This window comes from Rutidosis leptorrhynchoides, chromosome 5, assembly GCF_046630445.1.
Source record: "Rutidosis leptorrhynchoides isolate AG116_Rl617_1_P2 chromosome 5, CSIRO_AGI_Rlap_v1, whole genome shotgun sequence".
Classification (NCBI taxonomy): Eukaryota; Viridiplantae; Streptophyta; class Magnoliopsida; order Asterales; family Asteraceae; genus Rutidosis; species Rutidosis leptorrhynchoides.
The window spans coordinates 459595811-459667899 of record NC_092337.1 but is presented as its reverse complement, the minus strand read 5'-3'; positions in this window follow the sequence as shown (position 1 = coordinate 459667899).

Below are 72089 nucleotides of genomic sequence, written 5' to 3'. Positions count from 1 at the left end.
AATAACAACGCAATTTCTTTTCAAATTAGCCAATTTTGTCACAGCTCCAGCAAATCAACTTCGACTTTCACTCGTATTAGTCTTATTACAACCTTGATATATAAGTTCGTTTTTCCTCATCGTTACCGGAGAACCGTTTATATTTCACCACATTAACAGTAAAATTACCAGCAACTTCAATGAATTTGGACTTTCAGAAAAAAAAAATCATTATATTCATTGAAACCCCATCTTGTATTCATCTATACCCTGTAACAATAATTGCCATACCAATTACCTGGAATCAACAATCAGTATTTCGAATCTCGTAGCATTTCTACATCAATAGTTATATGTATACATATAACAATTATCTCCTAGAATTACGATCTTCAATTCTGAAATTTTGAAAATGCACCCAGTTTACGAATCGATACTCTAAATGTTGAAAAAGCTGAATGAAGCAGCAGAAACTGTAGGCAACCGTAAATGACCTTAGTCGTCAGAAGCTTGATGATAAAGAATAATATGTTGGAAAAGCTCAGAAACGTTGGAACTGAAAAACGGATAAAGTTAATCATGAAGGAGACCAAGGACAAATACAAGAACCATACCTTATATTCAAAGAATCCAGATAATTCTGGATCCGTTGAAATCTTTAAAGAATATCTTGCTCTAAAGTCATGTTAAAATCTTGCGGAAAAATCTTTCTCCATCAACCATCGAACTTAGAAATTCCAAAATATCATCATCAATATCTTCGATATTTCTGAGGATATTTTCATAAATATTCTCGTCCGAAATTATATACCTCTTCGTGCTTCCTGTGTGTCATTATATTGGAAACATTCAATAGAAAATTTAGTACCGAAAAGCAGATTATGTGAAACTATGAAGAAAGCCGTGGACAAATCACAAAGAATAAGTTTGACTTCAAAGAATCCAAATGATTCAATGTCTGCTAAAGTCTTTAGTGAATATCTTACTCCTTACTCTAAACCCTTCCGGACAATAGTCTCCATCATCCTCTGATCTTAGAAGTTCCAAGATATCATCGTATCTTTCATTATAAATATCCTCCATATTTCTGAAGATATTTTTTATAACTGTTCTTACCTAAAATCATTAATCTCTTCGTGCTATCAGTGTTACAGCATATAGAAACTGTTAGTTTCTATATTCTGTAAACTTTCGAGCTTAAAATATGAATGTTATTGAAGTAATGTTGGGAACTGATGCATGCGTTAGTATAATATAATGACACTTGATCAACGTGATTATATTACAGTAAGTCATGCTGAGTTTCTAAAATGGAACATGATGATTCACAGATTATAACATCATCATGTGTCATGATACATAACTCTTTCATTATGCTTAACTTCTGAACATATCAAGAAAGTATATTCTTGATAGTTCTATTCTTAGTGATTCTGGTAATTTAACAAATCAAATCGTGCTATTACGTTCTTTCTTGCTTAGAACATTAAGATTCATTCAGAACTCCATACCTACAAATTCTGGACCAATACTTGCGAAAAGAAAACAAAGGCATGAAGCTCCGAAATAAAAAAAAGGGTATAAATCGCAGCAAATAAGAGAGAGCATTAGCTGTGGATGACAATGATTATAGGAGACAGAAGCAGGGACACTGAAATATAAGAGAAAATATAAAGCCCAATAACAACACGGAGATTACAAACCGTAGATATTAATACGAATAGCAACATAAATACATGGTATAATTAAGAATAGTATCACCTCAAGGTAATTGTAGAAGTAAACAGATTCTTCTGATGGAAGATTGAAAAGAAGGATGACAGAAATAATAATTATAAAAATATCAAGGATTAGAACGGGATTAAGCATTTCACAATCTTTTGGATGTATTGACTAAGAAAGAAAGTATAGGAATGGTGAGAATAATGAAACGGAAGAGTTTGATTTATAATGGAAATATCAGACAGAGTAATCGAGGCAGATCACGGTATTTAATTATAGAGATTTTAATTTCCTTATTCACCGAAGAATCAAATCTTTTCGATTTCGAAGATTTTCTTTAAATCCCTGAATTCCGGAATTCAACTCTGACTCTGTCAAAAGTTAAGATGAATCTTTACTTTCCTATTTCACTAATTGGTGATAGCTTCATTCGTGCTCTTCGAATAATCGAATTATCTGTATTAATCAATAATGATAAAACTCTGTTTATCAGCTCATATTCGTCAGGAAAACATATTTATTGTTAGCCATGATGACCTCACTCAAATTTCGGGACGAAATTTCTTTAACGGGTAGGTACTGTGATGACCCGGGAATTTCCGACCAAATTTAAACTTAATCTTTATATATTTCCGACACGATAAGCAATGTATGTATTGATGAGTCTCGAAAACTTTGGAATCATATTCATGTAATCAAATACCCTTTAACTGTGCTCAACGATTCATGAACAGTTATGTATATATAAATGTGTATATAATATATAACTATATTAATTGAAAACGTTAACAAAGTATTAGATGTATAATACTTTACATGAACGTAATTGTTTCAAAATATATTTAATATACTTATTGATGGAATTATAAGACAATAGCAAAGGATTGAATTATCAGAGGTTTTGTGTTATTACGATAAGTCTCTATTGAGAGGCCCATTATGATTTGTGAAATCTTTCTTTTTTAACAATATTTGGAACGAATGGTAAAGTGATTTGCATGTGAGAACAATGTACCAATTATCGATAGTTAGACAAAAGTTAGGGGAGGTTCCCGCTTAACTTTCAACGTGTGCTTTACAATAATTTTTCGTGTATATTGATAAGATAATCATTAGAATTAAATAGGTAAAATAATATACAAAGTAATAAAGTTATTGTTAAAATAAATAAATATATATATATATATATATATATATATATATATATATACATAAGTTTCTATGTTTGAAGGTTAAATATTAAGTGTATATATATATATTACATAATTGATAATATGTAATATAAATATTTAATATAATAAGCTTAATTATAAGTTATAGTTTCTATAATAATAATATTGTTGTTATCTTTCAATATTAACATCTAAATTAGTAATATTAATATAAAAATAGATATATATAAATAAATTGTTATGTTATTACTAGCATTACTCTAATTCAGTATTATTATTAGTACCATAAATAATTGTATTATTATCATTATATAATTACTATTATTATTATTATTATTATTATTATTATTATTATTATTATTATTATTATTATTGTTAGTATAATCTCGATAAAATTATTATTAATAGTATTATTAATATTTCTATTATTATTAGTATTAGTATTTTTGTTAAAACTAATAAAATTCTTAAAGACATTAATAGATTTATATTATTAAGTAAAATACAAAAATTTAATATGATATATACATAAACATGTAAATGTATATACAGATATATGTATATATATATAAATACAGTTATATATTTATAATTTATAATAAATATTTATAATTTATAATAAATACAAAATCATACGCGTATATAATTATATCAATTATCAGATTCTTGTAAATCCTGTCTTTTATCTCTTTTTCCTTCCCTAACCCGTGACTCGTTTCCACCATCAACGACCCTACAATCAATCTGAGCAATTATTATTTCAGTGTAAATCATTCAATTACATGATACTGATATCATCTACACTAAATGAAATCAGCAGAACACTTAATTACAGCAAACACAACTTTCATTTTTTTTTAAAGAAAAAAAAACCCATTTAGCCTTTGAATTGATTCAAACGAATTGACAAGAAGTTGAAATGCAGAAGGGTCCTAATTTATGTCGTGATTGTTTCCTCCAATTCTCAAGTCTCTCTTCGCCATATCGAATTTGAATTTGAAGAGTCAAAAATTGAATTCAAAAGTCAACACTTTTGTTCTTGAAGAAATTCGAGCTTGTTGTTATGTTTCAACTTCAATTAACGATTCTAATAGTTTATAGGATGGATTTACAGTATATTTCGTGTTTTAATCTAAGTCTAATACATTTTTAAAATTGAGATCATAATTTTTTTTATGCCAAACAGCGACGCAGCTGTACAGGCATTTATTTAATTTTTTTTTCTTTCAATTAATTCAAGGATCCATATAGATTGATTATGTTCGTTGATAATTACTAAAAACAAATCGATTATCATTTGATACAATTTGTGGTTTCTTGGTCGATTTAATACAAGAAAGAGGAAGAAGATAAAGACATATATATATATATATATATATATATATATATATATATATATATATATATATATATATATATTTTTATGTTGGTTATTAAAACAAGAAAGCTGGGTCAGAGGAATGGTTATGAGGTGTTTCGGGTTTACAAGGGGTCTTGGGTTCGATCCCTGCTGCTGGCAGGCAATGTTTTTTTTTTTAGGCCTTTTTAAGGTAGTTTTTCAATAACCAAATTTTTATTATTATTATTATTATTATTATTATTATTATTATTATTATTATTATTATTATTATTATTATTATTATTATTATTATTGTTATTATTATTATTATTATTATTGTTATTAGTATTATTATTATTATTATTAAGTATTATAAGAATTATTATTATTATGATTGTTATTGTTATTATTATTAATATAGTTATTAGTATTATTATAGTTATAATTATTGATACTAACATTAGAATGTATTTAATATTATTATTATTGCTATAAGTATTATTAATATGCTAGTTATTGTTAAATTGTATCATTTATGAAACATAGATATTGTTACTAATATATGTATTAATATTATTATGATTAGGGTTGTTATTATTATTATGGAATATAATACAAATTATCATTTTTCTCATTAATAATAGTACTAGTATCACTTTTGTAACTGTTAGTATTATTATTATTCTTATTAAACAAAGATATCATTATTAACAATATCTTTATTAATATTATCATTTTTAACAAAGTTATTATTATTATTATTAGTAAATCATTAATATCATAATTACCATAAACAGTAAAATTAATATTGTTACAAGTACTATTATTAATATCATTGTTATTATCACTAATAGGGTTAATATTAAGATATGTATAATATTAATGTTATTATCGTTATTTATCTTTACTAATATTAACTTAGTATAATAGAGCTACTGTTTTGATAAACAAATTAAATACATATATATATATATATATATAACAAATATAACGTAACAAAATTTAATATTTATATATATATATATATATATGTTCAATTACAACTATGAATATTAATAAATATACAAATGATATAGGTTCGTGAATCCGAGGCCAACCCTGCATTGTTCAATGTCGTCATATGTATTTTTACTACAAAATACAGTATTGTGAGTTTCATTATTCTTTTTTAATGCTTTTGCAATATATATTTTTAGGACTGAGAATGCATGCTCTATTTTTATAAATGTTTTACGAAATGGACACAAGTGATTGAAACTACATTATATGGTTGAATGATCGAAATCGAATATGCCCCTTTTTATTTAGTCTGGTAATCTAAGAATTAGGGAACAGACACCCTAATTGACGTGAACTCTAAAGATAGATCTATCGGGCCCAACAAGCCCCATCCAAAGTACCGGATGCTTTAGTACTTCGAAATTTATATCATGTCCGAAGGAGGATCCCGGAATGATGGGGATATTCTTATATATATATTGTGAATGTCGGTTACCAGGTGTTGTGACGACCCGGAAATTTCTGACCAAATTTAAACTTTAATCTTTATATTATTCCGACACGATAAGCAAAGTTTGTTAAGTTAAATCTCAAGAATTTTAAACTGTGTTCATACATTCATTATAACCTCGACCAAATTCCGACGATTCACGAACCGTTATATATAAATAGATATGTATATGTATATATGTATTATAACTTGAGAATATTAATAAAGTATTAAACGTATAATACCTTACATGAATGTATTTGTTTCAATATGATTTTCGATGAAATTAAAAAAATATATTAAATGATTGAATTATCAGAAACATTGAATTATGATTACAAGTCTCTGTTGAGAGGTCCACTATGATTTGAGAAAATCTATTCCTCTTAACGATATTCAAAATAATTTGTAAAGCTATTTATAAATAAAAACAAAAAGTGTCATTTACGAAAGTTAGACAAAAGATAGTGGGGAATTGGTTTCCATAATATTCTATTAATTTAGTTTCAAAAGTACAAAGACGTTTTCAGTTTAAAAAGAACTTTATTATTAAAACGTATATAACTTTTATAAATATCTAGAACCACTTTTGACAACTCATTACTTAACCAGTATGATAAAGATAACGATATATTTACTTTATTTTATTAAATATATATAACGATTTAAATTAATATTATATATACGCGTATTATACGTATATAGTTTTATACTTTTACTATACTTTAACTTTACCTTTACTTTACTTTTACTTTAATAATTCATACTTTAATAATTCATACTTTAATAATTCACTTTAATAATTCATACTTTAATAATTCACTTTAATAATTCATACTTTAATAATTCACTTTAATAATTCATACTTTAATAATTCATACTTTAATAATTCACTTTAATAATTCATACTTTAATAATTCACTTTAATAATTCATACTTTAATAATTCACTTTAATAATTCATACTTTAATAATTCACTTTAATAATTCAAAAATCTATTATAAATAGAATTCAATATGTTTCATTATTTCATAGAAACTTGAAAATATATTTCTCTAAACTCTCTCAATCGAATTACATATATATATTTACTTAGTATTATTTCAAGATATTATTAGTATACATAAAATACTACGACGGAGTTATATTCAGACGATTTCAAAATAAGTTTTCAAACGGGATAGAGCTAAGGAAATTATGGGTTATAGCTATGGAGGTTATGGGTATTGTTCGAGGGTATTGCTCGTGAGGTCAACCTAACGTTTATCATTTTCGTTGCGTCTACGTACTTTCCTGCAATATTGAATCACAATATTGATACGTTCGTGAATCCGAGACAAACCCTGCACTTGTTCAGTTCCGTCATATACATAATTGCTACGAAATACAGTATTGTGAGTTTCATTTGCTCCCTTTTTAATTGCTTTTGCAATATATATTTTTGGGCTGAGAATACATGCGCTGTTTTATAAATGTTTTACGAAATAGGCACAAGTACTAAAACAAATTCTATGTGGGTTTAAACCAGAAATATACCCTTAGCTTGTTAACATTAAACTACTTTTCTATATACGGTAGGCGCGAATCCTAAAGATAGATCTATTGGGCCTGACAAACCCCATCCTGACTATGGGATGCTTTAGTACTTCGAGGTTATATTAAACACACCTGATCTGGTGTACTTCAGAGGGTAAAACATGAACGTTAAGGCTTGTTACCGGGTGCCTACAACTTATAGAATGCTTTTATACACTTGCGAGTGTACATATATTTATAAACAGAAATCTTGTGGTCTATTACTATTACGAAAATGATTGATTATGATAAACTAATGAACTCACCAACCTTTTGGTTGACACTTTAAAGCATGTTTATTCTCAGGTATTAAAGAAATCTTCCGCTGTGCATTAGCTCATTTTAAGGATATTACTTGGAGTCATTCATGACATACTTTGAAAGACGTTGCATTCGAGTCGTTGAGTTCATCAAGATCAATATTAAGTCAATTATAGTTGGATGTAATATGAAATGGTATGCATGCCGTCAATTTTAGATGTAAAGAAAGTTTGTCTTTTAAAAACGAATGCAATGTTTGTAAAACGTATCATATAGAGGTCAAATATCTCGCGATGTAATCAACTATTGTGAATCGTTTATAATGTATATGAACGGATCCTTTCAGTTGGTATCAGAGCGGTGGTCTTAGCGAACCAGGTCTTGCATTAGTGTGTCTAACTGATAGTTGTTAAGATGCATTAGTGAGTCTGGACTTCGACCGTGTCTGCATGTCAAAAGTTTTGCTTATCATTTTTAGTCGGAAATCATCTACTTACCATCCTTAGGAAATTACCTGCTTATCATTCTTAAGTCTAGACGCGTTTTCCTACATTTATTGCATAATAGTGTATAGACGAATTCTTATCTTAGCATATCTGTTACTGTGAACTTTGATTGACATCTTTCAAAGATTCCTCCGTAATTTATGGGATTTTGGTATTATATATACATATGTAAATTATGTATTGAAGAATACCAAATCTAAATTCTACAATCTATTTCATACCAAAAATTCTTTCCCTGATCATACAAGATGGATCCCTCAACCAGTTCGAGTTCCTCGGATTCCGACAGCTATGCCGATATGGATTTTCACACGAGCTCTGAAAGCAGCATGACCGAAATGGATCAACCAATTAGCCATCATCTATTTTGGATGAATTGGGGATGAGTTCGTAATCTATTTAACCATTGGAGACAAGAAGAAGGTGATCCCTTTCATCCACCACATTGCCCTCTTGGCAATGAACCTGAAGCATTTACCGGCGAACCTGTCCGAAACACCATTTTCTCTCTCGTTTCCAAAGTATCTCATCCTGATTATATACTACACCAAATTCTAGATCTTATCTATCCGCTCGTCCGAACCAACAATCACCCCGGTGTAATTGAAGAAGTCAACGAGCTTCGCGCTCGGGTAGTGGCTTTGGAGAATATGGTGCAAAGGTTACAAACACCAGCAGCAGCACCAACAACATAACCAGTACCACCATCAACAACATCAACAGTACCATTACCACCACCAACAACAACCGCATCGCAAACCTCAACTTCACAATTTGTCCCATGAGCATCGACGTCATACGCCCTGTAGATACTAAGGAATACCACTACGATGAAGTATTGATTCATAACTTCATTGGGAAAACATTCTACGACGATTATGTAATTTCTAAAGTCTAGAAATTATCTATCCTAGCCTTAACCATAAATTAAGTGAGTTTAATTTAATATTAACTCATTAAATCAATATTACATCTGAAGAAATATATACATATATTTCCATAAAGACTGTAATAAAATTCTTTTGTACAAAATATTAATTGTGACAATTTTTTTTAACGGGTAGGTAATACCCGAGAGATATATAAATTCACAATTAATATGTTACATTCTTCGAATCTGATTCAGCAAATTATCCATTATACTCCCTACTTTCAAAATAATATACATTCTTTTATAGAAATCAAAACAACCATACTCATTCAAAAATCTAATTACATATTCTGATTTTGAAATCGTCGAATTCAATTCAAGTTATAACCGGTATCATCACTCTTAGATTCTTACATCTTTCAAAGCTATACTTTAACTTCAAAACTGTGTTAGAACATTGTATGTATATTAACGATTATAATCTGTGTTCAAGCCCTTCGAAATACCTGAAGACACTTCAAATAATGAACAATCGAGATGATGATCCAACCACATGTTATCCACAGTTACGTACCTGAAAAACTCTTGAAACCAAAGTCATAATTTAACATGTATCCATGTCAGACCTTTTGGCATTTACTAGCTAAAATAACTTTTCAATCCCTTCTAAAAATAGACGGTTTTGTCACAGCTCCAGCAAACCAGCTTCAATTGTTCATTCGAATAAGCCTTATTATAATGATTACCCCTTCATCATTATTACCGGGGAACCTTTTATATCTCGCCACATTAGCAGTAAACTTATTAACAACTTCATTGATCTTTGACTTTCCGAAAAATCTTTATATTTATCAAAACCCCATCATTTACTCATCTGCATCTTGTAACGAGAATTGCCATACGAATCATCGGAAATTAGCAATCAGTATTTTGAAATCTCGCAGCATGTCTACGCCAACAATTATATGTGTCTATCTTCTGGACTTATATACTTTGAATGTGAAGTTTCTGAAAAACACCCTAAACTGCGAACTAGTTCTCGAAATACTGATGAAGCAGCAAAAACTATAAACGACCTTAACAGTAAAAAGTTTGATGATAAAGAGTAGTGTGTTGGTAAAGCTCAGAAAAAGAGAATATTTGGTACTGAAAAATACGGATTGAGCAAACCATGAAGAAGGTTGTGGATAAATCACAAGGACGAAATCTACTTTCAAAGAATCCAAATGATTCCGTGTCTACTGAAGTCATTATCGAATACCTTGCTCCTGACTCTAAACTCTTACGGACAATATTCTTCATCATCCTCTGATATTAGAAATTTTAAGATATCATCGTATCTTTCATTATAAATATCCTCCATATTTCTGAAGATATTTCCATAATTATTCTTATCTGAAATCATTTACCTCTTCGTGCTGTCTGTATTACATCGTAAAAGAAACTATTTTAGTTTCTAAATTCTGAAACTTTCGAATTTAAAATAGGAATATTTTTGAAGTAGTGTTGTGAACTGAAGCGTGAACTAGTATAATATAACGACACTTGATCAACGTGATTATATTACATTAAGTCATGCTGAGTTTCTAAATGGAACGTAATGATTCACAGATCATAACGTCATCATGTGCTATGTTACACGACTCTTGTATTCTCTTTAACCTCTAAAATATCAAGAAAATATTTCTTGATGATTCGGCCTTTTTAGAGGTATTCTAGTAATTTGACAAGTCAAGATCGTGTCATTACAATTTACTTCTTAGAACATTAACAATGTTCATTCCGAAATTCAAATATGCGAATTCTGGACCATTACAAGCGGTGCTTAATCGCAAGAAGAAGAAACGAAAGGACAAAACTCCGAAATAGAAATTGGGGTATAAATCGCAGCAAATAAAAGAGAGCATTAATTGGGGATGACAATGATTATAGAAGAAGCAAGGACTTTGAAATATAAGGGAAGATATAAAACCCAACAACAACCCTGAAATCACAAACCGTATATATCAATGCATATAGCAATATAAAGACACGGGAGAACTAAAAACACTATAAAACCAAGAGTATAGTAGAAGTAAATAGATTCTTCTGGAGGTAGATGAAAAAGAAGAGCGACAGATATGAAAGTGAGGAGTATATCAAGAATCAGCACTGGATGAAGTATATTGACAAATACTTTAAAATATGAGTTGAGAAGGTGTGAGTTGTAAGAAAACAAATGAGGTGGATTTATAGTGAAATATCCGACAGAGAAATCAAAATGGATTATCGCATTAATTCGAAGAGGATCATAATTTCCTTAATCGCCGAATAATCAAATCCAATATAGATTACAAAGATTTTCTTTTCGGAGATCGATCGTGATGACGTCAAAAGATACGACGAATCACTATTATCTTATTTCATTTATTTATGATAACTTCACTCACACGTTTCGATTAATCGAATTATTTTATCCATTCTTCTTGAACATGATAAAACTCTATAATTGTTATAATAACATTCTCATTGTTAGTCATGACGACCTCTATCAAATTTCGGGGACGAAATTTCTTTAACGGGTAGGTACTGTGACGACCCGGAAATTTTCGACCAAATTTAAACTTTAATCTTTATATTATTCCGACACGATAAGCAAAGTTTGTTAAGTTAAATCTCAAGAATTTTAAACTGTGTTTATACATTCATTATAACCTCGACCAAATTCCGACGATTCACGAACCGTTATATATAAATAGATATGTATATGTATATATGTATTATAACTTGAGAATATTAATAAAGTATTAAACGTATAATACCTTACATGAACGTATTTGTTTCAATATGATTTTTGATGAAATTAAAAAAATATATTAAATGATTGAATTATCAGAAACATTGAATTATGATTACAAGTCTCTGTTGAGAGGTCCACTATGATTTGAGAAAATCTATTCCTCTTAACGATATTCAGAATAATTTGTAAAGCTATTTATAAATAAAAACAAAAAGTGTCATTTACGAAAGTTAGACAAAAGATAGTGGGGAATTGGTTTCCATAATATTCTATTAATTTAGTTTCAAAAGTACAAAGACGTTTTCAGTTTAAAAAGGACTTTATTATTAAAACGTATATAACTTTTATAAATATCTAGAACCACTTTTGACAACTCATTACTTAACCAGTATGATAAAGATAACGATATTTATACTTTATTTTATTAAATATATATAACGATTTAAATTAATATTATATATACGCGTATTATACGTATATAGTTTTATACTTTTACTATACTTTAACTTTACCTTTACTTTACTTTTACTTTAATAATTCACTTTAATAATTCACTTTAATAATTCATACTTTAAAAATTCACTTTAATAATTCATAATTTAATAATTCACTTTAATAATTCATACTTTAATAATTCACTTTAATAATTCATACTTTAATAATTCATACTTTAATAATTTACTTTAATAATTCATACTTTAATAATTCACTTTAATAATTCATACTTTAATAATTCACTTTAATAATTCAAAAATCTATTATAAATAGAATTCAATATGTTTCATTATTTCATAGAAACTTGAAAATATATTTCTCTAAACTCTCTCAATCGAATTACATATATATATTTACTTAGTATTATTTCAAGATATTATTAGTATACATAAAATACTACGACGGAGTTATATTCAGACGATTTCAAAATAAGTTTTCAAACGGGATAGAGCTAAGGAAATTATGGGTTATAGTTATGGAGGTTATGGGTATTGTTCGAGGGTATTGCTCGTGAGGTCAACCTAACGTTTATCATTTTCGTTGCGTCTACGTACTTTCCTGCAATATTGAATCACAATATTGATACGTTCGTGAATCCGAGACAAACCCTGCACTTGTTCAGTTCCGTCATATACATAATTGCTACGAAATACAGTATTGTGAGTTTCATTTGCTCCCTTTTTAATTGCTTTTGCAATATATATTTATGGGCTGAGAATACATGCGCTGTTTTATAAATGTTTTACGAAATAGGCACAAGTACTAAAACAAATTCTATGTGGGTTTAAACCAGAAATATACCCTTAGCTTGGTAACATTAAACTACTTGTCTATGTACGGTAGGCGCGAATCCTAAAGATATATCTATTGGGCCTGACAAACCCCATCCTGACTATGGGATGCTTTAGTACTTCGAGGTTATATTAAACACACCTGATCTGGTGTACTTCAGAGGGTAAAACATGAACGTTAAGGCTTGTTACCGGGTGCCTACAACTTATAGAATGCTTTTATACACTTGCGAGTGTACATATATTTATAAACAGAAATCTTGTGGTCTATTACTATTACGAAAATGATTGATTATGATAAACTAATGAACTCCCCAACCTTTTGGTTGACACTTTAAAGCATGTTTATTCTCAGGTATTAAAGAAATCTTCCGCTGTGCATTAGCTCATTTTAAGGATATTACTTGGAGTCATTCATGACATACTTTGAAAGACGTTGCATTCGAGTCGTTGAGTTCATCAAGATCAATATTAAGTCAATTATAGTTGGATGTAATATGAAATGGTATGCATGCCGTCAATTTTAGATGTAAAGAAAGTTTGTCTTTTAAAAACGAATGCAATGTTTGTAAAACGTATCATATAGAGGTCAAATATCTCGCGATGTAATCAACTATTGTGAATCGTTTATAATGTATATGAACGGATCCTTTCAGGTGTTCAATCCATATGAATGATATTTTTGTCTCTATGCATGGGACGTATGTTTATGAGAAATGGAAATATGAAATCTTGTGGTCTATTAAAATTATGAAATGATTATTTATGTTAAACTAATGAACTCACCAACCTTTTGGTTGACACTTTAAAGCATGTTTATTCTCAGGTACGAAAGAAATCTTCCGCTGTGCATTTGCTCATTTTCGAAATATTACTTGGAGTCATTCATGGCATATTTCAAAAACCGTTGCATTCGAGTCGTCGAGTTCATCAAGATTATTATTAAGTCAATTATAGTTAGATATATTATGAAATGGTATGCATGTCGTCAACTTTCGTTGTAAAGAAAGATTGTCTTTTAAAATCGAATGCAATGTTTGTAAAATGTATCATATAGAGGTCAAGTACCTCGCGATGTAACCAACTGTTGTGAATCGTTTATAATCGATATGGACTTCGTCCGGATGGATTAGGACGGGTCTCTACAGGTGTGAGGCAAGGAGACCCAATCGCTCCTTTGTTATACATCATAGCAGCCGAAGGTCTAAACATCCTCACTCAAAAGGCGGTAGAAAGTGGGATTTTTAGGGGGATTGGTGTAGGTCGTGAAAATGTAACGGTTTCTCATCTCCAATATGCTGATGACATGATTTTTTTCGGAGAGTGGAGTAGAAGCAATTTGGCAAATGTAATGAAATTGCTAAGTTGTTTTGAAGGATTGTCGGGATTAAAAGTTAACCTTGGGAAAAGTAAACTTTTTGGTATCGGAGTGTCTAAGGAGGAACTTGATTCCATGGCTAATCGTTTTAATTGTTCTTCTGACTCTTTTCCTATGACATACCTTGGTATACCGTTGGGTATAAATATGAACAGGGCTAGTGCATGGTCCCCGGTTGTAGATAAATTTAAAAAGAAACTTTCGGTTTGGAAAGCAAAGACTATCTCGTTTGGCGGTCGACTAACCCTCGTGAAATCGGTGCTCAGCAGTCTGCCATTGTATTTCTTTTCCCTGTTCAGAGCTCCAGTCAGTGTGATTAAGCTACTTGAATCCATAAGGTGCAATTTCTTTTGGGGTGGGTCGGGGTCCGGGAGAAAACTATCATGGGTAAAATGGGATAGGGTACTTTTACCCTATGGGTCAGGGGGGTTAAATATTGGATCACTTGCTTCTAAAAATCTCGCGCTTTTGAGTAAATGGTGGTGGCGATTCAAAACATGCCACAACTCTTTTTGGGTCAAAATTATTTCTAGCATTTACGGGTCGGGTGGGGGTTTGGGGGACACTAATGGTTTGCGTTCTTCTTGTGGCGGTTCTACATGGACCAGCATCATAAAAGCAGGTTTTTACATCGATGAATTGGGAATAGCTTTCACTTCTTTCATCAGAGACATTGGGAGCGGAAACACAATCAAATTTTGGTCTGACAGATGGCTCGGTAGTACTCCATTAAAGGATTTATTCGGTACGTTGTTTGCACTCGAAACAAATAAAGAGGTAACATTAATTTATAAGTGTGAGTTAGTTTATACGGAGTAAAAATGTGACCAGTTATATGTTGAATCGGTAATAATGATTAATTACTTGACATTTTTAAAATTTTAGGTAATATTTTTTGAATGACTAAGAAAAGGAGAAATTCATTGAAAAAAATGGTTTGTTAAAAAATAAATATAACTATTCAATATTAAAAGTTACAATTTATAATTATAATATATATAATAATATAATCACTTTATAAAAGAAAAGTTTGAATCTTGACCGTTTATAATTTTGTAAAAAATTTAATTCATTTGTTTGATTAAAAATGCGCATTATATAATTACCCAAAATTTTAAAAAATCTCTCTAACTTAATTTTTAACCAATAAAATTCTATGAAGATGACACGTATGCATAAAATTATGGCCATATAATCTGACAAAATATTATCAGCTCAAAAGTTTATATCTAATGATAATAATACATAAACAATACGTTTATAATCTACATCGATATCTTTTGTATATAGTCTGTATTGAAACAAAATATCTTTTGTATATAGTCTGTATTGAAATAAAATTCTATGAAGATGACACGTATGCGTAAAATTATGGCCATATAATCTGACAAAATATTATCAGCTCAAAAGTTTATATCTAATGATAATAATACATAAACAATACGTTTATAATCTACATCGATATCTTTTGTATATAGTCTGTATTGAAACAAAATAACTGATGTTAACTTTAACCGTCGAATAGTAATATATATTAATCATTTTTGAGTTACAACTTACTTTTTTTTTTGGACAGCTTGGTTAGTTGGTTAACTCTCTCCCCCCTCCCAGGAAGAAACCCAGGATCGAACCTCACTCCCATCGTCATGATTACGCGCACGCAGAACAGTAGTACCCGGGAGCTTTAAACCGCTAACGGTGCCCGTGGGAACCGTAGAGGTCTTGGAAACAATCAAGGGAACCCCCCCCCCCCCCCCCCCCCCCCCGGATTCGAACCCGCGCCACTGATGTGGACAACGCACTCTGCACCAAGGGGTGGCCATCCAGGCTATGCCCGAACTTACTTACGAATACTACTCTGTAATTGTTGTAATTATTAAGTTAAATCTTCGATGAGTTGATGTTAACTTTAACCGTCGAATAGTAATATATATTAATCATTTTTGAGTTACAACTTACTTACGAGTACTACTCTGTAATTGTTGTAATTATTAAGTTAAATCTTCGATGAGTTGCTTTAAAACGGCCCTTTAGTTTAGTTGTAGTTTAGTTGCCAGCTAGGATAATTGTCCTTTACTTTACTTCCATTCTAAACACCTTTTTTGGTGAGGTGGTGAAGTAGTACGAGAAGTTTTATTCTATTAATTGTATTTATTTTTAGGTACACATAAACAATTACACATAACCATGGAAGTGAAGGTGGGATGGTAAGATTCTCGTCATTTAATGCGGAGGTCAAGGAAACGATTTCTGTCATTCACAAAGTTATTCTTCGTCATGGCCACGGAGATTCACCTGTAATGACTCTGGACTGCTCACAAAGCGGGTAGCAGAGACCAGGGGCGAAAGTGTTAGGGGGGGGGCGGCCGCCCCCGGTGGATTTTTTTTTCAGTGTAAAAATTTTGGGTTTTTCGACTTTGCCCCCGGTGGATTTTATTTTTTGCCCTCAAACCTACATATTTTGCCCCAAAACCTTCAAATTTTGTCCCAAATTCTCCAACTTTTGCCCCAAAATTTTCAAATTTTGCCCCCAAAATATCCAACTTTTGTCCCAAAATCTTCAAATTTTGTCCAAAAAAATTGCTACGATTAAAAAAAATTTCTTGCCCCCAGTGAAAGAAATCCTAGTTTCGCCACTGGCAGAGACGGAGACAATGGGGGACAGAGGGGTGCTCAGCCTATCTCAAGGTTCAAATAAAGCCATCTCAAGTGTATTTTATGTTCAAATAATTATAAGTCTCCCTCAATGATAAGTCTCAAATGTATTATTATGTTCAAATAATTGTAAATTAATTGGCTCAATTGTTCAAGACTCATATAATTTACAAGTAGTCCATTGTCACTTTAAAAATTAGTTTAAAAATTATAAATATAATATCTGTTTATTGAGTAAGCCACCCTCATCTTCTAATTCTGGCTTCGCCTCTGGCGGGTAGTCGCTCTGGGATTAGTTAATTCAAAAAAAAAAGGTTGAATAACCAGATTAAAAAAAAACAATTACACATTTTACCGTATAAAATATGCCAGTAATTAACATTCTTCAATTTATATTTTACCAAAGTAAAAGCAAGTATGACGTTTGTTATTTGTTTCTTATAAACAAATCGTTAGTATTTACAATCAGTTAGGCACCCTGCGGTATTTACAATTAGTTAAAGGCCAAAACTAGAAAGCACACCGCGGTATACAGGAACTATCACACAGAACATGAACTATACAAATGAAGCTACTCACGACACCTAAACAGGTGAACATGGAAGGGAGCTGACTTGAAACGACAAGTCCGGAAGAGATGGGACATAGTGCTGAAAACACTCAGCGACAAAGTAACTCGAACCCAACTCATTTAGCCCCCAACCACAAGCCCATATATGCACTCAGCATGGAAAATGGTGAAAACTAAATTGTCAAGCTGTAAATATGTCAGTCATTCAAAATGCAAATCACATTAATTATATTTTACTAAAGTTCACAATCACTTGTTTTACAATGTAGAGAGTTTGCCGATTGAAATAATGACAACAATACGGTGGCACAACACACATTTAACAAACACCACCATAATTTTGGCTTTTTCATTGCATAATACTTTGGGAAATTCGCCCAAATACAATTTTTTAAAAACTTTTCTTCCAAAATACACTTTCGGAAAAAAAAAATTGTCTATTTACACCATTAAGTCGACCACCCATTGGGTCGACTACCCCTATACCCGGTCAACCATTATAGTTTTCAAGGTAGTCGACCACATGCTTCATTGATGTTGGTCGACTACTTCAATGATGTGGTCGATTGCAAGGTCGACCGACTTGTTAGCCATAAGTGGGTCGACTAACCCTATTCGACCATCCTTGCGTTGTAGGCGACCGATTAGTGGGTCGACTAAGCATAACTTATACTACTATTGGATAAGATATATCAGATAAGATTTTTCATGAGTCCCAATGTAGTCTGCCATCCAATTTAGTGAAATAAACTTTAATTTGAACAACAAATATTATATATTATCTCATACTACATTTATTGATTACGCAACAAATAACACAAGTTACAGACACAACACATACACGACAGTTAAACGGCTAGAAAACATACGAACACACATACCTATCATCCATGGCAGTTAAACACATTTAAAACACAAAGAAGAAGCTAATCATCACTCAAATTGTAAGTGGAGCCAAATTGTGTTGAGCATGAGTCTTCACGTTTTCCTTTACCCTTGCCCTTTACCAACCCCTTCGGCTTTGCCTTTGTTTTTGAGTTACACTTGGACTTTTGTTTACCTTCAGAAAGATCATAATGTGCGGTGCAAGTTGATCTAGTATGTCCATATTCCAAGCAACGACTGCATTTTCTTTTAGATTTAAAATTGTCTTTGTCCTCTCCTTGGGACGGTATACGAGCAGTACTCTTCGGTCTACCCGATTGTCGCTTTGTAACCAATGGCGGTAGGACGGTTTGTAGGTGTCCTGGATCTATCCATTCAGAAATATGATCTAGCGGGTTAATATCTTCCATGTATGCCGACTTGTACGTTTCAGTGTGGAAATACTTCTGAACGTGTGTAGTAACGTTACGTAGGACAAAATACCTTGCTACTGCCATTACATGTCCACAGGGTATACCGAAAAACTGCCATTGTTTACATGTGCAAGTTTTATCTTGTAGATTGACTTTACCGCCTTTTTTCATATCCAATACCTCAAACTTAACTTGTGATATCGGTTTGACAGTCCAACTAATAGACTTACGATTTCTTTTACCAAGCTTACGCTCTGCATATGGTGTGACAGGGGTTGTTAAACCATCGGCAGTGTTTCGGTGTTCCCAAAACCATTGTTGAACTGAAGCTCTAAAGAATTCAAGAAGCATTGTAATCGGGAGTTTCCTCGCATGAACTGACAGTGCGTTCATTGACTCTGCACTATTAGAAGTTAGGTAAGCATACCGAACACAATCTGCATGATGTATAGACCATCTGTTGAACCCAACAGTAGTGAGTGTACGTGCACTGTCTGGGATACGTCGTGCTAGTATACCATAGTGGTGATCAAAATCAGATTTTCTATACGCTTTGCACATTTTCCAGTAGTGCCACTCATAACTTTTAACCCTTTTAGACACACTTTTGAGGTTTCCCAACAAATGTCTAGCACATAGTGCATGAAATACTTCTGGAAATACGTTTGATATGAAAGCAGCTATTGCAGGTGCCCTGTCAGATATAATGGTAAGATTAACAATACAACACCCCAAAGACTGTAGAGAGTCTCTTAGATTACCAAAAAACCATGTCCAATGATCGGTGGTTTCTCCTGCTCCAATACTGTTGGCTAATGGAAGGATTTCATTGTTAGCATCCATAGCGACAGCAATCAAGTTAGTCCCCAAGTAACGACTTTTTAAATGAGCCCCATCGACTATGATTACTGGTCGTGCATAGTTAACAAACGAACGTGTCTGCATATTAAAGTATTGAAACATTATTTTTAAATACGGGTTGAATTAATAAGTAAATAAAGAAAGAATTAAACATACCACTGCACCAATGGACATGTAACTCATAACAAATCTGCCTTTGTTGTCCGTTCGAATGTTGGTTACACTACCTGGGTTAGACAATCTAAGATTATATAGATAATTAGGTAGTATTTGAAAGGAATCTTCAAGACTACCCCTCAACATCTCAATTGTGTAACATTTGGCTTTCCATGCTTGGTGGTATGATAGACATATTTTAAATCGCGCTGACATATCAGTCCTTATATCATTCGGTCGATAGACACGACCTTCTTGTTTCATCACCTCTTTCAGTATATTACCTAGGACCTTCTTGGTGGCATGCTTATTGTTCGGAAGAATATGGGTATTTGAGCATGTGTGTAGATCATTCAACTTCCGTACTTGAAAGTTGTTGCTATCTTGTATACACCTAGCAGTAATTTGCCATGAACAATTTGGTGATATGCATGTAGCTGTATACCTTGACTTGTCTGAGTACTTTGGTTTTATCTGGAACCCTTCAGTAACACACTTTGTACGTAATTGCATAAGAAAATCTTCCTTGTTTTCGAAAGTCTGATTCAATTTAACTAGATCTGAGGTTTCATATATTGTCATTGATCTAGGTTTCATTTCGGGTTGGGTGTTCGACAGTAACGGTGGCATGTTCCAAAATATATCATCTGGTTGGGGATTATACTTAATTGGCTGGTCATAAGTTTGTGTTTGGTCGACGTATTCATCTTCGTATTCATCATCACTATCAGGAACATCATCCTCATCAACTACGTAGTTAGAAAAAGGGTGTTTTGTTGGTTTGATTGGATTCACATTTTCCATATCATCATGCTCAGATCCGTTTTGATCAGATGTAGGTAGGTCAACCATGTAATGATCTTCGTTACCTTCAAACGGTGGTTGTTTATCATTCAACAAATTGGTGTATTGTATTTGTTGGTTGATTTCATCTGTGGTTTGAGTTTGTAAGTTGATCTGATTTACAGATTGATTTTGTAGGTTCGAATTATTTGTGTATGGATGTGGTCGGTTGTACTGATCAGTGTATGGGTGGTGTAGATTGAACTGATTGTTACTTTGGTGTTCTAGGTCGTACTGATTGATGGTTGACTGTTGTAGGTTGAACTGATTGATGGATGACTGTTGTCGGTTGAACTCATTATTGTATGGATGATGTAGGTTGAACTGTTGATTGGATTGCTGAGGTAGATTGAACTGGTTATTGGATGGATGATTAAGGTTGTACTGATTATTGTAAGGATTTTGTAGGTTGAACTGATAATTGGTCGGATGTTGTAGGTTTAACCGATTATTGTATTGTTGTTGTAGGTTGAACTGATCATTAGGATTAGTAAGGTTTCGACCTAAAACATGCATTGAATTCGTAATATCTTCTAGATATATGTGAACGGGTTGATTTGAGATGGCGAAATTCATAAAATCATTAAAATCATCTTCATCATCAGTGATATCCAAGACACAGTTATCGACAACGTATTTCATAGATATAACTAAATCTTGTGAAACATCGATTTTTTTTAACACATATTTTAACAAAAGCGTACGATTTAAGGGTTTGTTTGGCGCGATTGTAAGTTTCAAAGGTACTCTGGGACAATTAAGTAGCATATAAACTATATGATTATTGACATGTTCAAAATAACCTCCTGAACAAATATATATCTTTAACTTACTCATCACTAAATATGTAAAGACATATAAAAGTAGGGATTACTCACCAATAAGTGATGACCTCAAACTGCGCAAAGAGTTAACTTCAACTACTAAGTTATTGTGAATATGAATCTGGTGTGTTTGAATATCGATCAAGTATGGTGTTTATTAAATATGGGAATTACTTATGGGATCCCATTACTTATAGAGTACAAATGGATAACAGGAATAAAATGATCTACGTTATCCAATTAAATTCATGAAAGGTGGATTTCCTATCCGTAGCTAATAAGTATAAGAAATGTTATCTAAATGTGGGACCTAGGTTGCCTTTTTAATCATGAAAGTCCACTGTGGTCGACTACTTCATATATGGTGGTCGACTATGTCATTTTTATTAAGTGGTCGACCCACAGCAGGGTCGACCACAGTGTATTTAAGCAGGGGTCGACCACGTTTTCCACTGTGGTCGACTACTTCATATACGGTGGTCGACTATGTCATTTTTATTAAGTGGTCGACCAACATCAGGGTCGACCACATTGTATGTAAGCAGTGGTCGACCACATTTTACACCAGTGGTCGACCAGTCATTTGGTGACTGTCAAAAGATTACAGTGGAGCATGTTCAACCTGCTGACCTAATATGCCAACACAAACACTAGAGCTACCTTTTACAGTGGAGCCTGTTCAAAATACAATACCAACATAAACATTAGATCTACCTTTTACGTACTTCGATTCGAGATCTAAAGAATGTCTTCCCCATCCTATGTCTGTATTCTAATGCAACCTTCGCAGTATCTTTCTCGAATGGGTAGGTTAGCTGGCAAAATACACGCTCCATGTTTATGCAAACCCATACACCACAGTCACCGTAATATCCTGACTGCTGAGGTGAGTCGATATACGTAAATGTAGATGGCATCGAGACGTGTGGTGGAGGAGTGTAGTTAATTGCCCTCAAAAACTCTGGCAGACACTTACCCAACTCGGAAACATAATAAGCGCGGTGGTCAATTGACTTGTGCTTGACAAAACTATCGTAAATGACGATGGTGAAGTCCTTAAGATCAAGCACAATAAGCACCCAGTGATCCGCATCTTCCAAACATGTTGGGAATAGGACCTACAATTAATGTTAGAAAGTTATACAGATAACTCTAATCTGAATGTATATGTCAATGTATATTTAAACTGTATATGTATATGTATTTGATATTGTAACCTTCTGACACTTCGACCAATGTGGGAAAGGGAGTCTTGATCCGTCTGCATAGCAAGTAATATTGGGATTGGTGTAATTCGGGTCAAGTGTTACACCCGTTTTAAAAATCCCCATCCAGTTAATCATGTCGACCGGCATGATCGTACATCTTTGGCGGTCCTTTAGTGGCTGAAAATCCATTTGATCTAAACGGTAGCTCCACCATAACAACATAGATCCCCAACCGTTAATATTCTGAAATTAACCCATTAACAATCACTTAGTCAATCTCAAGTTAGCGGAGTTAAATGTCGACCACTTTAATAATAAGTTTATAAAACACTTACAAAGTTATCTAAGTAACCGCCTTCAAATTTGTTGTAGATCCGCTCCCAAAACTCGTCAGTGATGAATATAAATCCGTCGGATAGGCCCCGAACAAATACCGATAAGCACTCGTAATGTGGAGTCATCATCTCTTCCGGTGTCTTAGGGTCGTCCAGATTCCTTTCATCATGATATAATGTGGACGGGCCGGGATAGATAAGTCCAGACTTATGAATCAAATCGTCAATGATTTCTAGAATAACATTATCAGGCACTACCGGGGCACTCAGTCTCCCCGCTTCTGTTGTTTTATCAGGATTTCTTTCTCTGGCATGTCAGGCTTTCTTTTTGCACCCTTTTTGATCATTTGTGACAGTGTAACGAAGGGAGACATCCTTGCCCGTGCAACCTGACGGTCCCTTTTGCTTCTCCTCACATAAACCGGTGAAGTAACCTTCACATTATCATACATATCTTTCTTGGTTGTCTGAACTTCAACATCTGACACATATCCACCAATGAAACCACCATCATCCTGTCACAGAAACACACAGCAGTAAGTCATCAGAAAGTCATATATATAGTCGACCTTGACATGGGTCGACTATAGTATAAATGTAATATAGTCGACCTAGTTATTGGTCGACTACATTGTAATCGTGGTGATAGTCGATCCATTGAAGAGTCGACTACTCATCTGCACACTGGACAGTTTATATAACTTACCAACTTGCTTAAATGAATTATATAATAAGAAATTACCTGCTCTTGTTGACGGATATGCTGTTGTAGGTTTTGTATCGTAGAATGGAGTTTTAAAATCATTGTCTTGTGGTAGTCTCTAGAAACATATAAACTCTGCACTATCTTTAGTGTCTCACGTGTAACACGGATGCCAGCCTCAACCCGATCACTCATCTCCTTAATCTCCTTGGCATGTTTGTTTTCCTGGTCATCTAATCTCTTTGTCAAATTCTTAATCATATCCGTCAACTCCTTCATCGTCTCATCATCAAATTTCTTCGGATCATCATCTTTATTCACCGGTACTTTAGCATCGGGGTTCTTGAAATAGTTTGCACTAGCAACCCACCACTCACACTTAACCTCTGTCTTGGTAGGCCTCAAACGATTGAGAGGTCGTTCTTCGTCCGGGATATCATCCTGTCATACACATATTCATACACATATTCATACACATATACATATACATATACATATACATATACATATACATATACATATACATGTACATATACATATACAGTTACAGTTACACATACATATACAGATACATGTACAGTTACATATACAAATACAGATACATATACATATACATATACAGTTACATATACACATACATATACAGTTACATATACATATAGATATACACATACATATAAACATAACACATACATAACTATTTTGGCCCATATTTTGGTATAATTATACTCACCGGGAGTTGCATCAACTCAACGTACTTATTCCAGCCCATGACTTGCTTCTTCCGTTTCCAGTAGATTCCACGAGGTATGCCTTCACTTTCCGGCTTGAAAGCATATGCTTCTATTCGGTGTTTGTATGCCTCCCATATCCACATCTACAAACAAAAACCAAATTTGGTTAAATATGAAACATGTTAATTGCTTAAAATTCATAAGTACGGATTACTACCTTAAACGCCCAAGTGAAGCCGCTCAAATGGTATGTCATTACCCCCTTCCGGGTTTGATCTGCTACCCTCTCTTTATAAGGTACTAACACGTGATGCAAACTATTGTAAAGTTTGATCCATAAGAAAGAACCCCACGGATACTTGTTCATCAACTCAAAGTCCTCTAATAAAAGAAGCATGTCATCGTTTACGCTATCCCGCAACTGCTTCCCAAGGAAGCATAAGTTAATTATCAACGCAATAACGACTATGACCTTATCCTTGTCAGTTCCTTTCAACTCATCTTTAAAAAAGGCGTCGTGAAACTCCGAAAGATGACGTTCACCACTATGTCGTTTAATAATAACACGAGATGAAACCGAGTGGTCAAAATCCGACCTCTCTTGACCTATCCAATCTATAAAAGATGTAACTGGACCAAACCGCATCCCGGTAACCAAGCAAAACTCACGTCTACCACACCTAATGACATGGTCTCGGGTAACTCGAAACCATAGCTCTTCTGGCTCCTCACATATTTCGCGTCCGTTGATTACAAACTTTTTCGGACGGTCAGTCTGATTCATTAATAAGCAATGTATGTATCCCGGATCATTGTCATCACACTTTATATCTAACCAATGACCGAAACACGTCTCTCTGAAAATCTTTGTCTGAGCCGGAGTGAGTTTGTTCTTAATCTCCCTTATAAGAGACATCTTGCTTCGAATGGTGACCCTGGCCTCGAACCAAACCTGTAATCAGACAATGATAATGTCATTATACATAAATGTTAATATACATACACATACATACAGGTACATACAATTGAAAAGCAAATACACTATAGTCGACCTTCTTTTTGGTCGACTAAAGTTTTATTCAATTATAGGCGACCCAAAATGGGGTCGACTATAGTGTATGTTTTTGGAAGTCGACCCTTTGAATGGTCGAGTATGCAAGTGATCTTCTGACCTAAGGCATCCCATAACCATATACAGGTATATACACTTTAACAAAAACAATGGGAGAATTGTATATCTATAGTTACATATACATATACATATACATATACATATACATATACATATACATATACATATACATTTACATATACATATACAATTACAGATACCTATCATATACTGACATATACACACATACAAATACATCCATACACACATATATATAAATACAGGGACCCATACATAGATATACATATATACACATACAGATAAACTAACATATACATACAACAACGAAATAGGTTTTACCTCAATATCTGTCATCTTTGAAGGGAACTCTTGATTGAATCTAGGGACGAAATAGATACACTGACGATGGAATTAGGGTTTATCTACAAACTATACAAACTATTGAAGTGATCTCTTGATTGAATCTGCAATGAATGAGGGTTGATGAATCAGGTTACGATCTGCAATGTTAGAGTTGAAATTTGAATTTTGTTATCCCAACTCGCTATTTCAGTGTCTTTTTGTATACTCGACCATCATTAAGGTCGCCCGTATTTTTTGGGGTCGAATATAGAAGTCGACTGATATCCAACAAAAGTCGACCTTGCTAGTTATAAACGGTGGTCGACCACATTTAAATTTGGTGTGGTCGACCAGGTATAGAGGTAGTCGACCCAATTGGTGGTCGACTTAACGGTGTAAATAGACAATTTTTTTTCTAAAAGTGTATTTTGGAATAAAACTTTTTAAAAAAGTGTATTTTGGGGAATTTCCCTAATACTTTAGTCGGTTTAATCATTTTCTTATTCAATCAATTGTGTATTTTGTATATTTATATGTATGTATGTATGTGTGTATGATTAAATTAATCAAGAAAAATTTATGATAACCTGCGCTACTCTACGTCTTACAAATAAATCTGTCTTTGATATTTGATATAAGTGAATAAAATAAAAAATTATCTTAAAAAAGCGGTCAGATTCGATCAATATCATGACCGTAAAAACAACAATATATACCTTATACTATTACCCTTAATAAGCTAAATAAGTAAGTCTTCAGTTATTGACTTTATTTGAAAGGTTTTTTTTTTTTTTTTTTTTTTTTTTTTTTTAACGGCTGAAAGGTTTTATTTATTTTGTATATATTTAATAATTAAAACATACGGACTATTTAAAGAAATAAAATCGAGAATAGGAAAAGGGAATCCAATTACATTAATCGTATCTCCAAATCCAATTCATCGTATTTATTACATGGCAGTGAAACGGAATTCGATATCTCATACTTTATGTGTTTTATAAATGTAAATTCCCGAATATAACTAGTGGTGAATCAAGTATCCCAAATATACACAAAATATATAGGATATATAAACACGTGAATATATATGCTTAGAGTATACTAGAAGCTAGATCTTAGATTGATTACCCTCTTCTTCTTCTTGCCATCCTTGAGGTTTAGTCCCTTCGCATATCAATGTTGTCGTGTGTCCTAGTTAGGGATTTGCATTAGTTGTGTTGGAGGTTTTAATATTTTCGCGTATGGTAAAATAATCGATAGCTGGATAAATTAAAAAAAAAAATGTGTTATCATTTTCCGAAAGTAATTATTCGACCTTAATTGTCTGGGTAATACGATTATCACTTTGAAATGAGATAAAGATTACGTTCTTATATTTGGCGCATAAAAGTATTAGGTTTCGTATTGTGTCTCATTTATGAATAATCGTCTATGTATATATAGACACCTGTAATTATGGAAAAAGATATATACAAATTAATTGACCGATTGACTCTCCATAATTATCTCACATAATATTCATAGTGATTATGATAATAATCTTTTCCATAATTATAGTCAATGCGGGTTACAAGAAATACTTGAACAATACGCTAACTCTCAAATTTCGTGTTAAGTGTTTTCTGTTGCTGCCTCTAAGAGGTAGCACCAAAAATCACATAATTTCACAAGTATTTTCTCGTGCTACCTCTTAAGGCTTTTTCGTTCTGCCTATTTAGCTTGTCCTGCCTCTTCAACATTTACCGTGCTACCTCTAAAGGCTCGTGCTGCCTCTTCATGCTAAATAACTAATAGAAAATTATTTTTGAGTCCGGGTAGTCTATTACTTAATGGGTATACACTCCGTACCTCCTAACTCATTTACACGTGTAGACTGAATCCCGCAATTACATGAAATTTTCAATAATCCTTTCCAATTTACAATAATCCTTCTCCATTTAGTGCAATTAGTTTCATGAGAAATAAAAAATTAAAAACAAAACTCACGTATAAATGAAAATATCTTGAAGATTGAATTTTAATCTTAGTAAATTACACATTTCAAGTATTCGAGAATTGGCGTGTTTTAAGAATTGAAAACTTCAACCCATTTAAATAACTGAAAATAACATACACGTAAAATTTCAAATACTCCGAAGCAATTCTGACACCTTACAAGCCATGTATCTAAATCTTTTCATGAATGTGTTCAAACTTTGTTGAAGCGACAAAACTTCACATTCACATATTAGTGGAGCATAAGTTTGGTCCAATTATTATTTCTAGAACGTATGTATATTTTTTTAACGACCATTAGGAAACTTAATTAGATTTTAAAATAATTGATAAAATTTTTATATATGAAGATTTTTTATTAGGAGTATCAGATCAGATATACTCCTTATTTGTTAATTTTAAAAGGAAATAAAGAGATATTATTGTTTTTGAGTCTGGGTATCCGTACCATAAGCAGTTGGTTGGTAGTGGACGACAACTTCTTAGGCACAACTTAACGAATTGCATGACCATGGGATGACATTTCCCCATATTTAATACGTACACTTATCTCTCTTTACCAGTAGTGATACCCATATTTTTAAAACTCGGACCTGCCAAGTTAAAGCTTGAGGTCAATCATTTCTCGCGGTAAAAAATTACTAACTTGTTATAGTGGAATGTGGTTGCTCCTGTCACACGTGTAGGGACCTTATTGAGATACTTTTTCAGCATCCAACTCTTTCGAAGTGGGTCTTATGGATTTCCAAAGAAAAACATTATCGGGGTGTCTCTCTTAAACATACACTTTTTAAACATACTTATCTGTCTCTTTTTACTTTTTTAATAAAAATAAAAGGAAACGAATTAAAAACACTCACAGTATGAACAAACTTCGGCAATATTGTATCAACAGGTTTAGAAATAGAATCATCACAACTTGAATCAGACTTCTCATCCACCTCAATCACACGACTGCGCATCACCCCCATTCAGAGGCAAAGCTAGAATTCACAGATAGTGGATGCATTTCACAAAAATTAAATATCAACATAAAATTTTCATATATACATCGTAACTATGAAATATGTTAATCATATTTAAGGGATGCTTGTGTTTATTACTAGGAAATATTGGCAACTAATATATAATTATCAAACACACTATTATTCGCTTATTTGAAGAGTTGAAGGATACAAAGCATCCACATGCATCCCCCTGTCACCGCCTCTACCCCATTTGAGTTTGTTGTGAATTTTTCTTCTTGTTTCCGCCAGACGATTTACCCATAGCCAATACCCAATCATAAACAAACTAGATTTAAAACGTGAAAGGTTATCAAAATTATTACTCATTCACCGCCTCAATCTTGCTCATCATCATTTGTATTTCATTACTACTCTCTTCATCTCAAAAATATTTACCCTCTTCAAATTGCCATGATTTGCCACATCCAATAATTTTTAATTTAAATAAATTTGGTGAAACTTACCTTAAATATAAAGGCGAAGCTGAGTTTGCATTTCAGAGATGAACTTCGCTAAAATTTTTTTTTTAATCGTGGCGGAAGCATTATAGTAAATAAATACCAAATAACTGATAATTAACAATAATACGGTTCAACTGGTGTCACGTGTCATTTCAACAAAATACATATTTAACTGGAAAGATCATATTCATATTATATTTACAAAAAGCTTGGTTCAAAGTTAAATCTGGTCACAACGAGTCATTAAAAACAAACTAGGTCAACATCAGAGTGCAGCCGGGTCAAACACAACACCTTCATGCCCGTCTTCTCCCCAAAAAACATTATCTACAAAAGCTAACAACCTGCAGGGAGGAGATGAAGGGAAATTAGCACGATTCTAAGTGAGTACAACTAACTACAGACAATAGCATACAGAACCATTATACTAATCATGTCATATAGTCTAACACATAAACATCACCCAGTAGTGCAGTCGATAGAGACTCCGGCGGTTCGGCCAAACCATTAACCACCAGTTGATCGGACTGAAGTTTACCGGAAGTCCCTCCTACATACCGTGTTGCATAAATCATCCACACGCGACGAACGCGTCATTCAAACATATACCACACGGATGAAAATAGGCTACCACATGAGGAACCCAACCCGCAAGTTGATCTCTCCTATCAAATTAGACTACCACAAGTTAGGGACGCACTGGGCTCCATCAACAAGCAACAACTAACACAGAATCATCGCAGTACTAACTAACAGTAGTAGCATGTTAATTCTAACAAGCATGGTGTAACAACCCTGATATTTCCCTTAAGCTTCGTTATCTGCCCGTTAAGTTATTTAACGAAACTTACTTGAATTTTGTGTATTTAATCTAATTAAGTGCATACTTGAGTTTATGAAGAACTACTAAGTTTAATATATGATTATATTAGCCGAAAAACCTATTTCATGTTTTGAAATACTAAGTAAACGATACGGTTTTGAAAACTGCAACAGAGGTCCCGTGAGACATCGAAACGTTTGATTTTTTTGATAAAATAACTATTTTTAATAATTATTAACTTTAAGAAAAACATATTTAATTTATTATATATTTAATGAATTAAACTTGGTGGGATACGTTTTAACGATCGGTTAACGTTCCGGGACTCGGTACGGTTAACGGCAACTAGAAACGAACCACACTTAGCGTACTAGCAAGCCAAAACATAATATAATTCACTTTTATTAATTATTTTATATAATTATTATACTTTAAAGATACTTTTAATTTATTAGAAGTTTTAAAAATATAAAACACGTCGAATTCGCTAAAACGCTCAGTTAACGTTCCAATTTGCATTTTTGGCCAACGACACCTAACAGGCTACACAAGGAATGATCTAACTAGTCAAAATAGGCCCAAGAATCCCTTTTGAACTTCCCTTAGCCGAAATCCCCCTGAGCCCACCCTTTTGGTCTTTTAATTTGGCCCAAACTTGTGTTAAAGGCCCTAAACCTAATCCTTATAAGCCCTAACTTAGAAAAATACATTCACTCCTTCTCCATACCCTAAAGCCACGAAAATTTTCAGCCACCCTTGCCTCTCCCATCGTCGATCATCATCATACACACAATCCCCATCAATTTTGCTCGTTTGCTCTTGCAATCAACACGAATGTTGTTGCTTTTATTGTCCTCTACACATTGATATAAGCAATTTGATCTCTAGAGGTATAAAACTATAAACCTTAATCTTACTTTGTTCAATTACATAGTGTACAAGAATCTAGTGCTCAATTGGTTGTGATTGCATACGTTGTTAGTCGTTATTTTGCGCGATTGATGTATTTTGTTTGAATCACGAATAGGTTTGTTATGAATCTAATTAAATGAGTTTAATTACTGTTTGTATAATGTATCTAGATGGATAGATCTCGAAAAATTAGTGAATTTGGACTTTGGATTTGCAAGATTTCTTTACCGGATGTGCTAGTTATGATCAATTGAAGTTTTTGTTAGGGTTTTGCATGCAATACAAATTTTCTAGTGTTTATGCTTTATCAATGAGCCATTTCAATGCTAACCACTGGATTCCTTGTTAAAAATCACTCAAGATGGACTTAAGAATCAGGTAAAACGGTTATGTATAGCTCTTGATATAATTAAACGAATAATGGTAACTCGTATTGCTCCGAAACTGATTTTGTATGCACTCTAAATGACCTCACATGAACTAGAAATTATTTGAGATATTGATCTTCTGAAATATTGTTATTTAGATGTTCTTAAACATATTACATTTGTATGATAGCTTCTGAAAACATTGTTTACTATGTGTTGTATGCATCACCAAATGACATGTCTGAATGCTGTCCAAAACAGAAGGTTAGACTTTAAAGAATAAACTGTACAAAATGTCTACATGAAAGTCTTTGGTTATTTTACCACTGAAAAGTTGGAGTGTCTAGAGTCATCTCCAATTGGACGTTCGTTAATTGCTATTTTCTAAATTAAATGAGAATTATTAGAAAACTGCTGCGCGTGCTGAAACTGATTTGGTAAATATTAACTAGACCTTATCTGAAACCCGACTTGTAAACATCGTATGAGGGCATGACTTAGATTTTTGGAAATTTTTATGAGTCTAGTTATGATCTGGAGTTTTCCATATTACCATGACTTATGTGGTGTGAATTATGTTCGTTGTTTGAAAGGTGTGCATGAATCTTGTGCTATATGATAAACTGTGAAAGCGTACTTGACAAACTGTGAGCTAAAATATGTTAGTTAATCTAGGATTGAAATGTTGACTAAGATTGCATGACCTACTGATATGGTTGACCTTAGTTGACCACTTTGACCAATTTTGACTTTTGGTTTGACTTTGGTTGACTTGCATGAACTAGTTGACTTTTGCTTACATGTTGAGTCAGTCTGAGCACTAGGACTACGCGTACACTATGGGTTGACATAGTGTGACTTATTTATTTACTTAAAGTAATCTAATTGATTAGGTTTCATTATACGATTGTGATCGTCCGGCTACCGTACTGTTTTACTAAGAGTTTACTGTGCATTTTCAAAGGTGAGTCTACAATCCCCTTTTCATTAACATTTTTGGGATGAGATAACATGCTATTTCAATTGTTTTACATATTAGGCACGAGTAACTTAAACGAATATACATATGAGTTCAGATCAAAAATCCCTTAGCTTGATTATATTAATTACTTTACGTAAGCTCGACTTATAGGGACGGTACCATTAGGTTTGACAAACCTTGCCCCAACACACGGGGGTGCTTATTCTGTTGTAACTCATACACTTGATCGGTGTATTCTTAGAAAGGGTGAAAGGAAGACGTGTAGTAAATGAGCTATCCACAGGTTAAAGTCTTATAATCAAGTGCTCATGACAAATATATACTTTTACGAAGCTTACAAAGAAATCTCGTGGCCTAACTTACGATAAATGTTAACAAAGAATTATTACACTGGATACTGTTTTTCAGACTGTGCTTTATGCTACTTAAACCTGTGGTTTACGAACTAGAAATTAGACATGGTAATGTCTACAAATATTTGAAACAAAACCTTTTTGATGTCACACTCAGTTGAAACATGACATCGCTGATTACAAATAGTTTAATACTTAGCATTTGCTGTATGCAAACTTTTGACATTAAAGCTTGGTGGTTTTATACTGATAAATGTTTACTGATTTCTGAATACTAATTTTTGGAAACCGACTACTGATAAATGATTTTGATGACTGATTTTCGATAACCGATTTATGGAAATTGTTTTATGAAACATATGATGAAATATTTACTTAAACATGTAGATTCACTCAACATATGATGAACACTGCTTATCATTACTAGTTATTACTTAATGCTACCCATTGCTACTCACCACTGCTAAATACTACTCATCACTACTAGCACCTCTACGATTCACCACTAGCTATTATGCATCATGACTCATTTCTGATATATCTTTAGAGGATGAATTCCCTGCAACAGCCCGCGCAATCCGTAGTAGATATTGTCTATTTGACTTCAAACTTACCTATCATTCAGCCACCTGCTATTTCACGATTTTGCTTTCCAATACGCGTTTACCGGAAGAGGTATCCACACCCTCCCTCATAAAGGGTATTTCGTTCTTCTCCTCCACCGATGTGGGACAAGTCTGGTAACTCACCCTGCTTTCAACGTCAACTTCAGTGAAGTTTGTCACGAGTTTGTTCTTACTCATAAATCATAATGTTTATATACTGTCAACACCGGTGCCGATAGAAGCTTTATCACTAGAAAATTCTGTCAGAACAATTATAATCCAATATCTTACTTAGACAACGTGTACTCTATAGAACTATTAAATTAGGAAGTTTTGACCTCGTGATTGGAATGGACTGTTATCTGACGACAAAACGGAGACTGATGGTTATTCGAATTCCTCTCACCAACGGAAATGGTGTAGGAAGAGAAGATCAGTACACCGTTAGGTTACATAAATTGCTCGAAGGTCCAGAAGTGCATGAGATAAGGATGTCTCGCAATTCTGGCACAGGTGAGCAAAGTTGAATCGATAATTAAGGGACACGAAGATGTCCCAACTGTTAGAAATTTTCCTTAAGGTCCTTCCGGAAGAGTTACATGGTCCCCCACCTCACCGTGAAGATAAATTCCAGATTGATCTAGTGCCAGGAGCGGCCCAAGTGGCTCGCTGATGGGCGTCGAAGTACCCGTCAAAAATAACTTAATTACCTTAAACTAGTTAGGGCAAGTAAGGTTCGTTCCACGGGAGATTGTGGTCAAAAGCAAGCAATTTTCAGGAGTTGGTTTTGCAATTTAAAACTAAATTCAAACTAAACTAAAGACTTTAAATGAAAAAGACTTAAACTTTATGAAGTTTAAGAAAAGAGCTTGAAACTCGTAATTAAAAGTGATGTGTTATGATCAATAGGTAAAAAGCTTTATCCTTTCCAAATACCAATTGGTATAATTCATTCAAGCAAGCACTATGTTTATCAAGCTTTTGTTTATGTCACATAAACATGAGTTCTTAGGTTCATTAAAAACATTATCATGAGCACAAGTTATGCAATTTTTACAAAAGTCTTTATCCCTAACTAAATTAACACAATGTGGACTTAGAACAATTGTTAAATCACAATAACAAGTCTTGTAATAATAAAGATCAATAAACTTGCATTAAACAATTACTTAATCAATTCACAAATCATAAATCAATCTCAATACAATTTATGAATCACATAATACTTGAATGAAATGATAAATACACAATTGTTCAATGGAAGGAATAAAGAATAGCACTTAGCCGAGCATGATGATTATGAAGAACATGATGAATCTTTGATGAACCATGATGAACACGCCTTTGATCCTTGAAAAGATGATGAATTTGATGTTAGGGTTGATGTTTTTGGCTCTAAAACTGATGAAAAAGGTTCCCAATTCGTGGCTAAGGGTTTCCCTTATATAGGGAATGGATAACTTGTTCCCAAAGCAAAAATATCTCAAAATCCGGTATCAGCGAAATTGCATTGGCGTAATTTACGCCAATCCTGGCGTAATTTACGCCCATATTTTCACTGGCGTAAAATCTTGGCGTAATTGTACTCCCAAAAATGATTTTTTCCCTGATTTTGAAACTTGCATTGGCGTAATTTACGCCGGGCTGGCGTAATTTACGCCCATATTAACACTGGCGTAAAAGCTAGCGTAAAAAAACTTGAAAGCTGGCGTATTTTACTCCAGTGTAAAAATTCCGATTTTTCCAACTTTTTTCACAACTCGACTTCAAATGCCGTTTTTCGTACCTTTTTGCACAAACTTCTTTTCTCACCTATAAAACACAAAACCACATCAAAGTATCTCATTTTTCACTCAAATATGGTTACTTTCACGTTGTTAAGCATAAACGATCGTGTCAAATAAGGACCGATCACTCACACACCGTATAGACCTGTGCCCCCAGAGCTACAATAGTTGTTGGCTATGAATGCTAAGCTGAAGAGTTCAGAGTTTGAGCTCCGGTTCTTGTTGTTAAGCAGAAGGATTGATCTATGAGACTTAGTATTGATTACAGAGAACTAAATAAGCCGACTATCAAGAATAAATATCCGTTGCCGAGAGTCGATGATCTGTTTGATCAGTTGCAAGGATCTGAAAGTTACTCTAAGATTGACCAGAGGTCAGGTTATCATCAAATGAGAGTAAAAGAGACTGATATACCGAAGACATCGTTCAGAATACGCTACGGACGTCATGAATTTACAGTAATTTCGTTTGGTTTGACGAACGCACTGGCAGTGTTCATGGATCGCATGAACCGTGTGTGTAAGCCAAACCTAGAAAAGTTTGTTATTGTGTTCATTGATGATATTCGGGTATATTCAAAGAACGAGAAGGAACATGAGAAACATCTCCGTTTGATACTCGAGATGCTCAGGAAAAAGCAACTATATGCAAAGTTTTCGAAGTGTGACTTTTGGTAACAAGAAGTTCAATTTTTGGGTCATATGTTAGGTATCAATGGGATTCAAGTTAATCCTGCGAAGATAGAAATGGTTAAGAAATGGGAGACTCCTAAGTCGCCAACGCCGATTCGGAAATTCTTAGGTCTCGCCGGTTATTATAGGAGATTCATTGAGGGATTTTCTACTTTTTCCTAACCATTAACGTCATTGACTCACAAGGGTAATGTGACGACCCGGAAATTTCCGATCAAATTTAAACTTAATCTTTGAATGATTTCGACATGCTAAGCAAAGTCTATTTAATTGAATCTCAAAATGTTTAAATTATTTTTTCAAAAATTCATTGACCTTCGACTGTTCTCGGCGATTCACGAACCACTATTTATAAATAGATACATATATATTTAAATATATGAATTTGAAATATAAATTGAAATATTGTATGACGTAATTGTTAGAACTAATAATGTAAAATAAAATAATAATAACTATTATTTAAAGGGTTAAGGCTACTCAAGGTCCATATATACTTTTCATTTTGTCCCGATGTAGTCTATATACTCAAAAAAATACTATTATAGTCCATAAACTTTTAAAAAGTGTATCGATGTAGTCCATTGACCTGATAAATAGGTTGATCGATTTTAAACCGTTGATCTTCAAAAAAGTATACATTTTTTTGTCCCGATGTAGTCCATATACTTTCAAAAAGTGTATCGATGTAGTCCACATACTTTCAAAAAGTGTATCGATGTAGGCTATAAACTTTCAAAAGTGTATCGATGTAAACAAAATGTGACCTGTTTAACCGGTAACAGGTTACCTATGGACTACATCGATACACTTTTTAAAATTTTATGGACTATAATAGTAATTTTTTGGGTATATGGACTACATCGGGACAAAATGAAAAGTATATGGACCTTGAGTAGCCTTAACCCAAAGTAAAAGGTATCTATATATGTAAATGAAGTATATTGAACGTATATATATATATATTTTCAAATTTAGTTTGTAATCGACAGTAACACTCAATTTTAATTCGATCGATATTAAACGAGTTAAAAATGAATATATGTGATTTTATAATAAACGGTGAAACGAAAATGAGTTCTACAAATTTTAGGCTTACTAAAATTATATTTAGGACCTAGTTATTAAATTTTAACACTTTTTACCTATAAATGAGAGGAACAGTTGGTGTAATTTTTTTTATTAAATTAATGACTAAATTTTATACCTAAATGACTGAAATAAATAAAGATAACTACTGTAAAAATTTGAGATTTTTCTGAGAACTTTTATTCGCCACTAATTATCAACCGGGCAGGTATGAGCTTGTTGTTCGATTCACATCATAATCAAATCCATTTGAATATCTTTATATATATATATATTCAATGTTGTACTTTGTGAAACATAACTACACATGCATACAGTATCATATTATATATCTATTGATTGATAGAGATGCAAACCGAACCACTTGTATGTATTATTGCTACAACTTGACTTTGTGTTCACATGCTCAATATAAACCAACTTCATCATCTATTTTAAACACAAAAAGTAGTCACAACAAAACCATCTATCATTACCCTTAAAAAAAAAACATCATGAAACCACTTAATTAACTCAACACCATCAAACGTTTATGGTTATGTTCCTAGTACGACATACACCAACATAAAACCAATTATTTCTACTCATGTTTCGATCAACCTTCTGTTACTTCTACTCGTCTCCTAAGATCACTACCATCGCCACCTTACTACTACCATAGCACCCGTCATCACCAACTCCCTCTCACCTTCTCCCCACTCTCTTCAACGAGGAACTATCACCAGCTTCAAACCACCGTAACATCACAACCCACTTCATCCTTTTTCGATCACCACTCTTCTTTAAAATGTTTTCTTCTGTTTCACGAACACCCAATTACTTCCTAATATTTCTTGCGAACGAGCAGTCTCCTATTTCAGCTACAAACGTGACCTCCATCACCACCTATAACCACCACAAACCCACTTGGATCACACACTTACTATGATCACCATCATCACCAACATGAAACCATGCTGTTATTACACTTCTGTTTTGTCCAACTGTGAACCACCACACTCAATCATTATCCTTCTCTCTCTATTTCTCTCTCTATATCTATTACCTTATTTCGTGAAACCCATTAAAACATCGTACACCACTATTAAAAACCTATATAAAACCGAAGCTAATCATGTTAGAATCCACCATGAACCTGCTGCTCGTCTTGCTTCTGTTAAGGTCACGATGAAGATGATGCAGAAATAAAATGATGTTTATGAACGATGAAGTTGAACAGTGGAGGACAAGATGATGAAGATTCGATGATATATACATAATTTTATGGTGATGGAGAGATAAAAAAAATTAATAATAATAACGACGTGATAAGGATAAGCAAAATGGGTTTCGAATTCTTTTGATTAAATTTGAGAAGATTAGAATAATGATTATGTTGTGATTAGGATTATGATATTACAGAGATTAGTTATGATTGATGATGTTGAGGATAGATAAAAATGAGGATGATGAAGTGGTGATAAAATTATGAGGAAGATGATGACAGTTTTATACGTATTAAGTAACAAATCACGCGAGTTATTACATGAATGTATTAATGGGTCAGTGGTTCGGAGGTAATATGTTAAGTGAGAGGTCCTGGGTTCGAACCCAGGCCTCTACAATATTTTTTTTATTTATCAAGGAAAGCTGTAGTGCTGAAAGTTTGGGTCTGTTGGGCCTGTCCTAGATTATGAGCTATTTAGATATTGAACAAAAAGTAGACTGAATAGGTTGGGCCAGATTAATAAGAATGGATCCAATTAATCAAGCAGATGGATCTAGTTGTAATTGGGTTTCGTTTAATGGGTTAATTAGATTTAGCCTGCATATAAAATCAGAAAGACAAGATGGCTCAAGTGGTCTGGAGTGTGCTTTCTAAGCGAGAGGTCTTGGGTTCAAGCTAGGGCAAAGGCGTCTATTTTATTTTAAAGGCTTGTTACTTGAGGTAGTATTTTTAATACTATTATTATTATTATTATTATTATTATTATTAGATTAGAATAAAAATTATTATTATTATTATTATTATTATTATTATTATTATTATTATTATTATTATTATTATTATTATTAACATATGTATTATAATTAATATTATCATTAACATTATTAGTATGATATTTATTAAAATTTATCATTTTCATCTTTGTTATTAGTAATATCATTATTAATAAAGTTATTATTATTATTATTAGTAAATCAATATTTTCAAAACTATCATTTTAACAAATAAATATTTTGTACATTAAATATAATTATTATATAAGTATACTAATATTACATAAAACTATATTTTAACTAATACAATATTATAACGTTAATTAAATTATATATATCAAATAAGTATTATAACATATTATAAGTATTAATAAAATATATATAAGAATATTAATCTTATTACATAACAAAATAAATATAAAGTTGTTCGATTGCAATTATGCGTGTTAATATATATATATATATAAATGATATAGGTTCATGAATTCGAGGTCAACCCTGCATTGTTCAATGTAGTCATATGTATTTTTACTACAAAATACATTCGGTGAGTTTCATTTGCTCCCTTTTTAAATGATTTTGTAATATATATTTTTGGGACTTAGAATGCATGCGCTGTTTTTTTATAATTGTTTTACGAAATAGACACAAGTAATTGAAACTACATTATATGGTTGAATTATCGAAATCGAATATGCCCCTTTTTATTAAGTCTGGTAATCTAAGAATTAGGGAACAGACACCCTAATTGACGCGAACTCTAAAGATAGATCTATCGGGCCCAACAAGCCCCATCCAAAGTACCGGATGCTTTAGTACTTCGAAATTTTATATCATGTCCGAAGGAGGATCCCGGAATGATGGGGATATTCTTATATGCATATTGTGAATGTCGGTTACCAGGTGTTCAATCCATATGAATGATATTTTTGTCTCTATGCATGGGACGTATGTTTATGAGAAATGAAAATATGAAATCTTGTGGTCTATTGAAATTATGAAATGATTATTTATGTTAAACTAATGAACTCACCAACCTTTTGGTTGACACTTTAAAGCATGTTTATTCTCAGGTACGAAAGAAATCTTCCGCTGTGCATTTGCTCATTTTAAAGATATTACTTGGAGTCATTCTTGGCATATTTCAAAAGATGTTGCATTCGAGTCGTTGAGTTCATCAAGATTATTATTAAGTCAATTATAGTATGATATATTACGAAATGGTATGCATGTTGTCAACTTTCGATGTAATGAAAGATTGTCTTTTTCAAAAACGAATGCAATGTTTGTAAAATGTATCATATAGAGGTCAAATACCTCGCGATGTAATCAACTGTTGTGAATCGTTTATAATCGATATGGACTTCGTCCGAATGGATTAGGACGGGTTTCTACAGGTAAGAAGTATGAGTGGACTGAGCAACATGAGTCTGCATTTCAGTTGTTAAAACGGAAATTGACTACTGCTCAGATTTTGTCTTTACCCGAAAGGAATGAAGATTTCGTGATTTACTGTGATGCTTCACGACAGGGTTTTGGTTGCGTGTTGATGCAACGGAAGAAAGTGATTGCCTATGGATCGTGATAATTTAAGATACATGAGCAGAATTATACGACACATGATTTGGAACTTGGTGCTGTGTTCTTTGCACTGAAGATGTGGAGACACTACTTGTATGGTACTAAGTTTATGATTTTTACCGATCACAAGAGCTTACAACATATCTCCGATCAGAAACAGCTCAACATGAGGCAGAGATGTAACACCGGCCATTTTTTTTTAAAACACAGCGAAAGACTTTTATATTAAAATCACAACATTAATTACATCACAAAAGAAATCTACGTAATTAAGTTTAAGTTTACAAGATGGTGTTGCTTATTACAAAATACATGTTACAAAAGTCCACATCAGAGTTCACACGTCAAACATGTCTTCAACACTAGCACCCGTCCAAACTAGTAGTACCTAAACCTGCAAGGGTGGAAATGTGGGGGATTAGCATAACGCTAAGTGAATGGAATCTATCTAACAGATATCACATAAGCACCACACATGCGAACAATATCACTAACATGCTAACAACCAACTAGCATACAACATAAAGACAATATGAGGATCGACGGCTTGTACGAGCACATGACTCCTAGTTGATCGAGCTAGAGTCTACCGATAGTCCTTACTACACGATTCACAGCATAGTTATCCGGACGCAGGGGATGCATCATTCAATACTATACTCCACAATCGGTAGTCCTTGGACCCAACCTCCTCAGGCCCGGTTGACCTCACATGAACTCTAACCTCCTCAGGCTCGGTTACGAGTCCCCAGCCTCCTTAGGCCCGGCTGGTGCCAAACACGGTGCGCACATAATATCACATAATCACAGTCAACATATAATAAACTCACTAGCATGGCAACCAATATCTAAACATGGCAACAACATAATATCAAAGCATGGTAATAGAATAAATCATAGTAGCATGACATGCTACTTAAACTCTATCCGGAGATAGACCCACTCACCGATTACCAGCTACAGCTCAATTATCGTACTTCTGAGCTTCTTCCTTGTTCTTATCACCTGAGAACAACACAAACGAAGTCAATATACGTATCTCAATCAATATTATAACCAAATCATACTATAAACCAGGTCACAACATCATTTCACAAGTCCACAACGTAACTCCATTCACTATTGTCAAACAAGTACGTGAAAAACGGGACACACACTCCAAAACCTATTTTCTCGCCCCAAAAATAGTTTGATCTAGCTTCTTAAAAGTTAATCATTGAAAATTACTCCTCAATACAATTCCAACGATATTTGATTCATCAAAAACGGAGTTACGGTTTGAAAGTTATGACCAAAACAAAATTCTCAAAATGCTGAAAAGACACACTACCCAACTCGGTAGTGTGTGTCATAGACACTTGACCGAGTGTGTAGACACACGACCGAATGAGTAGAGACACTCGACCGACTGTCTTTTCAAAAGACACACTACCGAATGTGTAAACACACGGCCCACTTCAAAAGACACTCGACCGAGTGTGTACACACACGGCCCACTTCCAAAAGACACTCGACTGAGTGTGTTCTTGAGCTACTGAAAATTGGAAAAGTGACGGGTTTGAGCCAAAAATCACCAAATCTCGACCATATACTCGTTTTAAACCTCAAAACTCATCACATCTTGTTTATAAAACCTTTTGGGACATAAACCCACAAACATTACATCAAAACAACCACAAATTAAGCAATTTTGACCCAAAATCACACTTTTGTAAAACCTAGCACAAAAACTCCATTTTTACACAAATTCAAGCATGAAATCTCATGATTGTTACCTTGTTTGAATCAGTAAAACATAAAGAATCGATTTCTAACACAAATTAGACTTCAAATCGAGATTTAGTGAATTAGGGTTCAAGAGGAAGAAGTTAGGTACGGGATGTAATTTGGGAATTTTAGAGAGAAGGAGAAAATTGAGCTGAACCACAGCTCTCTAGTCTCTTAATTGGGTTAAAACCCATACCCCTCAACACTCGGGTATTTATCAGTTATCTAAAATCTTTCGTACCTCGTTAGGCGGCCCTAACGGAGTCCAAATTAAATAAACAAACCTGTTCTGTGACCCTTGTCACAAACTGGTCTTAACTAAATAAAAAAATAATACTATTCACATAATTAAAATAAAAGCATATAAAACACATAATAAAATTCTAAGGGCAAAATAGTCCACTTACAACTAGCCCAAGTTCCAGTCTGTTACAAATCCACCCCCCTTAAAGAGATTCCGTCCTCGGAATCTGGTCTTGGTCAAACAAATGAGGGTAGCGGGTTCTCATTAACTCTTCTGTTTCCCACGTAAGATTAGAACTCAAATTGTGTTTCCACTCAATCAATACCATCGGTATCTCTTTCTTTCTCAACTTAGTCACCTTTCAGTCAACTACACGGACTGGCTCTTCCACTAATTTCTTATTCAAATCGACTTAAATCTTCTAAAGGAAGAAGTTGCGTTTCATCTTCGACTTTACACTTACGAAGATAACACATGTTGAATGTATTATGAATACCAGCTAACTCTGGCGGAAGATCTAACACCACAGTCTAATCATTCAACACTTCACTGATCGAAAACGGACCAATAAATCTCAGTGCTAACTTACCACGTTTACCGAATCTGATAACCCCTTTCCACGGCGAAACTTTTAGATACACTCGTTCACCCACATTAAAGGTTACCGGACGTCTACACGGATCAGCATACATTTTCTGCCTATCTCTAGCGGCTTTCAACTTTTCTCTCGCAATTGCAACTTTTTCGGCTGTCATTTGAACAATTTTGGGACCTGCAAACTGTTTCTCTCCGGCTTCTAACCAACAAGTCGGAGTTCTGAAACGACGACGGTATAACATTTCATAGGGCGGCATCCCTATACTCGAATGATATGAATTATTATATGCGAATTCGATCAAAGGCAAATGTGTATCCCACGAACCACCGTATTCTAACACAGAAGCCCTTAACATATCCTCCAAAGTCTGTATCGTTCTTTCACTCTGACCGTCTGTCTGAGGATGATAAGTTGTACTTAAATTCACATGTGTACCCAGATTCTGTTGAAGACTATTCCAAAAATTCGACACAAATCTGGAATCTCTGTCTGAAACGATCGATAATGGCACACCATGTCGACTAACTATCTCTTTCATATACAATTCGGCTAACTCACTTAACTAAGCTGTTTCACGAGTAGCAAGAAAATGAGCACTTTTAGTTAGACGATCCACTATTACCCAAATCATATCATGTCTTTTCTGAGTTCAAGGTAATTTGGTCACAAAATCCATCGTTATATGTTCCCATTTCCACTCTGGAATCTGTAACTGACGTAACGAACCATAAGGTTTCTGATGTTCTGCCTTCACTTGAGCACAAATATGACACTTTTCGACATATCGAGCGATATCTGTTTTCATTGTCGGCCACCAATACACTGTTTTCAAATCATGATACATTTTATTGCTGCCTGGATGGACTATCAATCTGGATTTATGCGCTTCTGTCAAGATTAATTCCCTCAAATCTCCGAGCATAGGCACCCAAACACGGTCATGAAAGGTTTTAAGTCCACGTGAGTCGTCGGCTAGGTCAAATTTTCGTTTAGTCATAAGTTCAGATTTAACATGTTCATCTTCCAAAGCAATGGCTTGAACAGTTTTCAATTGGTCAATCAAATCTGAAGTTATACTCAAACGCAGGAATTTAACATTCTCACTAGACTTTTTGCGACTTAAAGCATCTGCAACCACATTTGCCTTACCGGGATGGTATTTAATTTCACAATCATAATCTTTGATCAACTCTTGCCATCGTCTCTGACGCATATTCAATTCTTTCTGTGAGAAGATATACTGTAAACTCTTATGATCTGTACATATAACACAATGAGTTCCATACAAATAGTCTCTCCACAGTTTCAAAGCAAACACTACTGCAGCCATTTAAAGATCATGCACTGGATAGTTCTTCTCATGAACTTTCAATTGTCGAGAGGCGTAAGCGATTACTTTATCTCTTTACATTAATACACAACCCAACCCAGCATATGACGCATCACAGTATACCACGAAGTCGTCCGAACCTTCTAGTAAAGCTAACACTGGTGCCTGACACAGTAGCTGTTTCAAAATTTGAAAAGCCTTTTCCTGTTCATCAGTCAATCGAAAGGCTACATCTTTACGAGTCAACTTAGTCAACGGACCTTCTATTTTAGAAAAATCTTTGATAAATCTGCGATAATAACCAGCCAATCCCAGAAAACTCTTAATCTCAGGTGGAGTCTTCGGAGAATTCCAATTCATTACCGCTTCTATCTTTATCGGATCAACCTTTATACCTTCGGCACAAATCACATGACCTAAAAATTGCACTTCACGTAACCAAAATTCACATTTTGAAAATTTTTCAAATAGTTGCTCACGTTTCAACAAGTTCAAAACCTGTCTCAAATGTTCAGCATGTTCACTCTTTGTCTTTGAATACACTAGTATATCGTCTATAAACACGATCACAAACTTATCTAAGAATGGACGACACACTCTATTCATTAGATCCATGAAGACTGCTAGCGCATTCGTCAACCCAAACAGCATGACAAGAAATTCATAATGACCATACCTTGTTCTGAACGCTATTTTCGGTATATCTGATTCAGCAACCCGAACCTGATGATATCCGAATCGTAAGTCCATCTTAGAAAAGAATGAAGCACCCTGTAACTGATCGAACAAATCATCTATTCAAGGTAATGGATACTTATTTTTCACCGTTCTTTTGTTCAATTCACGATAATCTATACACAAACGCATTGACCCATATTTCTTTTTAACAAATAATACCGGAGCACCCCACGGTGAAGAACTCGGTCGGATAAACCCACGATCTAATAACTCTTGAATCTGTGACATCATTTCACAAATTTCAGACGGTGCTAATCGGTATGGAGCTTTTGCAACTGGAGTTGTTCCAGGTACCAACTCAATCTTATATTCGACTTCCCTTACCGGCGGCAGACCTGGTAACTCATCAGGGAACACTTCAGGAAATTCTGATACTATCGGTATATCGGTCACTGTTTTCTTTTCTTTCTTCGCATCAATCACATATGCAAGAAATGATTCACAACCCTTCGCTAACGAATTTTTCGCTTTCATCATGGTTATCAACGGATAATTATACCCGCCCCGCTCCCCTCGGGCCACAACACGGGTTCCATCGGTCGAACAAAAGGTAATCATTTTCCTATCACACTTAATATTAGCCCTAAGCGAGCTCAGCCAATCCATTCCTAATACTACATCAAAGCTAAGAATAGGTAACACTAAACAAGTCACCAGAAAAGACTTGCCTTCGATCTCTATACAAACCCCAGACACATATGTTGTGACGGGTGTGGTCTTACCATTGGCTACTTCTACACTAACCGGCTTGGGTAATACAGTAGCTGGTAAATTCAACTTAGCACAGAAATTTAGGGAAATAAAACACCTATTGGCACCATAATCAAACAATACGCGAGCAGGTATTGAGTTGATTAGAAACATACAGGTGATCACTTTGTCAGTTGCAGTAGCTATCTCAACTGACATCTGAAAAGCTCTGGCCTCTGCTGATGGAGGGTTCTTCCTCTTCTGCCCACTCGAGGCAGTAGACCCTCCGGCTGATACCGAACGCACACCTGACCCCGCCCCAGAACTAACACTCTTGGATGGACAACTTGCTACACGATGCCCAGATTGATGACAATTCCAACACACACTACTTGGGAATGAGCAAGCTTGTGAATCGTGCCCAATTACACCACATCTTATACACCGTCTAGTCGCATCTGAACACTGACCATTATGTGATGATTTACAATTGCAGCACCAATCCCCTCTACCAGATCCAGACCCAGAACTACTCTGACCACTTTTACCCTTTGATCTAAACCCGCCCGACTTCTTGGACTTAGATCCTGATTGACTAGATGCCTGTCTACCCTGATTCACCACATTGCCAAACATCCTATATCTAGCTGCCTTAACATCACTTTGCACCATCTTGGCTAGCACAACAGCTTGAGACAACGATGTAGCTGTTCTAACAAAAGTTCGGTACTCTGGCAGAATGATATTTACAAAATGCTGGATACGAGATGCTTCGTCTGGCACCCACTGTTGTACAAATCTCAGTTTATCCATATACTTCTCTACTACCTCATCGATCGTCATTTGAGGTGTCATCTTCATTTCATGAAACTCAGTCTTGATTCGGTTCATATCAAACGGATTACAATACTGTTCACACACCTTCCCATGAAACTGCTCCCACATGATCATACTCACTTGCTCCTTCGGTATACTGGAAATCAAAGAATCCCACCAAATCATAGCCCTACCTTTCAACAGTCGACTGGCATATGTTACTTTCAGCTCAGGTTCACACTGACACGCTTCAAATACACTTTCAATTTCTCGCAACCAATTGAGAGTTACAGTCGGATCATTACTTCCAGAAAACTCAGAGGGTTTGCAATCATGGAAGTTCTTATAAGTACACCTTTTAGGTGGTTGCATGTAAGGTTGTTGGAACATTTGCATTTGGTATGGGTTCATCATCATGGGATTTTGGTAAGTAAAAGTGTTTTGCGGTGGCATATAGTATTAGTTAGGTATTTGGTTCTGAAACTGGTTCTGGCGCACATTAGGTATCGTTTGGGATTGCACGGTTGGGAATCCAGGTGGTGTATCATCATTTCCAGAATGCCTCGCCAGTTCAAGCTCATTAATTTTGTCTTCAGCCTCTTTTAGCTTCCTTTCTAACTGAAGGATGTAACTATTCTGATCATCATCCGACTCAACACCCTCTTCTGGTGCTCTAAATGTTCCGAGGTTGGATGGGCCAGTTGCGTTTCTATCAGCCATACATGTGCTACAAAACAGCTCACACAAAATTTTAGTGGATATCAGTTAGTTCAATCACAACTAACACGTACACAAATCCTACATTCACTTAACCCCCATCCCATTGACCTGTTTGACTAGTCACAAGGTTTGGGAACAATATACACGCATGTACTTGCTGCCAAACCTATGCTCTAATACCAACTAGTGACACCGGCCATTTTTTTTTAAACACAGCGGAAGACTTTTATATTAAAATCACAACATTAATTACATCACAGCAGAAATCTACATAATTAAGTTTAAGTTTACAAGATGGTGTTACTTATTACAAAATACATGTTACAAAAGTCCACATCAGAGTTCACACGTCAAACATGTCTTCAACACTAGCACCCTTCCAAACTAGCAGTACCTAAACCTGCAAGGGTGGAAATGTGGGGGATTAGCATAACGCTAAGTGAATGGAATCTATCTAACAGATATCGCATAAGTACCACACATGCGAATAATATCACTAACATGCTAACAACCAACTAGCATAAAACATAAAGACAATATGAGGATCGGCGGCTTGTACGAGCACATGACTCCTAGTTGATCGAGCTAGAGTCTACTGATAGTCCTTACTACACGATTCACAGCATAGTTATCCGGACGTAGGGGATGCGTCATTCAATACTATACTCCACAATCGGTAGTCCTTGGGCCCAACCTCCTCAGGCTCGGTTGACCTCACATGAACTCTAACCTCCTCAGGCCCGGTTACGAGTCCCCAGCCTCCTCAGGCCCGGCTGGTGCCAAACACGATGTGCACATAATATCACATAATCACAGTCAACATATAATAAACTCACTAGCATGGCAACCAATATCTAAACATGGCAACAACATAATATCAAAGCATGGTAATAGAATAAATCATAGTAGCATGACATGTTACTTAAACTCTATCCGGAGATAGACCCACTCACCGATTACCAGCTACAACTCAGTTATCTTACTTCTGAGCTACTTCCTTGTTCTTATCACCTGAGAAAAACACAAACGAAGTCAATATACATATCTCAATCAATATTATAACTAAATCATACTATAAACTAGGTCATAACATCATTTCACAAGTCCACAACGTAACTCCATTCACTATTTTCAAACAAGTACGTGGAAAACGGGACACACACGCCAAAACCTATTTTCCTGCCCCAAAAACAGTTTGATCCAGCTTTTTAAAAGTTAATCATTGAAAATTACTCCTCAATACGATTCCAGCGATATTTGATTCATCAAAAATGGCGGTTTGAAAGTTATGACCAAAACAAAATTCTCAAAATGCTGAAAAGACACACTACCCAACTCGGTAGTGTGTGTCATAGACACTGGACCGAGTGTGTAGACACACGACCGAATGAGTAGAGACACTCGATCGACTGTCTTTTTAAAAGACACACTACCGAGTGTGTAGACACACGGCTCACTTCAAAAGACACTCGACCGAGTGTGTACACACACGACCCACTTTCAAAAGACACTCGACCGAGTGTGTTCTTGAGCTGCTGAAAATTGAAAAAGTGACGAGTTTGAGCCAAAAATAACCAAATCTCGACCATATACTCGTTTTAAACCTCAAAACTCATCACATCTTGTTTATAAAACCTTTTGGGACATAAACCCACAAACATTACATCAAAACAACAACAAATTAAGCAATTTTGACCCAAAATCACACTTTTGTAAAACCTAGCACAAAAACTCCATTTTTACACAAATTCAAGCATGAAAACTCATGATTCTTACCTTGTTTGAATCAGTAAAATATAAAGAATCGATTTCTAACACAAATTAGACTTCAAATCGAGATTTAGTGAATTAGGGTTCAAGAGGAAGAAGAAGTTAGGTACTGGATGTAATTTGGGAATTTTAGAGAGAAGGAGAAAAATGAGCTGAACCACAGCTCTCTAGTCACTTAATTGGGTTAAAACCTATACCCCTCAACACACGAGTACTTATCAGTTATCTAAAATCTTTCGTACCTCGTTAGGCAGCCCTAACGGAGTCCAAATTAAATAAACAAACCTGTTTTGTGACCCTTGTCACAAACTGGTCTTAACTAAATAAAAAAATAACACTATTCACATAATTAAAATAAAAGCATATAAAACACATAATAAAATTCTAAGGGCAAAATAGTCCACTTACAACTAGCCCAGGTTCCAGTTTGTTACAAGAGACGTTGGGTAGAACTACTGAACGACTACGACTGTGAGATTCGCTATCATCCTGGTAAGGCTAATGTTGTTGCAGATGCCTTGAGTAGGAAAGAGAAGGCTAAACCTCTCCGAGTTAGAGCGCTGAATATGACTGTTCAAATGAACCTTACTTCTCAGATACACGATGCACAACTCGAGGCAATGAAAGAAGGGAACATTGTCACTGAGTCACTTGGAGGATTGGAAAAGAGATTTTCCATCCGAGAAGATGGAACCAAATACTTCATAGATAGAATCTGGGTCCCGAAATTTGGCAGATTAAGGGAACTAGTGCTAGATGAGGCACACCAGACAAGATATTCTATTCACCCTGGATCCAACAAGATGTATCAAGATGTTAAGGCACTGTACTGGTGTCCTAATATGAAAGCCGATATTGCTACTTATGTTGGTAAGTGTTCGACATGTGCTAAGGTCAAGGCAGAACATCATAGACTGTCAGGACTGCTGACACGACCAGAGATTCCCCAATGAAAATGGGAATGTATTGCTATGGACTTTATTACTAATGTAACACCCTAGGTAAATCCTACATCGCCAACAGACATGAGTGATCATGGGATTATAAGGTAATACTCACGCTTAAATGACACAACGCGTTTTGGGACAGCATGCAGAGCGGGTGAGCAAGTACGTTGTGGTTAAGCGTGCTCGGGCGAGAGCACTACCTGGATAGGTGACCTCCTGGGAAAGTGCTTCTCGTGTGTGGTCGCCAAGAAAAAGCCGTACGCCTGCGGGCAAAGCGGACAATATTGTGGTCATGTTAAGCTGGGGTGTTACAGAATGGTATCAAAGCCACTCATGTGCCGTTGGGGGTGGTGGGGAAAACCTCATCAAGGACGATGAGTCCCTGAGAGGGGGGGGGTGAATGTAACACCCTAGTCAAATCCTACATCGCCCACAGACATGAGTGATAATGGGATTATAAGGTAATACTCACGCTTAAATGACACAACGTGTTTTGGGACCACAGGAAGAGCGGGTGAGCGAGTACATTGTGGTTAAGCGTGCTCAGGCAAGAGCACTACCAGGATGGGTGACCTCCTGGGAAAGTGCTTCTCGTGTGTGGTCACCAAGAAAAAGTCATGCGCCTGCGGGCAAAGCGGCCAATATTGTTGTCATGTTAAGCTGGGGTGTTACAACTAAGTTACCCAAGACTGTGGGAGGTTACGATACTATCTGGGTTATTGTTGATCATCTCACGAAGTCAGCTCATTTTCTACCGATTAAGGAAACGGATAAGATGGAGAAGTTAGCACAGATTTACATAAAAGTAGTGGTTTCCCGACATGGAGTGCCGATATCTATTATTTTCGACAGAGACAGCAGATTTACATCTAGATTCTGGAAAACATTACAGAATGCAATGAGAACTCGCTTAGACATGAGTACAGCATATCATCCGCAAACTGATGGCAAAAGTGAAAGAACCATCCAAACATTAGAAGACATGTTGATAGCATGTGTTATTGACTTTGGAAACGAATGGGATAAACATCTACCACTGGCAGAATTCTTGAACAACAACAGTTACCACACGAGCATAAAGGTCGCACCTTTTGAAGCACTTTATGACAGAAAGTGCAGATCTCCCGTATGTTGGACTGAACTAGGAGATAGTCAACTGACAGGTCATGAGATCATATACGAAACAACTGAGAAGATCGTACAAATACAAGAGAGGCTGAAAACGGCTCGAAATCGTTAAAAGAGTTATGCTGACGTTAGAAGGAGAGATTTGAAATTTCAGGTTGGAGACAAAGTCATGCTTAAGGTATCACCCTGGATGGTATGTTTTGGTAAACGAGGCAAGCTAAGTCCAAGATACATTGGACCATTCGAGATAACTGAAAGAATTTGACCGGTAGCGTACAGACTGAAACTACCGAAACAACTCAGCAAAATTCATGACACTCTTCACGTTTCTAACTTAAAGAAATGCTTATCAGATGAAAGTCTAGTGATTCCTTTAGAAGAAATACAAGTTGATAGTAGACTTCATTTTGTGGAGGTACCTATTGAAATCATGGACCGTAAGGTCAGACGCTTAAAGCAGAGCAACATACCAATGGTTAAAGTTCAAGGAACGCACGCAGAGGACCATAATTCACGTGGGAACGTGAAGGCCAGATGAAACAAAAGTATTTGCAACTGTTACCGGATGAAACAACTCCAGCCGACGCGCACTAAATTTCGGGACAAAATTTCATTAACGGGGGGATAATGTAACAATCCTGCTATTTTCGTTAAGCTTCGTTATCTGCCCGTTAAGTTATTTAACGGAACTTGCTTGAATTTTGTGTATTTAATCTAATTAAATGCATACTTGATTTTATGAAGAACTACTAAGTTTAATATAAGATTATATTAGCAGGAAAACCTGTTTCATCTTTTGAAATACAAAGTAAACGATAAGATTTTGAAAACTACAACAGATGTCCCGTGAGACTGCGAAACGTTCGATTTTTTTTGATAAAATAATTAATTTTAATAATTACTATCTTTAAGAAAAACATATTTAATTTATTATATATTTAATGATTTAAACTTTGTGGGATACGTTTTAACGATCGGTTAACGTTCCGAGACTCGGTACGGTTAGCGGCAACTAGAAACGAACCACACTTAGCGTACTAGCAAGCCAAAACATAATGTAATTCACTTTTATTAATTATTTTATATAATTATTATACTTTAAAGATACTTTTAATTTATTAGAAGTTTCAAAAATCTAAAACGCGTAGAATTCGTTAAAATGCTCAGTTAATGTTTCAGTTTGCGTTTTTGGCCAACGACACCTAACGGGCTACACAAGAATGATCTAACTAGTCAAAATTGGCCCAAGAATCCCTTTTGAACTTCCCTTGGCCGAAATCCTCCTAAGCCCACCCTTTTGGTCTTTTAATTTGGCCCAAGCTTGTGTTTAAGGCCCTAAAACTAATCCTTATAAGCCCTAACTTAGGAAAATACATTCATTCCTTCTCCCTACCCTAAAGCCACGAAAAATCGCAGCCAACCTTGCCCCTCCCACCATCGATCATCATTATACACATAATCCCCATCAATTTTGCTCGTTTGCTCTTGCAATCAACACGAACGTTGTTGCTTTTATCGTCCTCTACACCTTAATATAAGAAATTTGATCTCTAGAAGTATAAAACTATAAATCCTCATCTTATTTAGTTCAAATTCCATAGTGTACAAGAATCTAGTGCTCAGTTTGTTGTGATTGCATACGTTGTTAGTCGTTATTTTGCTTGACTGATGTATTTTGTTTGAATCACGAATTGGTTTGTTATGAATCTGATTAAATGAGTTTAATTAATGTTTGTATAATGTATCTATATGGATATATCTCAAAAAATTAATAAATGTGTACTTTGGATTTGCATGATTTTGTTACCGGATGTGCTAGTTATGATCAATTGAAGTTTTTGCTATGGTTTTACATGCAATACGAATTTTTTGGTGTTTATGATTTATGAATGAGCCATTGAAATGCTAACCAATAGATTCCTTGTTAAAAATCACTCAAGATAGACTTAAGAATCATGTAAAACTGTTATGTAGATATGATTAAATGAATAATGGTAACTCGTATTGCTCCGAAACTGATTTCGTATGCACTCTAAATGACCTCACATGAAGTAGAAATTACTTGAGACATTGATCTTCTGGAATATTGTTATTTAGATGTTCCTAAACATATTACACTTGTATGATAGCTTCTTAAAACATTGTTTCCTATGTGTTATATGCATCACCAAATGACATGTCTGAATGTTGTCCAAAACAGAAGGTCTGACTTTAAAGAATAAACTGTACAAAATTGCTACATGAAAGTCTTTGGTTATTTTATCACTGAAAATTTGGAGTTTCTAGATTCATCTCCAATTGTCCGTTCGTTAATTGCTATTTTCTAAATTAAATGAGAATTTTTATAAAACTGCTCCGCGTGCTGAAACTGATTTGGTAAACCTTAACTAGACCTTATCTGAAACCCGACTTGTAGACATCGTATGAGGGAATGAATAGGCTTTTTGGAAACCTTTATGAGTCTATTTATGATCTAGAGTTTTCCATATTACCATGACTTATGTGTTGTGAATTATGTTCGTTGTTTGCAAGGTGTGCATGAATCTTGACCTATATGATAAACTGTGAACGTGTACTTGACAAACTGTGAGCTAAAACATGTTAGTTAACCTAGAATTGACATGTTGACTAAGATTTCATAACCTACTGATATGGTTGACATTATTTGACCACTTTGACCAAGTTTGACTTTTGGTTTGACTTTGGTTGACTTGCATAAACTAGCTGACTTTTGCTTACATGTTGAGTCAGTCTGAGCACTAGGACTATGCATACACTATGGGTAGTGTGACTTATTTATTTACTTAAGGTAATCTAATTTATTAGGTTGCATTAAACGGTTGTGATCGTCCGGCTACCGTACTGTTTTACTAAGAGTTTACTGTGCATTTTCAAAGTTGAGTCTACAGTCCCCTTTTCATTAACATTTTTGGGATGAGATAACATGCTATTTCAACTGTTTTACATATTAGGCATGAGTAACTTAAACGAATACACATATGAGCTCAGATTAAATATCCCTTAGCTTGATTATATTAATTACTTTACGTAAGCTTGACTTATAGGGACGGTACCGTTAGGTTTGACAAACCTCGCCTAACACACGGGGGTGCTTATTCTGTTGTAATGTGTACACTTGATCGGTGTATGCTTAGAAAGGGTAAAAGAAAGACGCGTAGCGTATCCGCATGTTAAAGTTTTATAATCAAGTGCTCATGACAAATACTTTTACGAAGCTTACAAAGAAATCTCGTGGCCTAATTACGATAAATGTTAACAAAGAATTATTATACTAGATACTATTTTTTAGACTGTGCTTTATGCTACTTAAACCTGTGGTTTACAAACTAGAAATTAGACATGGTAGTGTCAACAAATATTTGAAACAAAACCTTTTTGATGTCACACTCATTTGAAACATGACATCGCTGATTACAAACAGTTTAATACTTAGCATTTGTTGTACGCAAACTTTTGACATTAAACCTTGGTGGTTTTATACTGATAAATGTTTACTGATTTCTGAATACTGATATTCGGATACCAACTACTGGTAAATGATTTTGATAAATGATTTTCGATAAATGATTTTCGATAAACGATTTATGTAAATTGTTTTATGAAACATATGATGAACTATTTACTTAAACCTGTAGATTCACTCAACTTTTTGTTGATCCGTTTTGCATGTTTTATCTCAGGTATTAATTGTTTCCACTGTAGAACATTGCTGTTACATAGAAGTCAAGACAAGCACTGGAACCAGAGTTAACATTCCGTTAGTGTATTATTACGGGGCATTATACATGGCAATCATAGGATAACAAGCTACTCAATCTATACTATTATTCTTACCAACAAATGAGAAGGTGTTCAGCCATCTAATCACTGAACCTTCTCTTTCTCCTTTTCTCCTGAGAAAGACATATACACAAGTTAGTTATAATGTCTCGATAACAATCAGGCAACAAAACAATAATACTAAATACCAACACTTAAGCACTTAACGACTGGTCTGCCAACTGTACAAGTAACACTCTCACTCGCACATTTGAGAACACTCAACCGTGCGGTTGACAACTTACTCGTACGTTTGGTCTATGACTAAACACCCATCAAAGAATTAAATGGTCTGTACGGTTCACCACACGAGTGACAAGTGACTCGTACGAGTCACATCCTATCCGTACGTATCATCTTAACCAAAACAATGGTTCTCCATAACCACTCACTCGCACGGTTCATAACACGGTTAACCACCCCAACCGTACGAGTGAAGGCTCACTCGTGCGAGTGATGAAGAACAGTAGCAGCAACTGTTTATACGGGTTTCAACTAGAAATGCATAGCATAAAACATCAATACATACAGTAAATCAACACATACAGTCATCTATTCACTATATGATAAGTATACATCATAAACTCAATTAATAACGACACTTAATGAGTGCAAAACAAGACATACACTTTAAAACCCCTTCTTCTGACTAAAATAAAGTTTGATCTAGCTTCTTAAAACCTTTTCATTGTAAAGTATACCTCAAGACAATTCCAACGATAGTTTATTCATCGAAAACAAAGTTACGGTTTGAAAGTTATGCCCTTTTCAATTTTACCAAAAGCTAGAAAGTGCTCAACCGTGTGGTTGAGCCCTCAACCGTACGGTTGATCCCTCAACCGTACGGTTGATCCCTCAACCACGTAGTTGAGCCCTCAACTGTATGGTTGATCCCTTAACCACATGGTTGATCCCTCAAAAGCGTGCTCAAATGCGTGGTTGAGCTGTCAAAAGTGTGGGAACTGAAGAACAGCTCCAGCTCGATGTTTTCGCATTTTTTGACCCCAAATCATGATTTTTGCAAGATCTAGCACCAAAACCACTTCAAAAACAACATATAAACTATATAAAAGCTATTTCTAACAACACTTGAGCATAAAAAACACTTAAGATCAAGAATCAAGCATCAAAATCACACTTTTACACAAGAACACAAAAATACCAATTTAACAAAGATTCAAGCATTAAAACTCGTGATTCTTACCTTAAAAGAACCAGTGGAAGATAAGAAACAAGATGGTGTGACTAATTCGGGTTCAAGAACATAGTCTAACAATTAGGGTTTGGTTAGGTAAAGATGGAGGTACGGTGTATGTGTGTGTGTGTGTATAAAGTTCTGGAAAGTGCAAGGGATAGACAAGCATAAGTCTTTTATTTGAGATTAAATCCCATATTGTGCAACACACGAGTATTTATCAGTTATTTGATATCTTTCGTAGGTCATTAGGTGACCCAAACGAAGTCCAAATTAAATAAACAAACCAGTTCTGTGACCCTTGTCACAAACTGGTCCTAATCACATAATCAAATAATAATAAATGTTAAATTAAAATAAAAGCATATAATAACACAACATAAACTTAAGGGTAAACTAGTAATCTTACAGCTAGGTCCGATTGAGGATATTACAAATCTATCCCCGTAAGAAGATTCCGTCCTCCGAATCTGGTCAAGGTCAAACAAATGGGAATAGCGCGCCCTCATTTACTCCTCGGTTTCCCATGTTAGCTTGGAATCTAACTTGTGCCGCCACTCCACTAATACCATTGGAATCTGCTTTTTCCTTAACTTTGTGACTTTCTTGTCCACTATTCTAATCGGATCTTCGACAAATTTCTTGCTCAAGTCCTTCAACGGAAGAATCAAACTTTCGTCGTCTACTTTACATTTCCTTAAATAACACACATGGAACGTATTGTGAATTCCTGCTAATTCTGAAGGAAGATCTAAAACAACAGTTTGATCATTCAAAATTTCCTTGATCGGAAATGGCCCAATATACCTTGGTGCCAGCTTACCACGTTTGCCAAATCTGATAACCCCCTTCCATGGTGAAACTTTCAAATATACTCGATCGCCTACATTAAACTTCACTGGACATCTACGCGGATCAGCATACATCTTTTATCAGTCTCTAGCCACTTTTAACTTCTCACGTGCAATTTCAACCGTTTCTGCGGTTATCTGAACAATTTTGGGACCTGCAAATTGTTTTTCACCTGCTTCTAACCAGCACGTAGGAGTTCTACACTTGCGACCATACAACATCTCGTACGGAGGCATTCCAATACTCAAATGATACGAATTATTGTAAGCACACTCTATCAATGGAAGATATGAATCCCAAGAACCACCATATTCTAAGACACACGCTCTCAACATGTCTTCTAATGTCTGAATCATTCGTTCACTCTGACCGTCTGTCTGTGGGTGATAAGTTGAACTTAGATTCACACGTGTACCCAAACTTTGTTGTAAACTATTTCAGAAGTTATATATAAACCTAGTATTCCTGTCAGAAACTATTGACATCGGTACACCATGTCGACTAACTATCTCTTTTAAGTACAACTCTGGCATATCACTCAACGAAGCTGTTTCACGAGTAGCTAAGAAGTGAGCACTCTTTGTTAAACTATCCACTATCACCCAGATCATGTCATGTCCTTTCTGGGTTCGGGCTAACTTGGTTACAAAATCCATCATTATATGATCCCATTTCCACTGAGGAATTTCTAACTGTCATAGAGACCCATACGGCTTCTGATGTTCCGCTTTAAACTTGCGCACAAATATGACATTTCTCAACAAAACCTGCAACATCTGTCTTCATTGTCGGCCACCAATACAATGTTTTCAAATCTCTATACATCTTAGTACTACCCAGATGCACTGTCAATATAGATTTATGCGCATCTGTAAGGATTAAATCCCTAAAATCTCCAAGCATAGGCACCCAAATTCGGTCTTTATGGGTCTTTAATCCTCTAGAATCATTGCATATTTCAAATTTTCTTTTGGTCATTTGCTCAGTATTTAGGTTTTCATCATTCAATGCTACTTACTGAACGGTTTTCATGAAATGCCCCATTCATATACATTATAAACGATTCACAATAGTTGATTTCATCGCGAGATATTTGACCTCTATATGATACATTTTTCAAACATTGCATTCATTTTTAAAAGACAAACTTTCTTTACATTGAAAGTTGACGGCATGCATACCATTTCATAATACATCCAACTATATTTGACTTAATAATAATCTTGATGAACTCAATGACTCGAATGCAACGTCTTTCGAAATATGCCATGAATGACTCCAAGTAATATCCTTAAAATGAGCTAATGCACAGCGGAAGATTTCTTTAATACCTAAGAATAAACATGCTTTAAAGTGTCAACCAAAAGGTTGGTGAGTTCATTAGTTTATCATAAATAATCATTTCATAAATTTAATAGACCACAAGATTTCATATTTCCATTTCTCATAAACATCATGCATAAAAATCATTCATATGGATTGAACACCTGATAATCGACCTTAACAAGATGCATATAGAATATTCCCATCATTCCGGGATAACTTCAGACATGATAAATTCGCCATCATTCCGGGACAACTTCGGACATGATAAATTCGCCATCATTCCGGGAAAACTTCGGACATGATAAATTCGCCACCATTCCGGGACAACTTCGGACATGATAAATTCGCCATCATTTCGGGACAACTTCGGACATGGTAAATTCGCCATCATTCTGGGATAACTTCGGACATGATAAATTCGCCATCATTCCGGGACAACTTCGGACATGATAAATAGGGCATATTCGATTTCGATAATTCAACCATAGAATGTAGTTTCGATTACTTGTGTCTATTTCGTAAAACAGTTATAAAAGCATTTCATGTATCCGCAGTTCAAAATATATTTCAAAAGTATTTAATAAAGCAGTTGTAAAAACAGCACATGTATTCTCAGTCCCAAAAATGTAAAGAGTAAAAGGGAATCAAATAAACTCACAATACTATATTTTGTAGTAAAAATATATATGACGTCACTGAACAAGTGTAGGGTTGGCCTAGGATTCACGAACCTCAAAAGAAAAAGGTTTCTAAAAAAATGGCATCGGCCGGGCTCGAACCCACAACCTCCCGCTAACCCAAACACACACTCAACCAACCCTCCGTTCCTTTCTTTGTGTTAGAATATAGAACCCAATTATTCTTAACCCAATATTAACTGTTTCCATTTTTCTTTCTTCTTCCCCAAAACAAATCGACCAGAGGCAACATTTAACACTTTACAAATTTTAATTGAACATGGATTTGAAACAAAATAAACATAATGGCGATCGTAATTAACAGTGGAATAAAGATTAGAAATTTTTTAAAAAGAACTGAACTGCAGCGTTCGGAAAAAAAATAACTTAATTCGTGATTTTGAGTTTAAGGCAGTTTTAGACAACGTTTACAACACAAATTGTGTTACAAATGACTCACAGAAATTTTGAAAACAACAATTGAACTTGAATCATAACCGTTAGCTCGAATTCGTCGAAGAACAAACGTTTGACTTTTTACAAAATTAACTTTGACTCTAAAATTAGGACTTGATATGAGGAATTGGGATTTGAAAATTTACGAAGGGTTTGAGTAAGTGATTTCTATCAACACTGCATTAACAGATTTTGAATTTGATTTCAAATTAGAATTTTGATGAAAAAGATGAAGAACAGAGAATGGCGAGTTCTTCTTTTTAATTTTCTGTTTTATTTTTTCTTTTTCAATCACATTGTATTAGCTGAAGGTTATATAGGAGTTAAGTATTATTATTACGACTGGATCAAATCAATTTTAGTTTGTTTTGTACCCCAACTGATTCGACAAGGAATAAATCAGAAGGAGAACATGAAATAAAAAATAAATAAATTAGATATAGATGGTTAACGGTATTAGACCAAAAACAAAATATAAAAAGTGGATGTGATCGATTCTTTGTAGTGTTGTGGAGAACGACAGAATCTTTGGGAGCAGATAAAAAAATGAGAGTGACCCAAAACAGATTTGGATTATATCTTTAAGATCTTTATATATAATAAATATTAATAATTAATAAATATAAATATATTCATAATAATAATACTAAGAATATTAAAAATACTAAGAATAATAATAATAGAACTAATAATAATAATAATAATAATAATAATAATAATAATAATAATAATAATAATAATAATAATAATATCCAACTAGTACTAGTAATAATAATATTAATGATAAAAGTAATAAAAGTAATGATAATAATAAGTTTAAGCAAAAATGTGAATTTTTAGTAATAACAATAACAATAATCCTAATAATAACTACATTTATAATTTTACTACTAATTATAATAATAATTAACATTGATAGTAATAATATTAATAATATTGTAACAAATCTAATGCATCAAGAATAATATCATTAATAATACTGATATTAATATTAATATTGAATGTAACAATAATATAATAATTATAACTAAATTTGTAATTACATTTAATATTACAATTTATAAATTTTGTAATATATATTAATTATATCATATATTATATGAATACATCTATTGAATATTTAACAATGATATGTTCCATATATGTTTTAACATAATAATTATTAATAGAAATCATTTATATATATTTATCTTATATAGATTCATTATAATATTATATATATTTTTATATATTCATTTTGATAATAACTTAATTATTATGTTCATAATTTTACATTTTAAATTTCAAATTGATTAAAGTATATTTTATTAAATCAATTTATTATATATACTTATTTTTATCTTTATATATATATATATATATATAAATATATATATATATATATATATATATATATATATATATATATATATATATATATATATATATATATATATATATATATATATATATATATATATATATATATATATATTTATTCACATTTTTATTTACACAATTGTTCGTGAATCGTCAGAAATGGTCAAAGATAAATTGAATACATGAACACAGTTCTAGAATTTTCTAGACTCAATCTTACAGACTTTGCTTATCGTGTCAGAAACATATAAAGATTAAGTTTAAATTTGATCGGAAATTTTTGGGTCGTCACAGTACCTACCCGTTAAAGAAATTTCGTCCCGAAATTTGATTGGGATGGTCATGACTGACAATAAGTATGTTTTCATGACACATATGAGCTGATGAATAGAGTTTTATTACCATTGAGTAATAAGGAATAAATAATTCGATTATTCGGAGAGTATTAGTGAAGCTGTCGCAGAGGATTGAAATACAGAAATAGAGATTTAACTTTTGACGTTGTCTTGGTTGAATTCCGGAATTCAAGGGATTTAAAGAAAATCCTTGAAATCTATATAAGATTCGATTCTTCAGGATTTAAGGGAATTAGGATCTCTTTAATTAAATGCGATCATATGTCTCGATCGTTACGTCTGATCCTTCCTTTATAAATTAAACTCTTCGGTTCCATTATTCTCACCATTCCTATATATTCTTTCTTAGTTCATACATCTAAAAGATTGTGAAAATGCTTAATCCAATTCTAATCCTTGATATTTTCCTAATTATCATTTCTATCATCCTTCTTTTCAATCTTTCACCAGAAAAATCTGTTTAGTTCTACTATTACCTTGGGGTGATACCATTCTTAGTTCTATCGTGTCTTTATATTGATGTTCGTATTAATATCCACGGTTTGTGATTTATGTGTTGTTATTGGGATTTATATTCTTCCTTATATTTCGGAGTCCCTGCTTCCGTCTTCTATAATCATTATCATTCACAGTTAATGCTCTCGCTTATTTCCTGCGATTTATACCCCCTTTCTATTTCGGAGTTTCATGCTTTTGTTTTCTTTTAGCAAGTAATGGTCCAGAATTCATATGTATGGAGTTTCGAATTATCATAATATACAAGATAGAAAGGAAAGGTAGTAGCATGATTTGATTTGTCAAGTTACCAGAATATCCGAAAAAGACTGAATCATCAAGAAATATTTTCTTGATATTTTGAGATTAAATAGAATACAAGAGTCGTGTAACATGGCACATGATGACGTTATGATCTGTGAATCATCACGTTCCATTAGAAACTCAGCATGACTTACTGTAATATAATCACGTTGATCAAGTGTCATTATATTATACTAACTCATGCTTCAGTTCCCAACACTACTTCAAAAACATTCATAATTTAAACTTGAAGGTTTACAGAATATAGAAACTAATTTACAGAATATAGAAACTAAACAGTTTCCTTTATGATGTAATACAGATAGCGTGAAGAGATAAATGATTTCAGATAAGAATAGTTATGAAGATATCTTCAGAAATATTGAAGATATTTATAATGATATTTTGGAATTTCTAAGTTCGAAAGTTGATAAGGAAAAATTTTCCGCAAACATGACTTTGGAGCAGGATATTCTCTAAAGATTTCATCGGATCCAGAATTACCTGGATTCTTTGAATATAGGGTTTGGTCTTTGTATTTGTCCTTGGTCTCCTTCATGGTTAGCTCAATCCGTTTTTCAGTTCCAACTTTTCTGAGCTTTGCCAACATACAATTCTTTATCATCAAACTTTTGACTGTTAAGGCAGTCTTCAGTTTTCACTGCTTAATCAGCTTTCTCAAAATTCAAAGAACTGATTCGTAGACTAGAGTGCTGTTCAGAATTTTAGAGTAGGAGTTCATAATTCTAAGAGATAAATGTTATATGTATACATATAACTATTGATATAGAACGCTGCGAAATTCAAAATACTGATTGCTGATTTCCCGGTACTTGGTATGGCAATTATCGTTACAAGATGCGGATGAGTATATGATAGGGTTATAATAAGGTTACTCCGGATGAAAAGTCAAAATTGTCTTGGTGGAACTGTGACAAAATTTGCTACTTCGAAAAGGAATTGCAAGGTTATTTTGGGTAATAATAACGCTAAAGGAATTAGCACAGCTACGTGTTAAACGTTTACTCAGTTTCCGAGAGTTTTTCAGGTGCATAACTATATGAATAAATCTTTCCTTCTATAGATGAGATACAGTTGGTTCATTCTCTCGATTAAGGTATTTTCAAGAATCATGAAAGGTTTGAACACAGATTGTAACTGTCAAGATACAAATGAGGTTTAAGATGAAATCAAGTGGCAACTTGAAGAAATGTTTAGTTTCATATGTTATAATCAATATTTTAATTCATTTTAATTGTCCAATGTTAATAGTCCACAGTTGATAGTCCACAGGTAGCAATTCAATAATTCATATATAGTTTAATACATAATATTCGAATTAATTAATACGTATCGTGACCCATTGTATACATGTCGCAGACTCGATCATAACTCAAAGTATGTATATTATTGTAGAATCAACCTCAACCCTGTATAGCTAACTCAAGCATTACTGCATATAGAGTGTCTATGGTTATTCCAAATAATATATATAGATGCGTCAATATGATATGTCAAAACCTTGTATACTTGTCCCGATATTTAGAGTGCGTAAAATAAATAACATAAATTAAATGACGATAAATAAAATTACGAGAATATAAATTGCGATAATTAAATTGCGATACATAAAATGTAATCAGTCATTAATAGTTAGCTAGGAATAGTTATCGTGGATTCTTAACAAAATTTTTCATAGTTAATTTGTTTGTTTCTAACAAATTTTATTTTTGTCAAATGTTTTCTTCATTATGCCACTTGTTGAATTCTGGTAAGTCAAAATTCAAATATGAAATTGAATGAAAATGGTTATTTTGTGGTGAACGGATTCGTATATCTTGTAGATGTAAGTAGGATAGAAAATGACTGTTGAATCAGATTCGAAGAATGTACAATGTAACTTATTAATGTGAAATCTAAATATTTCTCAGGTATTACCTACCCGTTAAAATATTTTCACCATTAACAGTTTGTACGAAAGAATTTTTAATTACAATCTTTATGAAAATATACTTACATATATATTTTCTTCAGATGTAATCATAGATTTAATGAGTTAATATAATATTAATCTCAATTAATTTACCGTTAGAACTAGAATACATAATCTCTAAAACATTAGAGTTTACATAATCGCCATAAAGAACGAAGATAATTGATGTAGAACGATACATAGAACGATGATTATACTCGAGGTACAGAATGAGATGTTGAGGCGCGTGATGTTGAAACTTGGGTTGTTGGTGGTACTGGTGTTGCCGTTGATGAAGCTGGTAGGTTTTGCACCACGTTTTCCAAATTGATTACTCGAGCGCGAAGTTCGTTGACTTCTTCTATTATTTCGGAATGATTGTCGGTCGGAACGAGCGGATGAATAAGGTTTAGAATCTGAGTTATGATATAGTCATGGCGAGATACTCTGGAAATGAGAGAGAAAATGGTGTTTCGAACAGGTTCGCCGGTAAGTGCTTCAGGTTTTTCGCCACGAGGGAAAATCGGTGGGTGGAAAGGATCGCTTTCTTCTTGTTTTCATTGGTTTAGTCGACTATGAACCCATCCCCATTTCATCCAAAATAGGTGATGGATAATTGGTTGATCCATTCCGGTTACACTGCTTTCGGAGCTTAGGTGAATATCCATATCGAAATAGGCTCGGAATAACTATCGGAATAGCTTATCGGAACCTGAGGGACTCGAACTAGTTGAGGGATTCATCTCGTGCGATCAAATGAAGGATTTTTGATAAGAAATAGATTATAGGATGTAGATTAGTACCCTGCAATACATAATTTACATATGCATATATAATACTAAAATTCCATAAGTTACGGAGGAATCTACGGAATCTGTCAGGTAAAGGTAACAATAACAGATATGCTAAGATATGAATTAGCAGATACGCTAAGATATGAATTTTGTGTATACACTATTCATGCAATCATTGCAGTATGATGTGTCTAGACTAAGAATGATAAGCAGATAATTACCTAAGAATGATGAGCAGATAATTTCCGACAAGAAATGATTAGCAAAACCTTTTGACATGCAGACACGGTCGAAGTCCAGACTCACTAATGCATCTAAACAACTATCAGTTAGACACACTAATGCAAGACCTGGTTCGCTAAGACCACCACTCTGATACCAACTGAAATGCCCCGTTCATATACATTATAAACGATTCACAATAGTTTATTTCATCGCGAGGTATTTGACCTCTATATGATACATTTTTCAAACATTGCATTCGTTTTTAAAAGACAAACTTTCTTTACATTGAAAGTTGACGGCATGCATACCATTTCATAATACATCCAACTATATTTGACTTAATAATAATCTTGATGAACTCAACGACTCGAATGCAACATCTTTTGAAATATGCCATGAATGACTCCAAGTAATATCCTTAAAATGAGCTAATGCACAACGGAAGATTTCTTTAATACCTGAGAATAAACATGCTTTAAAGTGTCAACCAAAAGGTTGGTGAGTTCATTAGTTTATCATAAATAATCATTTCATAATTTTAATAGACCACAAGATTTCATATTTCCATTTCTCATAAACATCATGCATAAAAATCATTCATATGGATTGAAAACCTGATAATCGACCTTAACAAGATGCATATAGAATATTCCCATCATTCCGGGACAACTTCGAACATGATAAATTCGCCATCATTCCGGGACAATTTCAAACATGATAAATTCGCCATCATTCCGGGACAACTTCGGACATGATAAATTCGCCATCATTCCGGGACAACTTCGGACATGATAAATTCGCCATCATTCTGGGACAACTTCGGACATGATAAATTCGCCATCATTCCGGGACAACTTCGGACATGATAAATAGGGCATATTCGATTTCGATAATTCAACCATAGAATGTAGTTTCGATTACTTGTGTCTATTTTGTAAAACATTTATAAAAGCATTTCATGTATCCGCAGTTCAAAATATATTTCAAAAGCATTTAATAAAGCAGTTGTAAAAACAACGCCTGTATTCTCAGTCCCAAAAATGTAAAGAGTAAAAGGGAATCAAATGAACTCACAATACTGTATTTTGTAGTAAAAATACATATGACGTCACTGAACAAGTGTAGGGTTGGCCTCGGATTCACGAACCTCAAAAGAAAAAGGTTTCTAAAAAATGGCATCGACCGGGCTCGAACCCACAACCTCCCGCTAACCCAAACACACACTCAACCAACCCTCCGTTCCTTTCTTTGTGTTAGAATATAGAACCCGAATATAGAACCCAATTATTCTTAACCCAATATTAACTGTTTTCATTTTTCTTTCTTCTTCCCCAAAACAAATCGACCATAGGCAACATTTAACACTTTACAAATTTGAATTGAACATGGATTTGCAACAAAATAAACATAATGGCGATCGTAATGAACAGTGGAATAAAGATTAGAAAAAATTTAAAAAGAACTGAACTGCAGCGTTCGGAATAAAAAAAATAACTTAATTCGTGATTTTGAGTTTAAGGCAGTTTTAGACAACGATTACAACACAAATTGTGTTACAAATAACTCACAGAAACTTTTGAAAACAACAATTGAACTTGAATCATAATCGTTAGCTCGAATTCGTCGAAGAACAAACGTTTGACTTTTTACAAAATTAACTTTGACTCTAAAATTAGGACTTGATATGAGGAATTGGGATTTGAAAATTTACGAAGGGTTTGAGTAAGTGATTTCTATCAACAATGCATTAACAGATTTTGAATTTGATTTCGAATTCGAATTTTGATGAAAAAGATGAAGAAAAAAGAATGGCGAGTTCTTCTTTTTAATTTTCTGTTTTCAATCACATTGTATTAGCTGAAGGTTATATAGGAGTTAAGTATTATTATTACAGCTGGATCAAATAAATTTTAGTTTGTTTTGTACCCCAACTGATTCGACAAGGAATAAACCAGAAGGAGAACATGAAATAAAAAAATAAAAAATAAAGTAGATATAGATGGTTAACGGTATTAGACCAAAACAAAATATAAAAAGTGGATGTGATCGATTCTTTGTAGGCTTGTGGTGAACGACAGAATCTTTGGGAGCAGATAAAAAAATGAGAGTGACCCAAAACAGATTTGGATTATATATGTAATATCTTTATATATAATAAATATTAATAATTAATAAATATAAATATAAATATATTCATAATAATAATACTAATAAAATTAAAAATACTAAGAATAATAATAATAGAACTAATAATAATAATAATAATATCCAACTAGTACTAGTAATAATAATATTAATGATAAAAGTAATAAAAGTAATGATAATAATAAGTTTAAGCAAAAATGTGAATTTTTAGTAATAACAATAACAATAATCCTAATAATAACTACATTTATAATTTTACTACTAATTATAATAATAATTAACATTGATAATAATAATATTAATAATATTGTAACAAATCTAATGCATTAAGTATAATATCATTAATAATACTGATATTAATATTAATTTTGAATGTAACAATAATATAATAATTATAACTAAATTGATAATTACATTTAATATTACAATTTATAAATTTTGTAATATATATTAATTATATCATATATTATACGAATACATCTATTGAATATTTAACAATGATATGTTCCATATATGTTTTAACATAATAATTATTAATAGAAATCATTTATATATATTTATCTTATATAGATTCATTATAATATTATATATATTTTTATATATTCATTTTGATAATAACTTAATTATTCTATTCATTATTTTACATTTTAAATTTCAAATTTATTAAAGTGTATTTTATTAATTCAATTTATTATATATACTTATTTTTATCTTTATATATATATATATATATATATATATATATATATATATATATATATATATATATATATATATATATATATATATATATATATATATATATATATATATTTATTCACATTTTTATTTACACAATTGTTCGTGAATCGTCGGAAATGGTCAAAGATAAATTGAATACATGAACACAGTTCTAGAATTTTCGAGACACAATCTTATAGACTTTGCGTATCGTGTCGGAAACATATAAAGATTAAGTTTAAATTTGATCAGAAATTTCCAGGTCGTCACATTTCAATCGATCGATCAAGTCTGAAACTAACACAATTTTCATAAATTTGACATTTTCAACTGTTTTCTTGCGAATCAGAGCATCGGCGACCACATTTGACTTACCCGGATGGTATTTAATCTCACAATCATAGTCTTTAATCAGTTCTTGCCATCGACGTTGACGCATATTCAATTTCTTCTGTGAAAAGATATACTGAAGACTCTTATGATCTTTATAGATTTCAAAATGCGTACCATACAAGTAATGTCTCCAAAGCTTCAAGGCAAAAACAATTGCGACTAACTCTAAATCATGAGTAGGGTAGTTTCGTTCATGATCTTTCAACTGTCGTGAAGTATACGCTATTACCTTATTTCTATTCATTAAAACACAACCCAAACCAGCGCGTGACGCATCACAGTAAACCACAAAATCTTCTGATCCCTCTGGTAAAGCTAAGACCAGTGCTTGACATAACAACTGCTTAAGAGTTTGAAAAGCTTTTTCTTGTTCATCAGTCCATCGAAAGGCTACATCTTTTCTGGTTAACTTATTTAATGGACCTGCTATTTTAGAGAAGTCTTTGATAAACCGGCGGTAATAACCTGCTAAACCCAGAAAACTTTTCATTTATGTCGGCGTTTTCGGTGAGTTCCAATTCATTACAGCTTCTATCTTAGACTGATCTACTTTAATACCCTGTTCACAAATTACATGACCCAGAAACTGTACTTTCCGAAACCAAAATTCACACTTAGAGAACTTAACGCACAACTGTTTCTGTTTTAGAAGTTCTAACACCAATCTCAAATGTGTAGCATGATCCTTCTTGGTTTTCAAATATATCAAAATAACATCTATGAAGACAATCACAAACTTGTCGAGATATTGACGACACTTTCTGTTCAGTAGATCCATAAACACTGTTAGCGTGTTCGTTAACCCAAATGGCATAACTAGAAATTCATAGTGGCCATATCTTGTTCTAAACGCTGTTTTTGGTATATCAGTCTCTGCAACACGTACCGGATGATACCCTGATCGTAAATCAATCTTTGAAAAGTAAGAAGCACCTTGTAACTGATCGAATAAATCATCAATTCTCGGTAACGGATACTTATTCTTTATTGTTCTCTTATTCAGATCTCGTTAATCTATACACATATGAAGCGACCCATCTTTCTTTTTCATAAACAAAACAGGAGCACCCCACGGTGAAGAACTTGGTCGAATAAACCCCTTATATAACCATTCCTGAATCTGAGACATCATTTCTCAGATTTATGATGGAGCTAATCTGTAAGGAGCTTTTTCAACTGGCGTAGCACCTGGAACCAAATCGATTTTATACTCTGCTTCACGTAGTGGAGGTAATCCAGGTAACTCATCAGGAAACACTTTGGGAAATTGATAGTTTGAGCAGAGTGTATATAATACTATTAAATTTTACAAGGAAATACTATTAAATACGATACAATTTTACACAAGATATTTATTTATTTAGAGAATGGATATACTTAAACCTTGCTACAACACTTATAGGCAGTGTACCTAATCGTACAGTAGTGTAGTTTTTAGTAAGTCCGGTTCATTCCACAAGGAAAATCTTTAAACAAAGCTTAATGCTATATTAGTTTACTTTTATAAAAATACAAATATATATATAAGTAATATTATTATTATAAAGGGGGGTTTTTACCGTTTAATGACCGATTTGTCGATTTTAAAACTTTAGTCGCAGTTAAAACCAAATGTAAAATAATAAATAAATACAAGACTTAATTTAAAGCGTAAAGCAAATAACGATAATGAAATTGCGAATAATAAAAGTGCGATAAAATAAACTTGCGATAATTAAAAAGTACGATAATTAAAAGTGCAATTAAATACAATAACAATAAAAATGCGATAATTAGAAGTGCAATTAAATATAAAATAAAGGAAATTAAATATGAAATACAAGAATTATGCTTATTTAAACTTCCGTAATCATGATGTTTGACGTGTTGATTTTAGTTTTATGCCCATGGGTTAATTGTCCTTTGTCCTGGATTATTTAATATGTCCGTCTGGTTTTTGTCCATAACAGTCCATCAGTCATAAATATAAAGTGCGAGTGTCCTCGTCAAATTATCCTTATACCCGAAGTTAAATATTCCAACTAATTGGGGATTCGAATTGTAACAAGGTTTTAATACTTTGTTTAATGAATACACCAGGTTATCGACTGCGTGTAAACCAAGGTTTTACTACTTTGTTAACAATTACACCAATTACCCTTGAATGTAATTCACCCCTGTTTCAACAATTCTAGTGGCTATTAATCCATTCCCGTGTCCGGTTAAATGAACGATTATTCGTACATATAAATACCCCGCCCATCGTGTCCGATTGAGTATATATGATTATTTATAGGGACGTCCAATTGTAAATCTTTATATTAAAATTAACAAACTATCATTTAGTTAAACAAATATAAAGCCCATTAATAGCCCATAGTCTAATTTCCACAAGTGTCGTTCTTTTGTTCAAACCCCAATTATGGTACAAAGCCCAATTACCCAATTTTAGTAATTAGCCCAACATCATGATTACTTCGGATTAAATAAGCATAATAATAACTTAGCTACGAGACATTAAATTAAAAAGGTTGAACATAACTTACAATGATTAAAAATAGCGTAGCGTTACACGGACAGAATTTCGACTTACACCTTTACAATATTCGCTAACATACCCTTATTATTAGGATTAAAATTAAAATTAAAATTAAAATTAAAATATAAATATAAATATTTACGTATAGATATAGAGAGGATGGATATATGATATTGAAAATGATCAGAATTCGGTTGGCTTTATAGGGAATTGAGTTCAGGGTTACTCCGCGACTCGCGGCAATATTTGCCTTCAAACTCCGCGAGTCGCGGAGTTTGAAAATACAGCTCACCAACTTTGGAGTCTTTCTTGCCGACGGATTTTTATTATTTATATAATATATAAATAATTATAAGAATTATTTAAATATTATATTATATTTATGTGCATAGTTGACTTGTAGTTTTTAGTCCGTTACGTCGAGCGTTGAGAGTTGACTCTGGTCCCGGTTCCGGATTTTCGAACGTCCTTGCGTACAATTTAATATCTTGTACTTTGCGTTTTGAATCTTGTACTCTTGTAATTTCGAGACGTTTCTTATCAATAATTGGAACCTCTTTGATTGTATTTTGTACTTTTGAGGTTTTTGGTCGTTTGCGTCTTCAATTCGTCGAATCTGTCTTTTGTCTTCACCTTTTATTATTTAAACGAATATCACTTTTAAATAGAACAATTGCAACTAAAAGCTTGTCTTTCTTGGGGAATAATGCTATGAAATATATGTTTGTTTTTAGCATTATCAAATATTCTCACACTTGAGCGTTGCTTGTCCTCAAGCAATATCGTCTTGAAATACTAGAATCACTTCTTTATTCTTGACACTTTGTACATCAGTGATTTCTATACGGCGGTATAAACAATGGTAGTAACGATATGGTTTACAGTCCCACATGACTATAAAAATTTAGATCCATTAAGGAAATTGGATCTTTATGAAAACATTTGATCTTTTGAAAATTAAATCTAGTTTTTACCCTAGATAAGTTTTCTGGAATAACCCTTCACCGGTGTTTGCAAAATATTTTTGTGGGTTTGGTGGGTTTCAGATTTGAAAATTTTAG